This window comes from Mesoplodon bidens (assembly GCF_964165515.1).
Source record: "Mesoplodon bidens genome assembly, chromosome: 3".
Taxonomy (NCBI): domain Eukaryota; kingdom Metazoa; phylum Chordata; class Mammalia; order Artiodactyla; family Ziphiidae; genus Mesoplodon; species Mesoplodon bidens.
In genome coordinates, this window is record NC_138178.1 from 23,801,683 (window position 1) to 23,873,771 (window position 72,089).

Consider the following 72,089-nt stretch of genomic DNA (forward strand, 5'->3'; position numbering starts at 1 on the left):
GATAAAAGTTTGTTGATTTTCGACTGTGTGGGATTTTGGCAGCCCTAAGCCCCACATTGTTCAAGGGCCAACTGTATATGTGTGTATATATGATATGGCTGTCCTACTAGTTCTCTTTCTCAGGAGAATCCTGACTAATACAGGCTTCTTGGACTAAGAAGGGTCTCTGAGGCCAACATTAAGGAAGGAATTTTGGCAAAGCATCATGGGCATCATAGGTACCTTGGCAAGGTTATCCCTACAGAGGGTGACAGGGCTTTATATTCATATATATATATAACTACAAAACAAGATAGGTGACTTCCCCTGTTCTTATTCCAAGTTCACCAAATAACCTCATAATTGAATTTCCCATGTAACGGATAACCTAATAAGGTATTCAGTTGCAAGGCTGAGGACCTGACACTAAAAACAGTGAAGTCCTTACAGTAAAGGCCAAACCCAGGACTCCGCCTGGACGGCAGCTTGACTCACCAGTGCAGCCCTCCTCCTCTGCACGGCCTCGATTAACACACCTTCCCATCTGAAAACGCAACGACATCCTAAAACTTCTTTGCAAAGTATTTATTTTCTTCAGGTGTGTTAACAGGTTTTATAAACCACCATGATATCTGGTTAGTTTTTAATTATTCAAACTCAAGAATGACTACAGGGCTTCCCTGGTGGCGCAGTGGTTGAGAGTCCGCCTGCCGATGCAGGGGACACGGGTTCGTGCCCCGGTCTGGGAAGATCCCACATGCCGCAGAGCGGCTAGGCCCGTGAGCCATGGCTGCTGGGCCTGCGCATCCGGAGCCTGTGCTCTGCAAGGGGAGAGGCCACAACAGTGAGAGGCCCGCCTACCGCAAAAAAAAAAAAAAAAAGAATGACTACAAAGGTGGCAAGAAAAAAATGTATATTTATACATAGAATTTCCCCAACTATAAACTTTTCAAGGCCATTTGAGAAAGCTGTAGAGCTGAGGCACAAGGTAATCCTTGTAATGTCTGTCGATGAAGCCTTTCCCACTGTTGTGCACAAACCAACAAGGAACGTCGGTCCCAAACACTCTGTCTGTCCGGTAGTCCTTCTGCAGGCCTCTGCAAGGAGAACAGTGGGCATGGTTAGGACACAGACTGGGGCGTGGCCAGCCTGTGTATCCAGAAAGAAGACACACTCTCCCTCTCTGTTTTCTGCCTTCTAGCACCATATCTGCTAACACCCCCGTGCCCCATCCCCATTCCCCAAGTCTTTCCCAAGTCATACAAAGCACCAGAGTCTGGGGCTTGGTTTAGAAAGACAATAAGCAGTGTGTCATTAGAGATTCAAATAACCTGTCTAGAGATTGACCAATGTGGACTTTTCCAGGAAGGTGAAGAGTGCAAATTAACTTTCCTTTTTTATTTTTTCCCTGCCGCCTTAGCGGAGGGGAGGCCCATGTATTCAGAGGCAGTCCTCTTTCTGGACATGGGGAAAGGGACAAGGGGACAGTGGGAACTGCCTGGGGACTGTGTCCTCAAGATTGCCTAGGGCTGGTATAGTCTCCAAATTAGCCCAGAGCAAGGAAGAAGCTGCCAGATTTAGCAAATAACAATGCAGGATGCCAGTTAAAATTTGAATTTCAGATAAACACCACTCATGTTTCAGCAGAAGTATGTCCCAAGTATCTGAAATTCACAATTTCTTGGGTGTCTTGTGTTTATCTGGTGAGGCTGGAAGAGGATCCAGCCACCGTGCTCTCTGAGGAGCTGAGGCTACTGCAGGGAGGCTGTGGGGCGGAAATAACGTTCAAATGGAAAGAAGGTGGAAACGAAGCTCCAGCTCACAGGTTCCCTGCAGGATGAATCTGAGGTGCCTCTCACCTTGACTGCAGGGGTGACTGTTCTACTTAGGAGCGACGCCGGCTGTTCCTGAGACATTCATGTTTTTCGTTTTAAGGGTAAAGAAGTCATACGGTATATTGCCATTAATGAGCTTTAAAACATACATCTTTGCGCGTGGCCCACGGGTCGAGTTAGTTTCCACTGTGCGTCATGAGGTGCTGGCAGTAGAAGAAAATGGGGCCCAGCCTTTACCTTTGGTCACTAGCGTAGAGTAGATGTGTGTTTACCGACCTCAGCTAACTTGTTATTACTGTGATCAACTGTGCTCAGCGTTGCTTCTATGAAACACGCTTACTGACGCCCAGTGGTAACTCACTGATCTCTGGTAAACCCATACGTGTACCCACTAAGAGCCCGTTGTTTCAGTCACAAATCTATTCCTGTGGTAATTTTATTTTACTGTTGTAATTTTATGGTTTAATGATTATTGTAATTTTATGGCTTAATTGTTGTAATTTTATGGTTTAATGAAGTACATGGAAGCCAATGACATTCGTGTGCCAAAAGAGTCATTTCTCATCGAGCAAAGTTGGCTGCTTTGTAAAAACTCTAAAAAGGCCCCGAATTCTTTAATATGATACCAAATTAGGCCTGGGTGAGACAACTGTAAAAGACTGGGGAAAATGAAAAAGACGTATAAACGTTTTAAACTCAGGATGCTTTACAGGTATCTATGTTCTCACTTCAAAATGCAGCATATGGATACGGTTTGTGTAAGAAAAGCTACACCAAGACGTATTCAGTAGATTCAAACACAAACATGCATTCAGTGGATAAATACTCAAAAAGAAAGCTCTAGGCTTAAGTAAAAATCTACACATTCTTTTGCTAGCACTAAGGCGAGTAGGTATTTTTATGATTTCTTCCTTTGATCTGCTTTTTCAATTATCCAGCTTGTGGCCGTATGGCTTCTAATGTACGAAGGTGAGAATAGTAGATTAATTAATCTTGGCATTTGATGGTATGTACTTATGTATCTGGTCATTTTTTGCATTTCGGATGGACTCTCTGCGCCTTACGCCAATGCCATGTATGTGTCTCTTCCTGGTGAATTGTTTAGTGTGACACAGGTAAAGCTTGAAATGGCTTTTCTTGTTCTTCTATTTGGCCGTGTGAGTCCAATCCTAACAGGAGCCCTTTTTGTTCCCGTAGTATGAATCCGAGACATACCTGGTGACAATCAGCTTTTGTCCCTTCACGTCCATGTTTGCCTCTGGCTTCTCAGGGTCCTTTCCTGGTCGCTCATTGAAGATATGTATCTTTGGCTCATACATGAACTGGCCTATGAAACAAAGTACAGACGTTTATTTACATGTAACTCAAGGGACGACAAAAGGACAGGCTGGTCATGTGATCCAAGCTGCATTTTGGTTCCTCCATCTAGACTTTCTGGGGTAGACAGATGTACTGAGAGGAAAAGGATGCAGATGGGGATGGGTTCTTCCTGAGGGCAAATCCATGCTGCTCACTCATATGTCATTTGACATATGAGTCTGATCGACTGGACCCCAAGTAAAATCGAACACTCTGATGGTCGGGGTAAAGATCAGCACCTGAGAGTACAGCTCAGATCTAGAAACACGTTTGGTTTGTGATGCTACACAGTACGCTTAAATTGCCACCGTTCTTAAAAAGTAGGGAAGGTTGACCTGGACGCCCTGCTTGTTATCACAGACTTCCTAAACCAGTTCACTTCTCTTCAGTGAGAAAAAAATCTTCAGCATAAAACTTACAACGTATCCATCCCTTCTCTTAATTTGCCCAGTATGTGATGAAATCCCAGCCCTGGGAAACTTTGTCTGGAGCAGCAAATAGTCCCAGCTATAGCATTACGAGTCGCCCTGCACTGCTGTGTTGGGTTGTAGGAATCTTGTTTTTTATTCTTTGTATATTATGATGTTTTGACATCTTAAAAACTCTGTCTGGCTGGGGAGAGACTGCCCCTCCCTGGGAAAGCCGATTCTGAAAGAGAGCAAAAGACTCAGCCGGGAGCATGGTGGGGATCTGCAAATGAACCAATCCAGAGCCAGACCTCCTCTCTCTGGCCTGGGAGCCCCAGAAGGAATCATTCCAGGGCCAGGTGCCAGGCAAGGAAAGACCACCCTGTAGCCCAATGCCCACTGAAATTATTAAGCTAGCCAACCCCGAACTATCCTGCTCTGTCCTGTCTTTGCCACAGAAACCCCAGTGAAGGCTCTGGCCTGGACCTATCTCTTGCTCCTGCTTCTGGTTCCTGACCCAAACCTGGCCTCCCCGTGGCCCTGCGTGGTGAGATGTGTCTCATGTTTCTATGGTAACCGCGAGCAACGGTAAACGTTACACTCTGTCAATGACACTGACCTCTTTGTGTGTCACTCAGGCACCTTCATAAATTAAGACCAGGGCACAGAGTGTGGGTCCTCCCTGAACCCTTGAGTCCATGCCTGGCACTTTCCCACATTCTAACCAAATGTTCTAACCTTGAGCCAAAGTTGCTCAAGACCTAGGGTGGTCAGTCCCACACCTGCCAGATGGTCCACGGACACTTTACCTATCAACCCGTGTACATTAAGAGAAAACTTGTTTGTGGGGGGGATGTAGATCCCCAAAAAGTCGACATTGATGGGATGCTTCTTCCAAACGCGATGAAGTAAAACAGAGAAGGACATGTCTTTATCCAGGGCGATAGTCACAGTTTTCTCTTTCTTCACCGAGACAAGCACCCTGGTGGGAAGTCAAAAAGGAATTAATGATTCCAGAACAGACTCGTTTTAGAATGTCATTCCTCTCCCACCCCTAATATGACTTCACTCTGCTCTGTACAATCCCGCCAGTTTTCTAAGAGCTTTACAACATTTTGGCCACAGAACGTTGATTTATCTCCCAGCGCTGAAATTCTGTCAATGTATACATTTCCGTATCAACAATGAACAGATACTAATGGGAAGATATTACTCATAGGACAAAATCATAGTGTTTCTGAGCACTCTGACACACTGGGCTGGGTTTCAGTTGATGGATTCATTCACACGTCCAACATGTACTTATTAAGTACTTACTGTATGCCAGGCGCCAGGCTAGCACTGAGACACACCGTGACCAAAACACATAGACTCTACTTCCGGGAGCAGGGCAGGAAGTAACAAAATTTTTTCTGAACCTTGACTTCTTCCCATTTAAATGATGATTTTGAGTTTTATGTTTGTGTCACGCACGTCTGGATTTGTTGATGTAGTCACGTGTCAAGGATACGCCCTAATTCGGATGTAACTGTACTTGCCTCTGGTTAAGGATGTGGGCCGTGTCGGACCAGGACAAGACGGATGTTCGAGAGCCCCCGCTCAGGGAGATGGTCTCGGTGCTGATTTCTATTTTCATGTCCTCACGCTGGAAATAAAATCCCAGTTTCCCAAAATAGGTGCTTAGTTTTTCATTCTTGGGCTTCTTGGCACCGATGAGCTGTCCATTGACCAAAATCCCTGCAAGGAAAAAAAATGGTTTTTTCTCTCTTGTGCGCTCTTTTTCTTTCTTTCTTTTTTCTTTTTTTTGCACATGTGGGCACCATAATTCAAATTTATAAAACTTGACAGTATGGGAAAATTATTTTATTTAGCTTCAGGATTTACATAGCATTTTTTTCCTCTGTAATTCTCATTTTATAACTACTTTATTACGGTTTAAATGAATCATATCACAAGTTCTGCTAGTTCATACTCAGAGTGTTTTATCTATAATAGTTCAAATAGTTAGGAATATATTTATAATTCATTTCTCACTATCAGAGTTTGAAAAGACTAGTTTGAAATATATATATAAGATTTTATTAAGGCAGGAAAGAAAGAAATCCCAGGTAGTGACAGTGACGAATGACCATGACCTAGTAGTCTAATTCTTTTTATTTTACCTAATTCTGGATCAGAAACAAGGTTGAGGATTTTTCCAGGTTCTGAGTCAATATTGAAACAAATATTCTTTTGGCTTTTTGGTAGGTAGATGACGAAGTGTGGGTCATTTTCAACTGGAAAATATACAAAGAAAGTGAAGACAAAATCATAGAAAGGAAGATTAATTTGAACAGTATCTTATTCCTGAACATCTTTAATTTCACAACCACAAATGTTTATTGTGCTCCTACTATATGCCAGGTACTGTTCTAGGCACCAGGGACCCAGTGGTCCAAGTGCTGTCCCTTCCTCATGGAGCTGCCATCAGAGTTCTAGGTTATCTTACACATATAGTGTACACTCGTTTTGTAGCTATCACATATATTCTAGGCTAGAGAGGGAAAAAATGAATAAGACATAAGGAATAAGAAACACAAGCATACACACTATATATATAATATATACTACAAATGTACTACATATGTGTATATACAGTGACTGTGTGTATAGATAGGTAAAATACCTGTATTTTTAAGTAGTCATACACAGTGCATAAAAATAAAAAAGACATAATATTACCTTTTGGCCTACAGACTAATATTGATCAATTCCAAGAGCAATGAAGGATCAAGCTATTCCCAAGAAAGTACTCCTTTGTTACTAGACACCATTATTCTGGCCGATCTTTTTTGTTTGTTTGTTTACCCATTCAACAAATATTTGGTAAGAAAAAAAACCAAACCATGTGCAAAAGTCTGAATTATGCAACGCTTGGTGTAGCTATTAAGAAGTCATGGTCTTTACCTTCAAGAGAGAAACTATTTAATGAAGGAGTGACAGAGACTCTCTCCTGGGACTAACTCTACTCAGGCTTCCCTGAACTCTTCAAGTTTGACCTCAACTTTTGGACTTCCATGTTCCTCTCTGCATTGTCTAATTTTAGCAAAAATCCTACTAAGTAGGTTTAGCTAGAATCCCCCACCCTCCAAATCTGATCACCCTTGATATCTATTCAGGTTCCTCCTCCCGCCACCGTCCTCAAGTGAGGTCTGATTACCTGGCCTGCCTTCAGCAAGAATCCTGTTAGGTTAGTTTCACCAGAACCCCCCCTTTCCACTGATGTTTCCTCTTAGTAATATTCCATTTACTGACCTCAGCCTGGTTTTTGTCTGTAAATTCCCACTTTCCCATGGTGTGTTCAGAGTTGAGTCTAATCTCCCTCCTGCACTGCAATACCCCAATGCAGTGGTCCCTACACCCATCATGAATAAATTGTTCCTTACTGTGCTTTAACAAATGTCTGAGAGGTTGCTGTTTTCTAGATGCTATCAAAAAGCTCTTTGCAAATATTAACTAATTCTCACCGCAGTCCTGCAGAGGACAGGTGACCTGCCCGAGGTCACATCACGGAGTTAATAAGTGGCAGAGTTATGATGCAAAGCCATGCCGTCTGATTACATGCCCATTCTCCCAACCATCCTGATATGCTCCTTCAAGTGTGTGTTTGGGAACTCGAAATGGAGGATAAACTCATCCAGAACTGGAAGAAAATCTTGTACTTCTTTGCACCCCTTACACCACCAAGCTCATGCTCTGTAGTCAATAAATCCTTGGTTAATTGATTTTGTGTAGGAGCTGGGCATGAGAGGGCATCATTAAAACACGCAACAAAGGTTCCCAGCTCTTTTGTTTCTTTAATCAAAAAAATCATCTTATTATGATAGCCTCTTCTTTCCTCTACACAAATAGGGTGTTTTGAGATAACTTGGCTTGAAGGAAATTGCTTTCATTAAAGATAATGATGGGGCTTCCCTGGTGGCGCAGTGGTTGAGAGTCCGCCTGCCAATGCAGGGGACACGGGTTCGTGCCCCAGTCCGGAAAGATCCCACATGCCGCGGAGCGGCTGGGCCCATGAGCCATGGCCGCTGAGCCTGCGCTTCTGGAGCCTGTGCTCCACAACGGGAGGGGCCACAACAGTGAGAGGCCCGCGTACAGCAAAAAAAAAAAATGATGGGTTTTGCCATTTTGATGAACCTAAATCCCATCCATCAGACCTTTCGGTGAGCAGCAGCGAATCAGTACTGCCGTAATGAGTTGACAGACGTCTACCAGAAACAAAAGATCATACTGAAGTTAGTCTGTGCAGCCTTCCATCCTCATCAGGTTGGAGGGAGAGTGAGGACCTGGGGTTAATGGGTGTAAGACTAGCCAGTGTTTACTGGCTAGGAACCAGGAACCTACTTTAGAACCACCTTGCAGGTTATTATCATCCCCATTTTGAAGGTGGGCTGAGACCTATAGATGTTTCAGTGTCCAGGCCAAGGTCATGGGGGCAGAGTTTGACCCCAGAACTGTCTGACTCTCAAGACCTTGTCCTTTTGGTTGCCTCATACAGCAGAGACGAAACTCGGAGCAAGCACTGCATTCTTACTGAGAAGCACACTTCAAAATAAATTGGCTCGGGCTCTACGTGTTTCTATGAAAGTTTTATTTTGCAAAGCAGCAGTTTAAGTGACTCATGAACTTGTCACTGCAATCAGGTCTTGCTCTCAGAAGCCACTCGTTGGAAACACATAGTAAAAATGGCTGTTGTGCAAGCACAGCAACCTTGGACACGTAGATTCCCTCCTCATGTGCCACTTTACGGGGCCGTCGCTTCTGAGAGTCACATGCAGAGCCCTTCACCAAAGCTCCATAGTTGGAGGTGATGTGGGAGGGGAGTGGAGGGACCTCTGTCTGAAGCATCACCACCAATGAAAGCATGAAGAAGAAGATCACTTTGGGCCCACAAATAACAATTTCAGAGCTAAGTCGTAGAGGTGGGATGTTTTAAAATATCTCTGTCAAGATACTTATTAAAGATATTTAAATATATCCTAAATATCCATTCAAAGTCCTTGCTGTGTTCTCTCTGTTATAATTCGATGTCAGGTGAGTGGTAGATGTACAGGGCTGAGAAATCAGTTCTGAGGATTTCTGGATAGAAGAGTCTTACATTCCAAGCAGTCTAGAAAAGCAGCACATTTCTAAGAAGCTACACCAGAAGCTACTCTGATATTTAAACTGCAAACCACCCGAGTTAAGCTGGTACTTTGGACCTTCCAAGAGGGAGAGGGATGTGCTCCTTCTTTGAATGGTGAAATTTACTCCTAAGTAAAAGGCAGAAAAGGGGCACAAGCTTTCTACACGGGACCAGCCAATGTGTAGGCAGTGGAAATCCCTTTCACTGAAAGGCATAGTGCAGACCAGGAACAGGAGAGAAGATAGTTTCCTATTTCCCCCAGGCAGCTCTTCTCTGGTTGAGAAATAAGACCCTGCAGAGGTTGACAACCAGAAGGCAAAGAAAGAATCTGCACAAGGAAGCCAGCTGCAGCTGTCAGGACCCTCGCGAGGAAATTTGTTTTCTTGGCTTTCACACGATTGCATCTGCTACCCATGCCTGCCACTGAAACCACTGGTAGAAAGATTTTTAAATGCTGAGCAAAACTAGGATTTTCAAATATGTTGTTGATTAAAATCAAGTAAGCAAATTAACAAACAACTCCACAAAATAATGTATGATAATGCAGTTATATAGGAAACAACATTCAAGTATTTTTGATTATAAAATTGATAATAACACCTATTTAGGGAGTTTCCTGGTGGCCCAGTGGTTAAGACTCCGCGATTTCACTGGAGGGGGCACAGGTTTGATCCCTGGTCGGGGGAACTAAGATCCCACATGCTGCACAGTGTGGCCAAAAACAAACAAAACACCTATTTATTGAGTGACTATAACATGCCAGCTCTTTACAGATGGTTACACATTTAATCCACAGCTATGTAAGTAGCTTACATCATGATACTTACAGCTACACAAGTATCATGATGCCTGTTTTCAAAATGAAGTGAAGTGCAGAAATGTTAAGTTACTTAAGTTCAAATGAGTGTCATGAACAATCTCCAAAGAAGATGTCCTTTCCATTGATACCCATTGGCCCTCCCCACACGAGAGGTGCATCTCTTCCATCCCAGAGGGTTTGCCTCGTACAGTGGAAATGGGGTGCTATGAAATGCGTTGTCCCCCCCAGATTCATACGTTGAAGCTGTAACCACCAACATGATGGTGTTTAGAGGTGGGGGCTTGGGAGCTGATGAAGGTTAGACAAGGTCATGAGGGTGGGACCCTTATGATGGGATTTGTGCCCTTATAAAAGAGACGCTGGACAGCCTGCCCTCTCTCTCTCTCTCCAGTGCATACACAAAGGGGCCACGTGAACACACAGGAAGACAGGTGCTGCCTACAAACAAAGAAAATGAAATGTACCTTGCTGGCACCTTGATCTTGGACTTCCCAGCCTCCAGAACTGGGAGAAATAAACTCCTGTTGCTTAAACCACCCAGTCTATGGTATTTTGTTTTGGTGGCCCAAGCTGACTAATACATGGGGCCATCTTCTTTCCATGGAAGGCGTCGATGCCTATAAAAGGCTCTCAGTTTTACCAGGATTTTTTAAACGTATACAAATGCTCCACGGCATTATGGTCCAATTGAGATCTGGGATGTGGAAGCATTGTGGAAGTTCCCTTACCTCTCATCACGTGTGGAGGAGGGGTTGTCTCAAGCACTGGAGCGCCAACCGCGGGCATTGGGACCATTGGTGTTGGTGAAGGGTTCACCCAAGGTGGGAGTGAATTTGGAGCAACTCTGTTGCCATAATACAGGGCACCTGCATAGAAAAAACTGTATCCATTAGTTTCCAGGTTTACTTTTCCATGGACATTGCTTACAATATCAAGAATCTGTTTTATGCAGACAGACCCCAGAGGTTCTCAGCTAAGGTTTTCTCCCATTATTTTTATTCCTGAGTTCTCTATCTTCCAGCTCCTTCTGTCATCATGCTGTGAGGGCCTGCTGTAGGCTTCTCTGCAGAGTCTGGGTCCCGTTCTAGGGTCTGTAGTAGGAGGAACTAGCCCTCAGAGGTTGCGGAAGGACCTTGTGCCTTCACCATAAACTGGGGAGCTGAGGTCCAGCCAGACTCTGGACGGCATCTTCTCGGATCTATTCCTATCTACTCACCAAACGACAATCAGAAAGCAACAGGGATTTACTGTATAACACGATATTCAATATCTTGTAATAACCTATAATGGAAAATAATCTGAAAATACATATATATATATAAGATGGAATCATTTTGCCATACACCTGAAACTAACACCATATTGTAAATCAACTATACTTCAATAAAAAAAGAAAACAAAACAATCAATCTGAACGATTTAGTTTCCCAACTGACCAATATCCCCTACTGGTTGCAAAAAATTCATTTGGCTTTCTGATATACAGTCAGCTCCTTGTCTCTGAGAAAAAAATGCCAGTTCACCTAGGCATTTTATCCGGGGGATATAAAATCACCTATAAATGCCAGGTCATCTAGCGTGAGTTTCTCCCTGCATAAATTTAGCTGTGAGGCTCCAGGCTATTGTAACTGGAAGTCAGAAGTAAGAGTTTCTTGAAGCCTGGACCACTGTCATAAAGTTGACATCTCACTTGGACAGAATTTAAAATGCAGAAAACGACCCCTCCAGTGAATGCTGGTCATTCTCAAGATTGTTATAACAGGACCAGCCCCTAAGAAAGGGAGGAAGGAAGACGATGAGTAAACCAAGCTCTTCTAAATGTGGGCACACGTGCCCTTGGGTGTACCTTCGGACATTCCACAAGACACAGAGATCATGGATAGCTTTTATGGCAATTTTGAGCTTCTTAGCTTCCATATATATTTTCCCCAAGAAAACCCCTTTCTCCTAGTTTAGAAATGGAAGGCACACCTTTTTCCTGCCTGCCTCACCAAAAACCTCCCGGGAACTAAGTGTCCATTTGAAAATCGGTGTAGTGCCCCAAAATGGAATAACTCCAATGTCTAGGAAACAAATCTATTTGTAAGTCAGACAGTTTTCAATTCTTTGCTTTCAACAGGATTGGAGAAGGGCCTGACCTGTGTCATCTGATAGACCATTAAAAATACTTTTTTGAGTACTAGATTCTATATGAGTTTTGTATATGACTTCAAAGAAGTTCAGATGAGTAACTGCCACTGCTGTAACCAAGTTCCATTCCTGTTTACTTTTATCTATGTCAACAAGGCTTATCAGGACTTAGGCTTATAAAAAAGTATTGGGTTGGCCAAAAAGTTCGTTTGGGTTTTTCTGTAACATCTTATGAAAAATTTCTCCACCAGGTAGGCAGACTCACCTGAACAACAGGAATAGTCTTGTGGAGGGGAGTCTGCCAGCATGCGTTCATCCCCGGCGTCATTCTCAATCACCATGGATGTGAGGGGGGTCACTATATGGTGATCCAGAGACATCTGCAGGATTGTTTTTGTAATTTTCCTTTTCACAGCAGCTGTAGGAGCCAGGCTCCTGTACTCAGAAACAGAGACATTGGACAGCATCACTAGATTTAACTCCACCACTTCTGGGTCTAACTGGGACCCTGGGGACCATGAGGTAAAACAGAATTAACTGGCTTCATGAAGCTTAGTATTTTGCCTATCCGTGCAGTCCTAAGGAATTTTTAAACACATTATTATTTTTTTAAACTGAAGTATAGTTGATTTACAGTGTTCTGTTAATTACTGCTGTACAGCAAAGTGCTTCAGTTATACATATATATATATACATTCTTTTTCATATTCTTTTCCATTATGGTTTATCCCAGGATACTGAATATAGTTCCCTGTGCTATACAGTAGGAACTTGTTGTTTAGCAGATGTAATAGCTCAACCCCAACCTCCCACTCCACCCCTCCCCCGACCCCCTCCCCCTTGGAAACAAGTCTAAATAAGTTATTTTTGAGAGCAGTTCTAGGTTCACAGCAAAACTGAGCAGAAAGTAGAGCTTTTCCGTATACTCCCTGCACCTTCCCCACCCGACAACCTCCCCCATTATCAACATCTCCCACTAGAAGTGGTACATCTGTTACAATTGATACATCTACATCTACACGTCATCATCACCCAGGGTTCACTTTTGTGTTGTACGTGCTATGGGTTTGGACAAATGTATAATGACAGGTATCCATCATTATAGTGTCATACAGAGTAGTTTCACTTCCCTAAAAAATCCCCTGTGCTCTGCCTGTTCATCCTTTCCACCCACTGCTCCCTGGCAACCGGTGATCCACTTTACAGGGATTTTTTTTTTTTTTTGCGGTACGCGGGCCTCTCACCGTTGTGGCCTCTCCCGTTGCGGAGCACAGGCTCCGGACGCGCAGGCTCAGCGGCCATAACTCACGGGCCCAGCCGCTCCGCAGCATGTGGGATCCTCCCGGACCGGGGCACGAACCCGTGTCCCCTGCATCGGCAGGCGGACTCTCAACCACTGCGCCACCAGGGAAGCCCGGGGATTGTTTTTTAAGAATCAATATTTAATGGCTGCAGCAATTTGCTATATACCTTTACATGCATCCAGTTGCCTCTGTAAAGATGCAGGGACAGTTCTCACTTACTTTAAAGCCACAGCTTACAGTCTTGTGTCTGTTTTATCATCTTGCTGACATTAAGGATGTTCTCTCTGAGCACAGTTATGCAGCCGTATTTCATTTTCCCAGCCCCGGTCACACCACCCTGCTCCCTCTTCCTAAGAATCTGATCGAATAGGTGGAGGCGGGCTGGGGAACAGTAATTTTCTTATCCAAACACCCCCCTGTAATTCTGATGCACGTGATCAAAGAACCATACATTACTCTAGAAATATGGTTTTTATATTGGAGCATTTAAATACTAGTCAGCTGAGAAGCCAGAGATGAAATAGGTACCTATAGGAAGCCCTTCCTTATGTGATCTCAGAATTGCATAATCGTAAATTTCTCTTTGGACAATCATCTATTTTCAGGAGTAAATGCAAATGAATTCCTGATACCCATAGCAATGAGATGGATGAATCTCACGGGCATCACACTGAGTGAAAGAAGCCAGAAACAAAAAATACAGTTTGTATCATTATATGAAATTTCATCATAGACAAAATTAATTGATAGTGACAGATGTCAAAATAGTGATTTCTACTCGAGGTAGGAGGTGGGTGTTGAGTGGAAAGGAGAATGAAGGAGACTTCAGAAACGGAAGAACTCTTCCGTGTCTGGATCGGGTGCTGATTACGTGGGTGATGTGCGTAAAAATTCATTAAACTGTACATTTAAAGTGAATGCACTTCACATGCTTTATTGTATGCATGTTATATGTCAAGAAAAAAAAGAGTGAACCCAGCTTGAGTTAAAACTGCCTGAAAGGGGCTTCCCTGGTGGCGCAGTGGTTCGGAGTCTGCCTGCCAATGCAGGGGACACGGGTTCGAGCCCTGGTCTGGGAAGATCCCACATGCCGCGGAGCAACTAAGCCCGTGTGCCACAACTACTGAGCCTGTGCGTCTGGAGCCTGTGCTCCGCAACAGGAGAGGCCGTGACAGTGAGAGGCCCGCGCACCGCGATGAAGAGTGGCCCCCGCTCGCCGCAACTGGAGAAAGCCCTCGCACAGAAACGAAGACTCAACACAGTCAAAAATAAATAAATAAATTTATTAAAAAAAAAAAACTGCCTGAAACCAGTGGAAACGAATACTCCAAACCCTGTAATAATTTGCTGCTTTTTTTCGTTCCAAACTCTTTTTTTTTTTTTTTTTTTTTGTCTATTATGTCAAGTATCCAAGGCAACTCTTTTGCTTTTGCAAATCCCTGTGGTGTACGGTCTTCTTACCGTTCAGCCAGAAGTTGGTTGATGGTCAGATAGGCCCACAATTTCTTGGTGAAATCAGGATCTGCATGCTTGTCTTTGGATAGAAAATCCTCCAAGCCATCCACCTCGGCCAGGGTTTCCAAGACTAACTCTGCATTAGCCTGGACAATGGAAGGTTCAGTTGAAAGACACCAGTGGGGCAGAATTGTAGTTAATCAATTCACATTTTCCAAAGGATCTACTGTGAGTGAATCAGGGTAGCAGGCAACTTGAAGGGGAATGCAAAATAATCCAAAAGAATACACAAGAGGAAGTAAGTGCCAGCCTCTAGAGTTTGGGATGAAAAAGGTAAGGATTTACACAATAGTTGGGAAGATGGCACAGATATTCTCAGGCCTTCCCTTTTGCTTTTTGCTTGTATTATACCCACATGATTCTTGGAAGTCAGAGTATCAGCCTGTTAATATACAAGATGTCTCTTGTATACTAAGGGGATAATTCGTATTTTTAGAATAAGCAGATAAGTAGAAGTACCGAAGTTGCAGTGATAATACTCTGTAACTGCTCCAATTTATCAGGGTCAACTTTTCCTGCCACCACGATCTCTGAGCCTCCAAAATAGTTATGGAAACTGTTTTGAGTGACATCTGTTACTGGCGTTTGGGGATAGTTGAACTGAACATTCCGGAGCAAGGGAGTCGAGACCTGGTTGTAGAATTTCTACAATTCATAGGAAAAAAAAAAACAGAGAAATCATTATTTTCATATCACTTTATAGATCTAAAGCATTTTTCTCTGAGATTCTTCAAGTGCTTAGCAGACCGCTCAATTTATTCTCCCAGGATCTCTGTGGAAAGCTATGGAAAATTCTCATAGTTATTCAATGAACTGAAACAGAGACGATCAAAACTTTGTTAAGAATATTACTCTTGACTTAAGAGCCTAGCATATTTTCTTTCTGTTATGACGAGCATGAAAAGCTCATGGACTCTCATAATAAGTCAGCTGGGTGGATATCCCCAAATTAGAACCTGTCTCTTACCTGTCCCCAGGTTTAAATATGGTGCCTGCTATTGATAGATGGTACCTGGTACTGACAGAGGGTGGAGTAAAGTATATTCTTCTTCTCCTTCATTTTTTCTTGTCCATTTAGTCAAAATAAACAAGTAATTGATATCCTTTATATTTAAGGAAATGTACAGGCTATAGTTTGATTTGTGTTGCATTATAGAAAGTTGATTTCCAAGATGCCAGTGTACTTTAAAGGGAGAACGGTGCCCATGACGATTAGGAGGACCGACGGCTTAGCGGGAGTGGAGAGACACAAGAAGCTGTGATGGTGTCTCCCAAGACCTGTTCAGGGAGTAGGGAACTTGGTATCCATCACCTTACCGCCTCTCATCTCACTATTACTGCAGGTGTACAAGTTGGGGTGGGGTGCATGAGAAAGGAATAGAACACTTCCCCGATTCTTGTGGCCTAATATAGCTGACATAATGACAATTTTTACTTAAATTCAGCCATCTTCTTTTAGGCATCAGATATTGCTAGTTGAATGATTTCAAGTGAAGAAAAAAAAAAGAACAGAAAAATAAGTTACCTTGAGCTGGGCAGAAGTGTCCTGGTTTCCATAAATCCTTTGCGCAATCCCATGGTTTTCGTTGGAGAGTCTCTTCAAAAAATCATAGTCAACATCAAACCCTATCCCCAAACTGAACAAGGAGATGTTTTCTCGTATGTTCTGCTTCACGTTTTTCTGAATTTTTGACAATTTCAATTCCCCTAAAGATGATGACAGGAAGGAAAGGAGTGAGAAGCCAACGCTATCAAGATTTGGGAAAACGCACGGAGGGCACTTTAGCAAAATTTGTCCCAATTCAAAATGCGCCTATGCTTTGACTCAGTCACTCAACTTCTAGGAATTTTCCCTAGAGATGCCCTCATACATGTTGAAATGAAGGACGGGCAGTGGTATATAGCAACATTATTGGGAATAGCAACACATTAGAAACAACTTAAATGTACACCAATAAAGGAGACGGGTTAAATTATGGTATATTCAAACTGAAATACTATGCAGTTATAAAAAAGAACATGGCAACTCTTTATGTGTTTATATTGAATGATCTTAAAGGCACATTTTTAAAGGGGAGAAAAACAAGGTGAAGGTCAGCGTATGCAGGATGCATCTGTATACATGTATGTAGGTGTGTGTCTATATTTTCATATATTTGTGTGTATATGTACGTACAGTATACAGATACACATAGAATATCTCTGGAAAGACACACAAGAAACTGGTAATCAGTGACTGTCTCCTGGGACAGGAACTGGATGGTTGAGGGTCAGGTGTAAGAAGCTGACAATTTTTTAAGCTTATTTCCTTAAGATTTTATTCTAAAATTGAATTTTAAAAGTCATCTGACCCAAGCACTGAATCTACGACAAATACACAACAACTGCCATTCTGCCTCGCTCTCCCTCTTTCTAGCACTCTGGTACCTTGTCAGGATTGCATCACTGGTTCTCCTTCCACTGAGCTGTGTCAGGCACAGTTAGGTACATCCTTGTCTACAAGACGGACTGCAGCGCAATCTAGCATTCACTCTCACTGATGCTTGTCCGTGTAAAGACGCAAATGAAGCAAATGAAAATAACAGCATATGTAATAGAAGCAGGGAGATGGCAAGCCATTGTGTGGATAAGAAAACACACAGGATGCATCAGAGAGAAGTAACCTGTCCAGGTGCAGTGAGTACATGGGAGAAATTTGGAGAACAGTGGGAGAACAGGTGACTGCAGACTCAGAGGATACATCCTCATCACACACCACCTCGCACACCTTACGTTGAGGAAATAAACACACTGCACTAGTATGTATCAGCAATCCTCAGAGTATGTGACTCAAATTCAAACGCAAGTTTCCCCACATTGTGGAGGTGAAACTGAGGCATTCGAGGGCGTCCTCCCCCAAGACGTCTGGGGACTGCTTTAAGTGGAGTGAATGCTTCAGGGTCAAAAGAATCCTTCTTTTAGGAAGCATGGCTTTAAAATGGTTTAGACACTCAGGCAAATGCCATTTGAGTTCCCAGTTTGAGCAAATCACGTTCCCAAGCAACAAGAGTAAAAATATTTATCACGAAAAATGTAAATGATACTCGCCTACTGTCGGATCACCATCAGACACCAAAATGATCAGCGAGACCGCGTTGGGGTCCAACAGTCCCAAGTTATTGGCTTCATTCAAAATAAAGATGGCCCGCAGCAGTGCTTCGTTGATATTCGTCCCTGTGAAAGCCGTAGAATGCGCTGTTCGGTTACATACTCTTACTTTCCACAGAAACAATCACGTCTTGGGTTCAGGTTCCTCTGTTTGGTGATGACTTATGCATAGTTTATTCAGTACCCACATCATTTGATTGCTTTCTAAATTTTGACCAGGCTGGTCCAGATTCCCCAGTGGAATAAAATATTCACTTTGTAGTCAATGGTTCCCTTAGAGATGAATTAACCCTTTCAAAGCACCAGTCATTTTGTTAACCACCAAACTGAAGTTACCTAATTCAGCCTTGCTGACATACTTGGACACTGTTCTGTAAACAATTATGTGTTATGATATGTGATTTTTTTCTTTTTTTTTTAATTGAGGTTCAGTTGATTTACAATGTTGTGTTAATTTCTGCTTTACAGCAAAGTGATTCAGTTATACATATATATATTACACATATACACATATGTATATATATTCCTTTTTCATATTCTTTTCCATGATGGTTTATCTCAGGATATTGAATATAGTTCCCTGTGCTATACGGTAGGCCCTTGTTGATTATCCATCCTGTATATACTAGTTTGCATCTGCTCATCCCAAACTCCTAGTCCATCCCTTCCCCACGTCCCTGTCGCCCTTGGTAAGCACAAGCCTGTTCTCTATGTCTGTGAGTCTGTTTCATAGATAAGCTCATTTGTGTCATATCTTAGTGATATTATATGGTATTTGGCTTTCTCTTGCTATGCGTGTCATAAGAAGGCTAGTATCACTTCCTGACACCCTTTTCTGAGGATGGAATGGTTAAAAACGTGTGTGGGATGGGGTATGGATTATGCTTTCACCACGACCATAGTATTCATTGTTTAATAATAAATGTATTATTTAAAGCAGAGCAGTGCAGACTGGGCAAAGACCACTGGGGTAGGGAATCATATTTCTTAAGTGAACCAAGATTTGAATCCTATGGAAGTTTCCCACTGGGCTGCGGGCTAAACCCACTTACCTCCACTGGGCTGGATTCTGTGAATGTAATTCTTGGCATCTGCAATCTGTGTTCTAGTAGCGGAGACTAAATCGTTTCTCCAGGTTCGAACATTGTGGTTGAAATCAACCATGGAGAAATGGTCTTCAGCGCGTAGATCATCCAATATGGTCTTCATCGCTTCCACTGTCTGTTTTGAGAGAGAATAGAGAAGGGTCTTAATACATAAGCTCTAAGCCTAAGATGAAATGAGGAAGACCAATAATTCATCCTAGTCATCTTTCAAGTAGTGGCTCAAGCTATAATTTTTCCAGAAAACCATATAAATCCACTTGAGTCAACACAGATCTACCTCTCCTGTATTCTGAACATGTATTGTCTGTATTTTGATACTTACACTTTTACTGTCTTATTTTGTCATGCATGACCAGTCTCACTAGCTTGACTTTAACTTGAGGATTATGAGCCTCAGGGGTCCCCTTTGTGGTGTCTGAAAATCAAATGTATTTCTCAAGTGCATCTACTCAGCCTTCTCATCCACTACCACGTAATTATTGTTTCCCATCTCCTTCCCCTTCAAACCACCAGCACCCCCCTCTCCTGTCTCAGCTGATGACCTGGATTCCTACTTCACTGAGAAATGGAAGCAATCAGAAGAAAACTTCCACAACTCCCACCACCATAAAATCCCACCTGCCAGTACTTGTACCCATAAACTTTTCCTTCCCGCCTGGTAATGTAGAAAAACCAGTAGTTGTATTTCCGCCTAATGCAAATCCATCCACATGTGACCTAGACTGCATTCTCTCTCGTCTATTGAAGGACACGGCTCTAGCAACTGCCCTTTGCCTCTCCTGCATCTTGAATTTCCCTCTGTTGGTACATTTCCGTAACAGAGTAACATGCTATCATTTCTCATTCCTTAAAAAACCTCATAATGTACCCACTTGCCCCATTTCTCAGCTTCCCTTTGCAATAAAATGCCTTGAAAGAACTGCCTACACACACTGTCTCCAAATCTTCTTTTCCTATTCTTTCTGAAACACATTCCATTTAGGCTTTCACCATCATCCCTCCACGGAAACGTCGCTCGTCAAGGTTGTTGTGAAAGCCGGTGGACTATTCTCATCTTACCAGACTCAATCTGAGCAGCATTTGGACCAACTGGTCACATCTCTCTCCTAATATAACTTCCTCGTCTTCTTCCAGAGCCTTGGACACTCTTGGTTTTCTTCTTCTTTCATTGGCTACTTTTTCTTAGTCTTCTTTGCGGGTTCCTCGTCTTCTCCCCAGATTATTCTAATTATTGGAATAGTATAAGTTTGACTCGGTTTGCTTCTCTTATCTACACTTACTCCTTGATGTTCCCAACTGGTCTCATGGCTGTGAATAACTTCTACATACTGGTGGCTCCTAAGTGTCTATCTCAATATCTCGCCTCTGAGCAGCAGAGCTGTAGAGCCAACAGCCTGCTTAACACGTTCACTTGGGTGTGTAATAGTCATCTCAGACTTCGGTGATGAACTAAGTGCCTGACACACAGTGGGTGCTTAATAAATACTTGTTAAATGAGGGAAGGAAGGAAGGGAGGGAGGGAGGGAGGGAGGGGTGAAAAAACTCTTGTATTAGAGCAGTGGGTACTGCAAAGTACTGAGGGTACTTTTCTCCCCAGGGGATACTTGACAATGTCTTAAGACATTTTTGATTGTCAGGACTGGGAGGGTGGGTGCCACTGGTATCTAGTGGATAGAGGCCAGGGATGCTGCTAAACATCCTACAACATATAGCGTGGTCCCCACAACAAAGGATCAGCCAGCCCAAACTGTCAAAAACACCACTGTTGAGACCCGGGGACCGGGGTAGAAGCACAGTGGGCAGGGCCATGTCTTTTCCGTCTTTTGGATCCTTAGAACAGTAGTGAACACTTGGGTGGTCAGAAATGGTTGTTGAATGAATGAATGGTTAGTTGGTGGTTCGAATTGGTTGAATGGATAGATTGATGAATAAAATAGGAAATTTCCTTGTTTGTTTAGAATTGCATCTATACTATTAACACTGAGTAAGCCTATGTTGAACTCTGAACTGGAAGATGTGGGACAGGATGGCCACCCTCAAGGAATTACAGCATAATTAGAAAACATATGCATATAGTGATGTCAAAGTTATTCATGAACAATGGCGAGGTGTTAAAGTGTTATATGCAGAAGAACCAAAAGAATATGAAGCGGAAGAGTGAGCAGAGTGAGAAGAGGTTATACTGAGATGAAAGTTTTCAAAAAGGTGAGTTTTGAATAAATTTCTGCTGTTCAGAAGCCACCCAGTCTGTGTGACTTTGTTAGCAGCCTGAGCTGAGACAAGCCCTGTGGGAAGGGGCCTCGAACAATTGCATCATCAGGAGAGGATCAGAAAAGGTAGGGAGCCCCAGGTACCACTGCCCACCTGGGGTACTTACCTGTTTCATTTTTATTCCCCACATTGAGCCACTAACGTCGATGACAAAGAGGATGTTTTTGGGAATTGGGTCCATGTTCTCAGGAGCAAAGAAGTGGACAAAATATCCATTAAATACCTGGAAACCAGAACACATTTGTGAGCCAAACCATTAGCAATGTTTGGAATGTAGGAAGATGAGGGTCTGGGGACTGAGAGAGGAGAGGGCTGGTCACAGGGGACAGGAGAGAACAGACGCTTGGTGTCCCCCTGCTTCTCCTTGCTCCTTCCTGCTCCCACTCTGTCCTTCCCTGCGAAGGTCTGAGCCTTCTCAGCAGTTCACCTCCCAGGCTATTTCCCTCCACTCCTTCCACCCCACCCAGTCTTCATCGAGAGCCTCTGTCCCAGGAACACTGCTCACCGATGGTGAATCAGGAAGAGTCCCTGCTCTCCTGAGGCTCGCGGGCAATGAAGGACCCAGACAAATAAAGAGGCAATTTGCAGCACAGTGTGTTAAGTCCGTGATCAGGAAAAATAAAAGGCTCCAAGAACACCCCCAGTGGCGGTGCATCTAAGTCAGACAGAGGCGTCTTCCCCAGGGGAAGGGCATCTACGCTGGACTTGAACGTGGGTTCGTGAGTTTGCAGTTAGGCTGCCTGTGTCGGGGTTGGACTGAGCTGGGGGGTGGGGGCCAGGCCGGGGAAAAGACTTCCAGACAGTGCGGCCCTTGGCACACTTAGGGCTCTATAAGTGGTTCAGCACGATGGATTCAAGGAGTTAGGGCAGAGAACCCACCGGGCAAACCATGAAGGACCTTGATGTGCACCCCAGGGAGTCTGGATTGTTCTAGAAGTTAATGGGAGGGGCTGGATTCCTGATCCCCACCCCCTGTCTTCTCTTGTAGGTGCTAAAGACTGGCTCACCTCATTCTCTTTCCACTGCCCTTTGGTTGCTTCCCCCAGGACATTACAGTGTCCAGCTGTCAGGTGTGTAGCTGTGGACACTTCCCGACACCCCCCCCCCATCCCTGGAGAGAAGCACAGGCTCTCGGCTACTAAGGCCTCATTACTTTAGCACAGGGAAATATGCACACACATCTAAGACGTGACAAAAGAGGAAAGGGAAATGCTCAAGAAATCTCACAAGGAATGTAATCTCTGTGCTTTCTTTGATCATCTCATTGCAAAGGGCCTTGGAAGGTTATCGAAAATTCCCATTTTGTGATTTCCTATGGTTCTTCATTCGAGGCCTAGACATACCTTCCTGGGACAAAGGCATGAGACCCAATGGCCTTTATTCAGTTATCTTGACATAAAATGCTCAGTGACACTTAGAGAAATATGCTTTTAGTCCCTTGTCTGCAGCCTTGACACTCGCCTGGGCAGCTGGGAACTACCCAGAGGCCGGCGAGATTTATTCGGGGGTGGGGGGGAAGGGGGGTGTTATTCAACAAAAACCAGTTCTTTGGCTTTGGCGGGGCCATTCTCCCAGAGTCTCTTTTCACTCACCCGAAGCTCACCGACTTTCTCCTCTCTGTTCACATCATATACCACCACGAGCTCACCATCTACCGCAGTCTCAGAGCAGTTGGAGCATTTTCTTTGTTGTGCTACCGTGGGCTTGAAGGTGACGTGTGCCTGGAAAGGACAGTAGCGTCACAGCCCAGTCTCGGCCCCCCTCCCTCTCCAGGTGAGGAGTTGACAACGGCACCTTCTCGTGCACACAGGTGGAGGTCTAGGGCCATTCTGCACCCGGGCACCATTGGTGGTCTTGTTGTTGATGGAAGGGATGGTGCCAAAGCATGTGAGGGGCCATCTAACAGCCTGCGGTGCTGTTGGCCTGGTTTCAGTCCTTTATAAGAGATTCAAAGAATTCCTGCCTTTCCCCCCATGGAAGAAACAGCTTCCGGCTCTAGAAAGAGCTGGTGGAAGGTTCTTAGAGGACTTCGGTCCCTCCAACCGTGGTCACTATTGGCCATTAAGGCAGAGAGAATTAGGCTGAGTATTTCTTGCTGTGATTAATGAAAATCCACTCTGTATTATGTGAAAACTGTCTTTTTTTGGCTGCACCACGCGGCATGCAGGATCTTAGTTCCCCAACCAGGGATCGAACCTGTGCTCCCTACAGTGGAAGCACAGAGTCTTAACCACTGGACCAGTGGTTTTCAAGTCCCTGTGAAAACTGTCTTTTAGCGACTGGTCAAGTGAAATTACCTGGGGGAAATGGGACAGGACCTCCAAAAGGGACAGACTCTGGTCAAAATGCAATGAAACAATCGGTAATATTATCGTGTATATCCTGGGGGAGACCCTAGACTTTGCTCAGGGATCACTGTTCCTTCATATAGTTCCCTCAGGTCAGCACCTGATGGATTTTCTATCCCCCAGAGCAGAGGAGGAGAGCAGAACCCAGGAGCCAGTGGCCACTTAGACTCTGTAACATCAATGCTGTGGTACCTTCTGCTGTCCTTTAGATACGACGGGAACTCCATCAAAATGCCCATCAAATGTGTCCAGAACATGAAGAAATCTCATTCCCTGAGGTTCAATAATCCACACATCTACCTAGAGGTGGGAAAGAAATTACTCAAAGCATTAAAATATCTTTCAAGATGGAGCAAGAAGTACACTTACTAAGTCCTCTGCTGTTCTTCTCATCTTCAGGATTTCCCAAAGATGACCCAGCATGGCTCCACCATCACTTCTGCAAGTTCTTTTAATTCTGTGTGACACAATGCATCTCACCATGTAGGCTGAAGACCTTTTGGGCAACCCAGTATTCCCCTCCTATTGCTTCATTTCTCTGGGATTTAATTCCCCTTCGTCTACTCTATTCCATTCCATTCTTATTTATTTTAAAAAATATTTATTTCTTTGGCTGCACCAGGTCTTAGTTGCAGCATGCAGGATCTTTTAGTTGCAGCATGTGGGATCTAGTTTCCTGACCAGGGATCGAACCCGGGCCCCCTGCATTGGGAGCGCAGAGTCTTAACCGTTGGACCACCAGGGAAATCCCCATTCTATTCTTATTTCGAAATAAGAATGGAATGAGAATTTTACCATGATCCATTCATTCATCCCCTTGAATCTTCTACATCAATGGGCAAATTACAACCTGTCTGCTTCACCTTCCTATGTGTCAAATGGAGAGCAGGTTGAACTGTGCACTTCCCTGGGTTTCTTCCAGTTCTGCTCTGCCTCCTACATGAGTGTTCATGTGATGTCAGTAAGATTCGAGCCAAGAAAAGAGCAGCTCAGTTCTCAAGGCAAGAGGTGAAGATTACAGCAGAGGTGAGTTCAAATTGGTAGCCAATGCCCTGCCGCAGGCATTGCTCTCGAGGTGAAGAGAGTTGGGGTGCAATGTGGGGAACGTGAAGCAGATGAAGACGACTACCTCAACCTTCACTGACCTCCTATTATTTGCCACCTACTTCCATAAGCTCATCTCACTTGTAACCAAGGCACCTAAGAATGTTGTAGTACCCTTTTCACAGGTGAGAAAATTGAGGCTCAGGATAACTTGTCCCATGTTGGAAGGTCAGTGTAGTGGGTTAAATGGAGCCCCTCCAAAGACATGTCTGCATCAAATCCCTGGAAGCTGTGACTACTACTTGATTTGGAAAAAGGGCCTTTGCAGAAGCAATAAAGGATCTTGAGATGAGATCATCCTGTACTGCCCAATGGGCCCTAAAGCCAACGACAAGTGTTCTTACAAGAGCAAGGCAGAGGGAGACTCGAGACACTCAGAAGACACTCAGAAGAGGTCACACCCTGGTGATGTGACCGGGGGGGGCAGAGATTAGAGTGATGTGGCCACAAGCCAAGGAGTGCCAGCAGCTTCCAGATACCAGGAGAAGCAAGGACAGACTCTCCCTGGCAGCCTTGAGGCGCGTAGCCCTGCCAACACGTTGACTTCAGACTTCCGTCCTCTAGAACTGTGTGAGAAGACGTTTCTGTTGTTCTCAGCCACCCAGTGTGTGGTCATTTGTTACAGCAGGCCACAGGAAACTGACACAGCTAATAAGGAGATGAGCTGGCATTGAAATCCGCAAGGAAGTGGCCAGGTTGACTCCAAACCCAGAATCCTTTCTACACGCCACCCTGACCTGCAGTGTCGAGTGGCATGGAACACCACAAAGAGTGGGGACAGGCAGAAAGCACAGATGAGGGACAGAGCCGTAGGAGGATGGGCTCACCTCCAGGTGCTTGGCCAGTCGTCCTGGCTGCAGGTGGAGTCTGTGCTCGTAGGACCCCAGCTTCCTCCACTTCACTTCCTGGTAATGAAGTTCAAACTGCACCTTTGCTCCGGGGGCGATGTTCACTTCGGTTTTGAAGTTCTCCATATCGAGGGCTCTGCTCCTAAAGGTGTGAGCCCCCCACGTGAGTCAGCACAGGCAGAACCTACGCAGAGGGCAGCCGGGCTTCCCTGGGCTAGCAACCTGCTCACTGTTCAGAAGAATGAACGGTAGGTACAGTAGAGGTTAACTGCAACTTCTAGATAAATTTCATTCCACCAGCCTGGAATTTTCTTCTCCTCTCTTACCTGATCTTTTTCTTCCAGAGCTTCTTACAGATTTGAGTGTCATCTGCAAAGAGCTACTAGTTATTGATCACCTATTATGTGCCAGGAACTGGACACACATATCATTGCTATTATAGCAGCTCTGCAAGCTGGATCCCAATACCCTCAGTTATCAAATGATGACAGACGAGGCTCACAAAGGGTAAGTAATCGCTCCAGACCACATGATGAGTCAATTGTACAGTAGGAACTCAAACCCAAGTTTAGATGATTCCAAAGACAGCACGCCTTTCCTCTACTGCTTTTGAGACTCGTTCTAGAGATTCTTTATATTTTGAAAGTCTTCAGAAAGAAGACATCTATTATTTCATCCAATTGAATGTGTATTTCCAGCACTAATGCCTTATTTAGTCCCATACACACCAAGTCCAACGTGATCATTAATCTTGAGGTGTTTATGGTTTTAAAGAGAAAACAGCAGGACTGTCAAATGAGGGAGATTTGAGCATTAGGAGAAACAATGGGTGATTTAAAAAAAAATCAAACAGCTAAATAAGCAAGGTGAGACCATGCATAATCGGATCGTTTGGGATCAGGGAAGTACCATGAAGAAGTGGCTTGGGATACAGGGCAGCTGAAGGAAAAGATGAGCACGGCCGGGTACAGAGCTTAGGAGTAGAGAGTGGGGTGAGAGGCCTGATGTATCTGGGTGGGGGGGGCAGGCTACAGTGCGAGCTCCGTGTTCTCTGCTGTATCCGCAGTACCTGGAGGAGTTTCTGCTGCAAATAAATATTTGTGGAATGAAGAAATAATAAATGGATGGATGATGTGGTCAAAGTGATGGGTAAAGACGGCAAAATGATACTTAAAGCACTTATTAACCTGGATGCATGCTGGAGATGTTCCCATGGCTTGGAATTTCTCCTGTCCTTTCTGCTGGCTGAATTCTATTAATCTCTTTGGGCTCAGCTCAAACATCGAGTCTTCTGTGATGATCTTCTGGACCCCCGGACAGAACTGTTCACTTGGTACTTGGAACTCCCATAGGATTTTGTACCATCTCTACATTAGCGCATTATACCATTATATATTACCCCATTATATATTATATATATTACACTTACCTATATAATATATATACTGTAGTCACCTATATGGTATATATGTTATAGTCACCTATATATTATATATATTACAGTCATCTGTTATATATATTATAGTCACCTATAGGTTATATATATTATAGTCACCTGTATGTTATATGTATTATAGCCACCTAAATATTATACATATTACAGTCACTTATATGATATATATACTATAGTCACCTGTATGCTATATATGTTATGGTCACCTATATGTTATAGTCACCTATACACTGTTGGTTCCATGGCCATCTCCTCCACTAGCCTGACGGTGTTTGTTGAAGTCACCTTTGACAGAGCTGGGTACAGTGTTAACGTTCAGTGCATTTTTTTGAATGAATGAACACATGAATGAAATGAAAAGAACTTCAGCTAAGGGGAAATTTGGGCGTCTGGAGGAGGAGGAGAAGGAGATGAAGAAAAGAAGATGGCAGGATCTGAGGGCGGCTTAGATACACAGTGTGGGGATCAGTGAACATTCCTCTGACATTTCTGGTGGGAGAGGCTGCCTCTCTGAGGGTGGCGTGGCATTTCCAGTGTCTTATTTAAGACCATAAGGGGAAAAAAATAAACAGAATCTAAACTAAGTAACTGTGCTGAAAAGGTGCCACCCCATAAAGATAGGCCAAGAAAATCATTAAGACAAATTCCAAACCTTTCTTTCTGAGTATGTGGTCAGTGCTGTAACAAGATCACCAATATTTCTTTTTTTTTTTGGCGGTACGCAGGCCTCTCACTGTTGTGGCCTCTCCCGCTGCGGAGCACAGGCTCCGGACGCACAGGCTCAGCGGCCATGGCTCACGGGCCCAGCCGCTCCACGGCATGTGGGAGCTTCCCGGACCAGGGCACGAACCCGTGTCCCCTGCATCAGCAGGCGGACTCTCAACCAGTGTGCCACCAGGGAAGCCCCGATCACCAATATTTCTGTAGTTCCTCTCTGTACTCTGCTGGGAATCAGTGTTTAGTGACAGGACAGCCATCTGCATGCAAGGCAAGCTATGTAAGGCTACCACGTGTGAGATCATCCAAAACTCACGTGTTGCAGGAGGCCTTAGGGAAACAGGAATGGAGATACCTAACTCTGCCACCTGAGGATGAGGTTCTGTGCCTTCTTGGAGGCTGGTTTTGGGGTTGAGTGGGGGCAGAAGTGGATGAGGACCCCTCCCTCCCACTTACCTCACCAATCCAGCCATTTTGCCTTTTGCTCTGGCCTGCGAGTAGAGGGCTCGGCCCACCGTTTTCTCCTTAACAAAACTAGTAAATGTCGTGCCATCCACAGTCCTAAAAAATGACAGAGGGCCTACAGTTGGTCCAAATAGTAGTCTTAGCACAACAAACAAACAACGGTCCAACAACCCAACCAGGTGGACTTAATGAATTATTTAATTATCCATTTTGAACCTGCAGGAAACACGGAGACGTTTGCATATTTCACAGGAGTCCCTTTGTCTGATAGTGTGATTAAGAGAGGTGAGGTGGGCTCCCGTCCTAAAAGCTTCCTCTCGCATATTGTAGTGTTTAAAATGTTTCTTCCTAACGTTCATAGCAACACTATTTACAACGGCCAAGACACGGAAGCAACCTAAGTGTCCATCGACAGAGGAATGGATCAACAAGATGCGGTACATATATACAATGGAATACTACTCAACATAAAAAAGAATAAAATAATGCCATTTGCAGCAACATGGGTGGACCTAGAGATGATCATACTAAGTGAAGTAAGTTGGACAGAGAAAGACAAATATCACATGGTATCGCTCGTATGTGGAATCTAAAGAAAATGATACAAATGAACTTATTTACAAGACAGAAAGAAACTCACCGACTTAAAGAACAAACTGATGGTTACCAAAAGGGAAATGTGGAAGGGAGAGAGGTAAATTAGGAGACTGGGATTATCATATACACACTACTGCCTATAAATGGATAACCAACAAGGACCTACTGTAGAGCACAGGGAACTCTACTCAATATTCTGTAATAACCTAAGTGGGAAAAGAATTTGAAAAAGAATAGATGCATGTATATGTGCAACGGAATCACTTAGCAGTGCACCTGAAATTAACACAACATTGTAAATCAACTATACTCCAATATAAAAAATTTTTTTAAATGTTTCTTCATTTTCCAGTTTTACCCTTTAGATTAAGGGTTGTTCTCTTGTGCATCCCTTTGGAATGACAAATGTGCCTAGGATTGGTGACTGATAAGTCGCTAGTTATCTGGCTGACTTTTGGTTTATATGATCATTCTCCTGTGTGTGAAGGATCTGGGGTGGCCTGGGGGCATTACGCTCTCCTGTGAGGGTGGAAAAGAGCAAAGAAAGATGAAGAAAGGTGCTTGTCAATCTCTTTGCAAAGTTTGTGTTTATCTCTCCAACATCTCCCTCGGGGACCTCTGTGTGCTCATGTCACCTCTGTCTCTTAGCTGGCCGTCACCTAATCCGTCCCAGTAATGATTAGCTGGAGCAGTCGAATGACAGAATTTTAGAAGCAAAATGGAACATCTGGCCTTCAAGTGGGCAGTATCTCTCCCCAAGGAGGTATTTAGAAGTGCGTGGAGAAATTTTTGGCTGTTCTGATGACTGAGAAGGGCTACTGGCATTATGGGATGACCCCAAGAGTGCTAGACATTCTGCAATGTGAGGTGGAGTTTCCTGTCCCAAATGCCAACAGCATGCTTGTCGAGCACTCTTGGTTCACCTCTGTAGGTGAGAAAAATCAGAGCCAAGGAGACAAGCGACCTGCTTGAGGTCACACACTTGCTCAGAGGCAGAGCTAGAACTGGACCCCGAGTGCCCAGGTCGGCACTATTTCCATCAAATCATGCTAAGGTTCGAAGACCAAAAAGTCTTTATGACAAAAGGAAATAATCTCTAATGGTGGAATATTTGGAACCTTGATAAATAGGCAGCAGAAGTTTTTTGACTGGAGATGGAGGTCTGTGCGGTTCATATTAAATTATGGTGATGTAAGGAGCTATCTTCTCTGATTTATACATTCAGCCGGGAGTACGGAGAGATCAAAATAAGCAGATATTTCACAATTCTGTCCTTCATCACCTCAAATCGTCTAAGGAATGAGATGGGGACGAAGGGAAAGAATGAAGGAAAACAGAAAGATGAGATACCTGGAATATCTAGTCATATAGTTTAAAAATAAGAATTTATTAAACTAGTTTTAATATAATTTTTTAGACCGTGTCATATAATACCACTACGTAAAAGCTTTTCCTTCTACATTTGCTTTTTAGAAAAGGCTGACTAAAAAAAATTTTTTTTGGAAATAAATTTCTCAGACAATTTGAAGGATTCAAAATCCATGAATTCCAATTCCAATGAGTCCAATTCCAAGTCACAAATTGCCTTTTGTTCCCCTCACCTTTGTTTTGTTTAGAAAATATAATTAAAATGGCTCTGCCACTTTTAGAGGCCAAAGTGCTTGGTATTTGAACCTTTTATTTTATTTATTCCTCTACTGGCAGAACAGGGAAAGTTTACCCTTGATGAATGAAGCCTCAGGGTGGGAACAAAATTACTGGCCTTCACGATTTGAAAGACATTTGGGTGGTTTAAAATTTTTTTTATTATGGAAATCTTTAAGTATACAAAAAAATAAAATAATGTAAGACAGCTCCATGAAACCATCGCTGAGTTACACCATTATCAATACTCAGCCAACCTCCATTGTCTATACCCCCTCCTTCCACCTCATTTATTCTGAAGCCAATCTCAGATAGCTGACCATCTCATCCTTGAACACTTCAGTATGCATTTTGTAGGGAATTTTTTAAAACTTCTCTTGTGAATAGAACTACAGTCATTGAGTAGGAAATGGAACGGATTTCAATTAAGTGGCAGAAATAATTCTAAGCGCTGCCAACCACTGAGTGAATTGCCTTGGAAAGTAGTGAGTTTATCATTCAGGAGATATTCAGGTCAAGCCTGGATAGTTCACTTGTCAGCGGCTACACAGAGGAAGTCAAGCACTGGACACGTGACTGGATTTAATCAGCGGTTCTCCACTTTTTTTCCCCCGTAAAGAAACATGTGATAGATGATGCTGCCCTGCAACCTGCTACACACTCATATATGGTTTCCTGTAAGCCAGGGCAACTCCATATATTTTTCTCTCCCCAAGTAAGTGGCAGGTTGTTACCACAGAGATAGGCTTAAGGATGCTTTACTTTATTAGAAAAGAAAAGCAAATGCTTCACAAATTCTGTTACTCTGAACAGAAGCAGGACACTGGGACCCACCCCAAGATGACTCTTGATGTCCAGGGGGTCCAAAGCAGGACACTGGGACCCACCCCAAGATGACTCTTGATGTCCAGGGGGTCCAAAGCAGGACACTGGGACCCACCCCAAGATGACTCTTGATGTCCAGGGGGTCCAAAGCAGGACACTGGGACCCACCCCAAGATGACTCTTGATGTCCAGGGGGTCCAGAGCTCTGAAAGTGAGAACGACTGGAATAGGTGGCCATTAAGGTCTAGCCTAGCTGTGACGGGGTTCGGTTCTGTGAGCAGAGCATATCCAGTTTCTGGTTCTGCACGGGAGTTACTCACATGGAGACGTTGGAGATGAAGGCTCCTTTGGGAATCTGCACGTCGCACACGACATTCTGAGGCTGTGGGGAGTGGTTCACCACTCTGGCCTGGATGACAGTGTGGGCCATTCGGGAAGTGATAGTGGACCGGACTTTATAGCTATGAAGAGTCACGTGATCTACATCTTCCTGTAACTGGCAAGAAAATACGGTACAGCCGTACTCAGAGGAGAATGACACAGAACTTCACCACGTATTCAGTGCTAACACTGGTCCATCTCATCACAAACAATTCTAAGGCATCGTGAGGCCTATAACTCAGGTATTACTAAGCATTCTCCTAACTTCTTGGACTACCCCTCAGGCAGAAGCCTGAGATGTCTTTTGTTTTGTTTTTGTTTTGGGCATTAGTAAACTTTAACGTGCCCTTTTCAGAAGCAAACAGATCAAAGATTAAAAAAGCAAAGTCATAAATTAAATAAATATCAACAACAATGAAAATAAAAGTCAGAGGAAATATGAAATTAAAATAAATAAACTTTAATAACAAAAGGCCTGAGATATCTTGAGATGCCTTTCAAGTGCTATGAGTCTGTTGAGAATGATTTTAAAGGTTAGAATACGAGGAGAAAATGGTTGTGGGGAGGCAAGCTTGGATTACAAAGGGGCAGGAAATAACTTCGAAAGCAGGGCCAGAGGGAAGGAAGGATGCAGGACTGCAGCGTTGGAAGGGGACCTGGGCACTTCCAGGGGTACGGTGGGGTGGAAGACACCTGTGGTCCCCAAAGCCCCACCCTGCCACCTACCTTCTTCAACCTTATCTATTGTAATTTCACCTTCTCGCAGTCCTCTTGTCCTCTCCCAAATTAAAACAAAATATGAGAATGCTGATGGACGTGAGCAAAGAACAGAATATCTTGCAGAGGGCATTTTGATGCACTTACTGGCCCAGTACTCTGGACCCCTCATCCCAATCCTTCTCTACTGATTTAAGGCAGTTCCAGTATCCGTATGCTCCAAGACAAAGTACTGCAAACGCACATCTTTTAGGAGGTGACTCTAAACTGTCAGGATTATGGCAGTGATGTGACCCACTAGGTGTTGCTTTTCTCTCCGAAAGGTTTTGTTTATTTCAATACTAGGTGTCATTTCCCTCAACTTTGTCATCCAAGATTAAACCTTTCAACACATTAACATCCAGCCCACCTCAAGCTGAGATGAAACCCAGGCCACGTAGTTTGTCCTTCTTTCCCCTTAACCCAGAGCTTCTCTCAGCTGTTGTCAGTTCAGAGCAGGAAGCCCAGGGAACCCCTTCCTCTTGATGTTTTCTTGCCCCAGGAAGTTCTACTCCGAACATCTCAGGGAATCGGGCCATTTCATGTTTGAGAGTGCTTTTTCCACACTCACGGCTTTACCCTCCAAAGCTGTTAGGTGTCCTATTTCAAATCAAAACTGTTCTGTTGGAATAAACACACAGTTTTTATTCCCAAAACACCTACAAGGTTGTCAAAACTTGCGAAAGTAAAGAGAAGGGACATTTTCACTCCTGGGGACAGCTCTCCCGGCTGCATACAAACTGCACCCTTTCATGCTGAATTTTAGACACACTTCCAAACAGAACTGGGCAAGGGGGTGTTTCGAAAGCCAGGTAAACGTTCTCAGTGATGAAGACAAAGGAGGCACCCGTATTGATTTCTTGATAATAGGTAACAGAAAAGTCATTCAGACATCAATTTTTAACAAAATCCAAGTAAACTTACCATCATTTCTCCAGAGTCTCCGGAAACACTCCTCTGTGAAAGGAAGTTGGATAATCATTCTTCAGAAGCGTGTCGCTTATTACCTTGAGGGCAAAAACTGTTTTCTCAAAATATACTTTCTCAAAAGATATTTTTTCCTTCAGTGCTGAGCTATAACTCATTCACTGGAACCAAGACATAATTATCATATATTCTTGAATGCTACTTTCCCACTGGTGTGTTTCTGTGAACAAATGTCTCCGTCACTTTTTGGCTGCATGCCCATCATCCTTTGATACAATGCTAAAACCTATGTTTTCAAATGAAAATGTTCAACCAAACTTAAGCTGAGTAGCACAGATCACCTTTATCCTGTCTATTTGTCTGATTGACTGTTTTCTCAGCAGCAGTCTTTCTTCAAAGCCAGGCAGTGGGAAGGCATGTCTGTCTCTTCCACTAGATGAAGCTACATGGGAGCAGAGACTTGGTTGCGTTTCCTCCTTGGTGAAGCCCCTGAGTCAAGCACGGTGGAAAATTCTGTACTCAACCGCTATGCTAGAGAATTACAGTAAGTCCCCTACATACGAACCTTCAAGTTGCGAACTTTTGAAGATGTGAACGTGCATTCCATCAACGTCAGGCATGAGTGAAATTGCAGCTTGCCCTCCGTCTCCCACTTCTGACGGTCCTTCAGCTCTACCATCTCCCACCTCCTCTCCCTCCTCCAGGCAGTAACTCTCCTTGCCTCTTCACTCGATGCCATCCCCTTTACACCAGCTGCTGTACTGTACTACCGTACTTTTCAAGGTACTGTACTGTAAGATTAAAAATGTTTTCTTGGGACTTCCTGGTGGCGCAGTGGTTGGGAGTCCGTCTGCCAGTGCAGGGGACATGGGTTCAAGCCCTGGTCTGAGAGGATCCCACATGCCGTGGATCAACTAAGCCTGTGTGCCACAACTACTGAGCCTGTGCTCTAGAGCCCACGAGCCACAACTACTGAGCCCATGTGCCACAACTACTGAAGCCCGCGCACCTAGAGCCCATGCTCCACAAGAGAAGTCATGGCATTGAGAAGCCTACACACCACAATGAAGACCCAACACAGCCAAAAATAATAAATTAATTAATTTTAAAAATTAAACTTAAAAAATTATTTTAAAAGTTTTATTTTTTTGTGTTTGTTTTTTATACATTATTTGTGTGAGAAGTATTATAAACCTATTACAGTAGGCTTATAGCCGATTGTGTTAGTTGGGTACCTAGGCTAACTTTGTCACGCTTATGAACAAATTGGACTTGCCCAACGTGCTCTCGGGACGGAACTCATTCATATGCAGGGGACTTACTGTATCCACATGAATGACTGTCCTGTGGGCATGGAAAACTGACTGGCTTTAGAGTGATAGGTGAACCTTTAATGTCAGATGGATTTTAAAGTAATTATTAAGGTGTGGGATATTAGTTTTGCTTGCCTGATTTGGGGTGAGTTGAAATTTTAGGGGGTATTATGTGACATAGTGAGGCCAATGACTGCCTTCTTCTAGACTTTTTAAAATTGGAGCATAGTTTATTTATTTATTTAGTTTTGGCTGCATTGGGTCTTCGTTGCTGCACACAGGCTTCTCATTGTGGTGCCTTCTCTTGTTGTGGAGCACCGGCTCTAGGCGCGCGGGCTTCAGTAGTTGTGGCTTGCTGGTTTCAGTAGTTGTGGTTCATGGGCTCTGGAGCACAGGCTCAGCAGCTGTGGCACACGGGCTTAGCTGCTCCGCGGTATGTGGGATCTTCTGGGACCAGGGCTTGAAACTGTGTCCCCTGCATTGGCAGGCGGATTCTTAACCACTGCGCCACAAGGGAAGCAGTGTTAGTTACAGGTGTATAGCAAAGTGATTCGGTTATACCTACATATATAACTATTCTTTTTCAGGTACTTTTCCCTTATAGTTTATTACAAAATACTGAGTATATTTCTCTGTGCTATACAGTAAGTCCTTGTTGGTTATCTATTTAACTTTATTTATTTTTTGGCCGTGCTGCACGGCTTGCATGATCTTAGTTCCCCAACCAGGGATCGAACCTGTGCCTCCTGCAGTGGAAGCGTGCAGTCCTAACCACCGGACCACCAGGGATGTCCTGGTTATCTGTTTTATATACAGTAGTGTGTATCTGTTAATCAACTTCCTAATTTATCCCTCTCCCCCTTTCCCCTTTGGTAATCCTAAGTTTGTTTTCTATGTCTGTGGGTCTTTTGGACTTTTTGAATGTAATTCCCAACGATGACGTTTTCCCTTTTAGGTGAAGACCCTGACGTGAGGACTTGCCTATTGGGTTTTAATATTATCGGTCTACAAAAAGCCTGGACTTGCAGCAGGTCAAAAATTCATACCCACACAAAAGATGTCATAGGTCAGCTTAGAGTTGCTTCCACAAATACCTCCATTTTTAGCACCTGGGCTCTACATGGGAGAAGCCAAACCCTTCTTGGCCCCCTGGAGAACTCTCCCCATGAGTTAGAGCATTTTGTCTGTGCTGTTGCTGGCATCTGGGAGGAGACCGCCAGCATGGTCAGGTCCCTGAGCAACTCCCCAAGACAGTAGGGACCGTGACTAGGTAGGAGAGCATGTGTGGCCCCAATAGGAAGTGTCCTAAGAGGAAATTCTTCCATACAAAGCAGTAAAACTATCCCATAATCTTAAACTTTGAAGAAAACAAGTAGCAATGTATTCTCTAAGGGACCAAGGTGACCATTACAGTTTGAAGATGAACAGACAGCCATGTGGAGGCTTCCCTTTATTTCAGCTGGACAGTGTTTCCCCGGGGTGTAAAACCACCAGACTCTTTGCTGCTAAAAAAACATGCGCTTGAGAAAATGTGGCAAAAATCATCTCAATCCTTTTCTTATTTCTTCAATCATGATCTCTTTCACTTATTTTCCCTTTTGGAACTGAGGTTTACTGTACCTGGTACCTCCGGTTGTCTGGCACAAATTGAAATTTGCCTGGGGCCAGTTCCACAAGGTCTCCATATTCTGCAAACTTAAAAAAGAATTTAGGATGTTTATTTCTATCAACAAAAAACAGGGAGCTGGTGACAGGCATAAGGTACTGTATTCAATATATTATTTTGTCTTGTTTTCTATATCTCTGGGCAATCTCATTTTTTCATACAACGATTTTCTTTTTAAATTGAAGTATAGTTGATTTACAATGTTTCAGGTGTACAGCAAAGTGATTCAGCTATACATATACATATAATCTATTCTTTTTCACTATCTTTTCCCATACAGGGTATTACAGAGTATTGAATAGAGTTCCCTGTGTTATATATACAGTAGGTCCTTGCCATTTATCTATTTTATATATAGTAGTGTGTATCTGCTAATCCCAAATCCTTAATTTATCCTTCCCCCCTTTTCCCTTTGGAACTGTTAAGTTTGTTTTCTGTGTCTGTTACAATGATTTTTTTTTCTCTCTAGCTGCGGAGAGCAGGGGTTACTCTTCATTGCAGTGTGCGGGCTTCTCATTGCGGTGGCTTCTCTTGTTGTGGAGCATGGGCTCTAGGCATGCAGACTTCAGTAGTTGTAGTACATGGGCTCACTACTTGCAGCACGCGGGCCCTATAGCACTCGGGCTTCAGTAGTTGTGGCACACGGGCTCAGTAGTTGTGGCTCGCGGGCTTTAGAGCACAGGCTCAGTAGTTGTGGTGCACGGGTTTAGCTGCTCCGTGGCATGTGGGATCTTCCCGGACCAGGGCTCGAACCCGTGTCCCCTGCACTGGCAGGCAGATTCTTAACCACTGTGCCACCAGGGGAAGTCCCTACAATGATTTCTTTAATATATTTGTTTGCCAGTTACATCTCAGAGGTGAGTAAATGAGAGTATCTCCAAATTTGCTGGAGGCAGGAGTTCATTTCTGAGTTTGCCTGAAGATGATGGGATATCCAAGTAGGGGTTACAGTAGCCCAGTGATCAGGTAGGTGCCTGGCAGAAGTACTGGGTAGATCTTGGGGGCATCAGAGGTGTCTTACTAGGTAAATGTGGACCATTATCCATTGAGTTAGAAATGGTGATGTGAAAGGAATGCCAGTAAGTGACTGAAAAAGCACAAACACATTTGGATATCTTGCCTCCAACTCCTGGCTTCGTCAATGAGATTTCCAACATACTCTGGTAGTTTTTAAAGTGTTAGAAAATATGATAGTTTCTAGGCAGATAGGGTGATTTTTTTTTTTCTTGCAAATATGCCATCCTGTTCTTTGGCATCTTTGTAGGTAATCCACTCTGTAAGTAGCACAAGCCGCTGAGCCTTCTAGGATATTCCCAGAATACATGCTGCTTTTCTGGCATCGAAATAGCTCTTGGGGCTTCCCTGGTGGAGCAGTGGTTAAGAATCCGCCTGCCAATGCAGGGGACACGGGTTCGAGCCCTGGTCCAGTTAGACCCCACCCACCCCGCGGAGCAACAAAGCCCATGAGCCACAAATACTGAGCCTGCGCTCTAGAGCCCGCGAGCCACAACTACGGAAGCCCGCACGCCTAGAGCCCGTGCTCCGCAACAAGAGAAGCCACCGCAATGAGAAGCCCGCGCACCGCAACGAAGAGTAGCTCCTGCTTGCCGCAACTAGACAAAGCCCGCGTGCGGCAGCAACAAAGACCCAACGCAGCCAAAAGTAAATAAATAAATAAATTTATTAAAAAAAACAAAAAAAAGCCTTGTATGACTTTCAGTCCAAGACTTTCAATACGTTGGGGATGATCAAGGGTCTGAAGTAAAGACCTTGAGCTCCCCAGGAGTTTGGGACTGACATGTACACACGGCTATATTTAAAACAGATAACCAACAGGGACCTACTGTACAGCACAGGGAACTCTGCTCAATATTATACAACAACCTAAATGGGAAAAGAATTTGGAAAAGAAGAGATACATGTATAATTGAATCACTTTGATGTATGCCTGAAACTATCACAACATTGGTAATCAACTACACTCCATATAAAATAAAAAGTTGAAAATCCTTATCACAAGGGGAAAAAACTGTAACTATGTATGGTGAGAGATATTAAAGCCATTGTGGTGATCATTTTCCAATATATACAAATATTGAATCAAAAAAAGGGTAAATACAGGTTCCAGTAATTATAATAGTGAACACGTCTACTCAGATTAATTTTATCATGAATTTCCATTCCACACAGAATACTGTCCTTGAATAGCAACAGGTTATTTACCAAGCTAACATATGGGGCCGACAGCAAGGAAGTCTTCTGGAAGTACTTACTTCTGAAAGTCCGTTAGTGGGGATTTCGAAGCCCTGTGATTCAGAAAGGAGGAAGCAGACAAGAAGGCACATGAACCCCTCCATCGTGCTAGGTTGCTCTGCCCAGCTCTCCAGCGCCGGGTCTGGGAAGAGCCCACTGCTCCCTGAACCACGATCAGAGGGACAACAGAGCCGTACAGTTGGTTTTCAAAAAGAGAATTGAGAGAAAAGAGAAGAAGACAGCTCTCAAACTTTGTTCCAAAACAGAACAAATATTTGTTTTGGAGTTCAAACTTAAGCTGGGGGGGTGGGGGGGTGGATCACATACCCAGAGGTTATTCAAACAGCAGAGCTGGGGGCGGTCCCTGGGCTGTGAGAGCAAGGCAGCGTCGGACAGATGTGCAGTGTTTTTTTTTTTTCCTTTTGCTGATTTCTGTTCATCTTAAAATCAGAGAGACCTAAGATCAGCGTCATCTTCTTTGAAAGACCAGGTGAGGCACGTGACTGAGAAATCGAGTCAGAGAGGAAAAAGCTAAAGTGAAAAGCTTCTGGAAACAGAAGCCTTTGGTTTAAGTGAAAGCAGGAGGAATTTAGGAAAAGTGGGAGAAGAAACCCCACGGTTTTCTGAGCAAAGCACTCACTGGCACTGTTTCTTCCTCTCCCTTTGAAAACCAAGAACCTATTTCATGAGAGAACTGGGCAAGTAGCAGTGTGGGAGGTTAGGCACCCCTTTCTTCAGCAAGGAAGTTTCAGGAACCTCTCTGATTAAGAGAACAGAGTCTGTTCCGGCTGCCCCTGGTCAGCCTCACTCAGGTCAGCGGAAAATCAGTTCTCCCCCCAGAACCAGAGACAGCCCCGCCTGGAATCCCTTTCCCACCCATGGTCATGAATCCTAATACCCATGTTAACTAGGATTTATTGAGCCCTTTGTGGTGTCATGCACTTTTCCCTACATTAACTTTAACCCCCGGTTTTCTTTTCAACTATAAAAGAGCCATGTGAGATGTGTACTACGTTTACCTTCATTCACAGTGGAGGAAAGTAAGGTTAAGTATCAATAACTGATTCCACATTTCATAGTTAGCACGTGGAGACTTAATTCAAGGTCAGCCTGACCTCAAATCCTTTGTTGTTCATGACCACGTCCAGGAGAGGCAGCCTGGGGTCCATCTCTGGGATCGGTGTTCCAAGTGTGAATTTAGACTAACCATTACCGGTAGTTCCCAAGCTGGGTGGCCTGTGTACTTGATGAAACTTTTTCTTGAGGCTGTACTCCAGACATCTGCTTGAACAGGGCCATGCTGTGGACCCCAATTTGGCCAGCTCCCATGTCTTTTCTGGCAGTTTCCTTTGCCAGGATGGAACTACGGCTTCCTGCCCAAGGTTCCCTGATCCATCACCTGGTCCGGGTCTTGCTGCTGAGAAAACCTCTACTTTCTCAAAGTTCACTCCCACAGGGGAACTTGCACCCACATGCAAACAGGAGGTCTGCGATGGCCTTTGAAACCTGGTGATGTAGGGCTGTTTTCCACCAGATCCGTGCCGACCAGACTCAGCTAGTTTCTGTGGATCTCAGACACTCATCTTGAGGATTACGATGAACCCAGGACAAATAGGTCACTTCTCTGAGATTGCCCTCTGATTTTGTTCAAAGGGACACGGTTTAAAGTTTATTTCAAAAACAATGCAAGTGAAGAGAGGAAATCAAAAACCATGCCAAAAAAGATAAACTGACATATTAAAATATGCAAAATGATCTTTAAAAAACTACAAATTTATTTGTTAAATCCAAGCACATGCCCCAAATAATCAGAAGTCCTGGTTCAAATGTAATATAAAATGCAATTAGATTAAATTTATCTGTAAGATTATGAAGGGTTACTGATGATTGTTTTAAAAACGTTCAACTGTATGCTGTTTCTAACAATTACACTTTATCTCCAAGAGACAAAAACAGACTGAAAGCATTAAAATCTATCTTATTTATTTCAAATACTTGAAAATGGGGGTTACAAAGTTGGTATAGGGTTAAAATAGATGTCATAGCAAATAATAGTAAAAAGGTCAGAAGAGAGAATTAAATCTAAGATTATTAATTGTATGCAACTTGTTGTGAAGTACCTCTCTAGGAATTGTTCATCTTGCAAAACTAAAACCCTGTCCCCATTAAACAATAATTCCCCATTCTGCCTGCCCCCAGCTCCCGGCAACCACCATTCTATTTTCTTTTTCTATGAGTATGATTACTTTACATACATCACATAAGTGGAATCATCCAGTATTTGTCCTTTTGTGACTGGCTTATCTCACTTAGCATAACGTCCTCATGGTCGATCCATGTTAACGCCTGTCAGGACTTCCTCCTTTATTTATGGCTAAATATAATAGTCTATCATATGTATATATCACTTTTTTTTTTTTTAAAGAAACTGCTTTTTATTTATTTATTTATTTATTTATTTATTTTTGGCTGTATTGGGTCTTCGTTTCTGTGCGGGGGCTTTCTCTAGTTGCGGCAAGCGGGGGCCACTCTTCGTCGTGGTGCGCGGGCCTCTCACTGTCGTGTCCTCTCTTGTTGCAGAGCACAGGCTCAGTAGTTGTGGCTCACGGGCCTAGTTGCTCCGCGGCACGTGGGATCTTCCCAGACCAGGGATCGAACCCGTGTCCCCTGCATCGGCAGGCAGACTCTCAACCACTGCGCCACCAGGGAAGCCCTATCACATTTTCTTTATCCATTCATCCTGCTATGGACACTTAGGCTGCGTCTGTTGAACAAGTGTACTTTTAAACTCTTCTCTGAAATACTTCATAATTAAACTTTTTTTTTTTTTTTTTTTTTTTTGCTGTATTAGGTCTGTAGTTGCAGTGCACAGTCTCTAGAGTACCCAGGCTCATTAGTCAAGACATGGGCTTAGTGGTCATGCAGCATGTGGGATCTCAGTTCCCTGACCAGGGATCGAACTGGCATCCCCTGCACTACAAGACTGATTCTTAACCACTGGACCACCAGGGAAGTCCCATAATTAAACATTTTAAAAACAATTTAAAGAGCAAAAAAAAATCAGTTTCAAATCAGTTAAAAATATTTTCAGCAAGGAATAAAGGTAAACTTGGTGGAATAAAGAAAATCCCTTGTTTTGCGTGCCACCTCATTTTGTTTAAATAGAATAGAGATCTAAGCTAAACAAATAAATCTATTAGCTGAAGGTAGAGCGGTGTTTGCTATGAATGAAGATGACGTGGGTTCGGATCATGTACATTGATTTGGTTTTGTTAAGTGTTTACTGCATGATTTGGGTAGTGAATTTACAGGTCCCTTCCCCTACCCCCCAAATGCTTGGTCTCAGCTAAGAGTGAACGTGGTAAGCATTTCTGGGGACATACCAACTGATATGGATTGCACTTTCTCTCCATTCCCACTGTCACTACTCTCATTAATTTTTCTGGAACTATCGCGATGTTTTCTAGAGACGTCTTGGCTGCTGTTTCTGAATCCATCACACCACGGCTGAAGCAGCGTCCAAGTGCAGCTGTGAAGCGGTTACTCCCTGCTCCAAAGTTTTCAGTCTCTTTCTATAGAGGATCTGGCCAAGACTGATCTTCATGGTGGTCAGCCTGAGCTCCAGCCTACACACCACAAAGCCAGATTATTGGCTCACCTCCAAACCTTTCAACGAAGTGCTTTCCTCGACACAGTTCCCCTTGCCTGGAATTCCAACCTTTTCCTCCAGTGTCTCTCTATTAAAACCACATCCCTCTTTCAAAGCCCATCTTAGTTGCGACTTCCGTCACCAACATTTTGCAGCTTCCTCTGGCTGACATTCATCATTCATGTCATTTGAGGGCATAATTGCAACACACACCTCCATGCCTTGCTACATTTTCTCAAGTGTAGAGACCACACACTCCTTCATTCAACGCTCTTTATAGAGGAAGACAAATACCATATGATATCACTTATATGTGGAGTCTAAAATATGACACAAATGAACTTATCTACAAAACAGAAACAGACTCCCAGACATAGAGAACATACTTGTGGTTGCCAAGGGGGGAGAGGGGTGGGAGAGAGAGGGATTGAGAGTTTGGGATTAGTAGATGCAAACTATTATATAGAGAATGGATAAACAACAAGGTCCTACTGTTTAGCACAGGGAACTATGTTCAACAGCCTATGATAAACCATAATGGAAAAGAATATTTTAAAAAAGAATGCATATATGTATAACTGAATCACTTTGCTGTACATCAGAAACTAACACAACATTGTAAATCTACTATACTTCAATAAAATAAACTAAAAACCCCACTCTTTATAGACAGCCTACTACGTGCCCAGCACTGCGGACAGTACTCACCACAGTGCCTTTGAACATAACTGGCCCTTAAGTATCAACACTGACTTGAATCACTGTTGGAAGGTGACCTGGGCCCAAGAGTAATAATTCTTTCCTTTCATACATTGTCCTTTTCAAAATATGTTCACATCGAGCTATTTAGCTCCCAATAATGGAACATAATATTCAATACCATCTTCAAAATCTAGAGTCTACCTCTTACTAGATTAGTGACTGTAGCAGTTTACTTCATCTCTCTGTAAATCAGTTTCTTCACTTGTAAGATGGAGCTATACCATTCACATCATAGGGCGGCTGTGAGGAAGAGAAAGTGCAGAACGAGATAGGTGCCTGGCGCAAATATAGTGGCTGTTCTGTGCTTGTATCCTTACTGTCACTGTTCTAAACAGCAAAAGAAACCCAGCTTGGAATGTAAAACAGAATCAAGGGCATATAACTGAGAGTTGTCTCTATTTTTCGGCCTAAGTTTTCCCTTCAGCCTTTGAAATTGCACAGTGCTATACCTTCTGGAAAAATGTATCTTCTGGATACCGAAAGTGGGAAAAACACCCCCCACCTTGTGTAGGACGGGCTGGGGGAGTTCCCAGCCCAGTGGGTGCCTCAGCCTAGCCCTCATGGAAAAACCCTGTTACAGCTTTGCATTCTCTGCTGAGACAAAGACAATTAAGACCTTATGGGTTGAGCACCAAACAGAACCTCCAAAATTTGAACAAAACCATTCATAACTTTTTTTTTTTCTCAACTAAGAGGTCCAAGATAATCTCTCGGTGGATATCTTTAACAGTTATTAATGTTGAAATAAATTCCATAGTATACTGTGGATACTGAAGTTGAGAAAGTAAAATTAACACGGTCTAAAATAAAGTTACTTAGCACATTTTGCTGTCGTCTGAGATTGCTAGTGTGTTGGCAGTGGTTGGCTGTGAGCAAGGATAATGTGGAACATTTTTGTTGGTCTGCTAACAACAAAAAAAAGACCTTATGGCATGTTTTGCAAATATAAGGATGATTTCCAATATTCTGGCCCCTTCCATTGGTCATTTCATCTCTGATGACTATAATCTGATATTTGGAATGACCTCAGGACAAGCCAAGCTAAGGGCAGCCTGAGTCACGCTTCTCCTTTTATGCTGATAGCCTATCTCCAAATTCCAAGGTCTTGGGGAAAAACCCACCACGTTTGATCTCTCCTGCTGTCCAGAAGCGCCAGGCTCCCTATCAGGGCAGATGTGTATTCAGGTCACGGGGTCCTGCACCTGGGGCCCTTCCACCAGCCTTGGCCCTGTATGGCTGTCACTGGTGAATGGAAAGTATTGGTTGGTACTTACATTCTCCCGGTTTACAGCATGGAAATCGCTACCGCAAATGCTGCCAGAATATTCACTTTCATAGATGTGAGAATCAGTAGGAATCTAAGAGAAAAAAATTTCAGTACACTTCATAATGCTTAAGTAAAAGAATAACTCATTTCGTGCCCAGTGAGAATTCTTGGGAATATCAATACACTTGGGATTTGTGGCTCTGAGTGTAAGGCATGGCGGCTTAGATAACGGTGCGGTGATAATTATCGCACATTTACAAAATCCAGTTCTAGTTCTACCATTGTGAAAGAGTATATTTTTAAAAGTCCAAAGTCAAAGGTGAGCTAATGTACAAATAGCTGTATCTGACCCTTACTTGCTTGTTTCGCTAGTTCAGATGGGGCGTGATATGGATCAGGTCTGTTGTCTACATGTATTTGAACTCTCATACCTGCCTTCTAGTAGTCAGGTTAAGATGTTCTGTCTTAGGTTCTTCAAAGATTATTTGTTTTAAGTTCTCAAGATGCTCTTCCATTATTCTGTCACATCTTTTTCCCTCTCTCTTAGGTGTAGGTGTGGGCTGCTGTAATTTGGGACCAGAACACAAAGAGATTTCAGAAGAAAAATGTTAGACATGGCGTAGAGGTTTCATGAGCCAAAAACACAAAGTTAGAGGGTGGGGGGCTGATTTCCTTGTTCATTCTTTTTAAAAAGTTGTTTCTTGTATATTGGAGGATAGTTGATTTACAATGTTGTGTTAGTTTCAGATGGACAGCAAAGTGATTCACTCATATATAAATACATATATATGTATATATACAGATTCAGATGCTCTTCCCATATAGGTTATTACAGAGTACTGAGTAGAGTTCCCAGTGCTATACAGTAGGTCCTTGTTGATTATCTATTTTCTATATAGTAGTGTGTATATATTAATCCCAAACTCCTATGTGATCTCTCCCCGCCCCCCAACCTTTCCCCTTTGGTAACCATAAGTTTGTTTTCTAAGTCTGTGAGTCTGTTTCCGTTTTGTAAATAAGTTCGCTTATATCATTTTTTTTAAGATTCCATATATAAGTGACATCATATGATATCTGTCTTTGTCTGACTTACTTCACTTCGTATGATCATCTCTAGGTCCATCACGTTGCTGCAAATGGCATTATTTCATTTTCTCTCTTTTTAAAAAAATTTTTTGGCTGTGTTGGGTCTTTGTTGCTGTGTACGGGCTTTCTCTAGTTGGTGGCGAGCGAGGGCTACTCTCTGTTGCGGTGCACGGGCTTCTCATTGCGGTGGCTTCTCTTGTTGCAGAGCATGGGCTTTAGACACGTGGGCTTCAGTAGTTGTGGCACCTGGGTTCAGTAGTTGTGGCTCGCAGGCTGAGTTGCTCCGAGGCATGTGAGATCTTCCCGGACCAGGGCTCGAACCCTTGTCCCAGGCATTGGCAGGCGGATTCTTAACCACTGCGCCACCAGGGAAGTCCTAGTTCATTCTCTTTTTATGGCTGAATAATAGTCCATTGTATATATGTACCATATATTCTTTATCCATTCATCTGTTGATGGACACTTAGGTTGCTTCCATGTCTTGGCTATTGTAAACAGTGCTGCAATGAACATTGGGGTGCATATGATGTTTTCAAATTATGGTTTTCTATTCCTTGTTAATTCTTGAGCCATGAAAACTTGGCTTTGCCGTTGAGTCGTTTCCATTATTTTCTGCCCTGTGTTCCTTGTCTCAGAAGTTTGCATTCAAACCCATTGCCAGAAGGGAGACAGTTGGGTCCATGGGTGCCTGGGGACTGACCAGCCGTTAAAGGTCAATTCCAGTGTAGTGGCTTCCTGCATCCCTCCCAGGGAATCTGGGTGTTTCTGGTGGGGAAGGGATCACATCTGGAAGTTGCTCTCACTATGACACTGACAGCTGGTATTGCTGTCCCAGGTTGGGAAGCACCTTCATATGAGTTATTGTGATTGCCTCTGAGGTGTAAATAGGGCAAGGAGTATGTGGGTATCTGAGCCACAAGGGATGCTCAAAGTCATCTAGCTGAGAGTCTAATTTAAAAGATGATGAAAGTGAGGCTTGAGAAGCTAAGTCCGGGGATAGAGTGATACAAGCTGGTCGTGGACAGAGGAGTGATATAGGGTGGGGGACAGACTAGTAGTGGCAACGGTGTCTGAACTGGGCAGACTGGTTCCTCCTCATTTCCAACCCCAACCCTAGCCTGCTAACTCACCAGCTGTCTTCATGACTTTCGGCAATTCTCTGCATGCCTCCATGTTCTCATCTGAAAAATGGGGATAAGAAACAGTACTCATCTCTGAGCATGTGTAAAGGGCCTAGAACAGTGCCTGCAACACATTAAGTGCTCAGTTAATGTCAGCAATGATTAGTAGTGGTATCAAAGCACATTTAATCCATGGAATTCTGATCTCCAGGTAAGTACTCGGTGCTTTTTTTCACTTCATGTTACATCTCTTGTGTCCTCAAGGGTGTCTCAAGGGCATTTCAAACGGAATGAACACAGCCAAGGAGAAAGGCTGTCCTGTTAGCCTTGCATCAAGGAGGGGCCTCATGAGTCTCCCTCACTCTCATCCCTAATGTACCTCTTGCAGTTTGGTGTCGGGGCAACAGGGTAAACTCTCACCCTCTTTTCTAATGAGATGGAAGGTGAAAGGGACTTGGAAGGAGAGGTAGAATGAAGGGGTCATTACCAAGAGGACCAGCACACTTGTGAGAGCAGCGCTGGGAAGTCTAAACAAATAAATAGATGTGTGAGAGATACCAACACCAAAATGCACCTTTAAAACTGTGTTTGGAGTGTGTGGGCGACAATGAAGAACAATACTAGGCCTACAGGTGGGGAAAGAAGGGGTAATGTTAATGGGGAGTTTATGTAGCTTGGTTTTTCCTTGGAATCGGATAATCAACTGGAAGGTGTAGCATGAACAATGGGTAAAACCCAGGAGGAATGTACCAGTAATAGGGCTGCACTGAACTAATTCAAATTAATCATGTCTTGGCCCAAGACTAATTACATGCCAGGGAACCAAAAGAAGTTCTGGAGAAAGAGCTTGTAAATGATGCTCATTTGGTTCCTTCAGTTTCATTTAGATTCTATAAATTATAGGTTGGGGAGCTTGAGGTTGACTTTATTTTTTTTAGAAAAAGTATGAATGAATGAAACCATTCAAAAGAGGGTTTGAGAACTCTTGAGAAGGAAGCATTTTGACAAAGTCATGTGTGCGGAAGGGGTTTGGTGACTAAGGCTCGCTAGATTCTATGGGATAGGAATAAAGTGGGAGGAATCAATGTGAGATTTGGGGGTAGATGGACCAGAGATGGCGAAGGAAGACAGCCTGGGCTCTGAAGTCGTGGGAGGTGGGCACCCAGGAGGCAGAAGGGGAGTCTGAAAACCACGGGAAGGTGCAAGAATACTGTAAAGACCTTCTCAAGGGTCAGGAAGCGGGAGGAACCAGCACCTTCAGGTGTGTGCTGATGTTGGCTGGAGTTGAAACCCGAGGCATGGGCCCAAGCCTAGTCCGGCACTGAGATGCAAACTAATTTGTCAGCAGAGTCAGGGGCTGGTAACACACACACATAATCCATTAACATGCCCATACCGTGTATCATAGCCTAATTCTTCCCCTTGATTTGTGAGCTTGTGAATGGCAAAGGGCCATTTCCTGCCTAAAGGATCAGTGATTAAGCAGTGCTTGATTGAACTAATTTCACTTCTTTTTACCCCAGTGTTTCTATGCTAGAGACCCAGACTTCTTATAAGCACAGATGGTTTCCAATGTGCTTATCATGGATGAGGTGGAAAATGAAAACGAATGAGCTTTAAACTGCTTAATTACAGAACCCGTTGTTTGAACCAATCCAAGCAGAAGAGCTTTGATGAATAGATTGATGTTAAATTGAAGGAATGGATTTTGTGGTGAGAAACAGCATTCTAAAACTCACAGAGGGACTTCCCTGGTGGCACAGTGGTTAAGAATCCGCCTGCCAATGCAGGGGACACAAATTCGAGCCCTGGTCCGGGAAGATCCCACATGCCACGGAGCAACTAAGCCCGTGTGCCACAACTACTGAAGCCCGTGAGCCTAGAGCCTGTGCTCTGAAACAAGAGAAGCCACCACAATGAGAAGCCCGTGCACCGCAACGAAGAGTAGCCCCCTCTCACCGCAATTAGAGAAAGCCAGTGGGCAGCAACAAAGACCCAACGCAGCCAAAAATAAGTAAATTAAATAAATAAAAAATAAAACTCACAGAACTTGTTCAAATAAAATATACTTGAAGTAGACTTGAATGAAAACACTGGACAAAATTTCAGATGACAGGTTGCTGGAAAGAATGCCTAATATTCTGGAGGACAGATGGAGAATTCAAAGACATCTTGATAAGCCAAAATAAATTCCAGGAGCAGTGAAGACTCAGTGCACTCACCAATGTAGACTCTATCTGGAATACTGCATTCAATTCTGAATGAAATATTATGAGGGATTCTAATAAACTGGAAGGTAAACCACTGGAGGGTAGTCAGGATTGTTAGAGATTTGAAAACTGTGTCATACAGGAGCATGATGTTATACATCGTTTAGGAAAAGAGCTGCTCAAAAATGAGGCAAAGGCATGGATATGACAGCTGCCAAGTTTGAAGCCTCCTGGCCAAAGAGGAGGTTCATTAATGGGGCTATTGTTCTATGGAGACGCCATGCCAGATGGAGAGAAAAATTCAGAATCCAGGGAAAGAATTCACAAACTGGAAGGTGCTGGGCAGGTGGCTGATCTCTGTGGCAGGAGAATGAGCAAGACCAACCCTGCCCCAGGGAGGCTGTGGGCAGAGGAAGGGTCAAATGGATGGAACTAGGCCATTCTGGAACTGACCCCAAGACCACTGAGCGCCTGTGGGCACGTTCCCTGGAGGCGCAGCTCAGCAGGACTCACTGGGCCAGGACAAGGTTCTGCTGGTGGCAAATTGGACCTAACTGCCCTGTGGAGATGGATGAATCACTGTCTCTCCAGAGGGCAGAACCTGGAATGTTCCAGTGCTTTAGCACAAGGGTTTAATCTCTCTCCTGAGTCTGTGGGTTGATGGGGTTCTGATGGGCGGATTCTGCCCCATGCGGTGTTGGCTGGGGCTGCAGTCGACTGGGGCTCAGCTGGGCTATGACATCCACAACAGCTCATCCCACGGCTGGCAGGCAGTGCTGGCGGCTGGCTGGAGCTTAGCTGGGGCTGCTGACCAGAGCGTTTTGACTCTCTTCTCTGTGGCCTCCCCACGTGACCTGTACTTCTCCCTGCATGGCTGTGGGACCTCCACAGGAGTATTCCTGGTGTGTGACAGTGGAAGCTGTAGATGGGTAAGGCCCGTCCATGGAAGTTACACAGTCACACTTCTGCTGCGTTTTACTGGGTCAAGAGAGTCTCCAGGCTCCCCAGATTCAAGGGCAAGAATTCCACTCTGTAAACAGCAGGTGCATCATAATCAATGATCAATCACGTCACTTCTTTCATGGTCTTTCTGTGATTGGCCGCTAAGCATCTGTTATTGGGTTCAAACACAGACAGCAAAGCATGTACTTGTGTTTCCTCCTTGTCTCTCGGCGATAAACCCATGTGACATTTTACAAACACGGATGATCGAAAGGGAGAATTGGCCCAAAAGATGAAAGTGCAGGAAGAAAATGAAAAGCAGTCATGCTGGGAGTGGAATTTGGATTTGAACGTAAATGGAGTCACAACAAAAAGCTGCCATGGGGGATGTGGACACTCTAGCTGGGCAGCCACAGAAATTCTGTGAAGGTGAATTTATTGCATAAATGAGGAAAGCAGTCGTGATGGAAAGAAGGCTGTCTTTTAGAGAAAGTGACACCGCCAGACAAACACACTTAAAGGAAGCCTTGGAGGTGTTTCACAGCACTGAAAGCTCAAAGGAAGAAATTATGGAAGTGAACCCAAACTTAGAAAGAGGTAGGGCAATTCCCCGAGGCACAGAGAAGATGCTCACTTAATGTCAGAAGTTACACAGCGGGAAGAAGGCCAGCATTGTTCAACTACTATTGGTAAGTTTTTACCAAAAAGTGAACCACTTTCTCACTGTTTTTGATGTCTGAACTTATGGTGTATTCAATAAATACTAGTTTTGCTTTTTTTAAATTTTCCTATGCATTTGTAACCAACAGTAAGAGAGTTTTTAATGTTTTGACAAAAAAATTTTAAAGGTCAAGGAATAATCATCATTTTTCCCATTTATTATTGATTGGTTTGCACAGTATCAGCATCTAGGGTCATGTTCATGGTCTCACATTGCAAAGTGAGGACCACCTTTGTGTGTGTGTAAATATGAAAATAAAAATAAATAAACACACACATACACATGTACACAATAGCTTGCTTTATGGTAAAAAATGGGGCCCCCTCTGGAATGTTTTAGAACCATGAAGTGGGCCTCCACCAGGGGCTACTTTGGGAGTTTATGGGGGCACCTTTTGGTTGTCTTAATGACTGGAAGGTGCTGCTAGCAATTGGTGGGTGAGGTCAAGAATAACAAGTGTCCTGCTTTGCACAGGACAGTGAGGGTCACAAGGCATCTGAATGCCCCACCAGACATTTGTGTAAGTGAAAAGCATGTTTAAAATTATTTGGTCTTCCAACCTAATTCTATTTCACATGACAGTTTAAAAATGTTTTAATGTAATTGAATTTGTGGGAATGCACCTACTGTGCAAATTAATGAATGATTGTACTTTGAACCAAGAAGTTTGCACCATTTTGGAAAATAGCATCATTGATGACAATGGTGCTTATGGAATCTGTATCTTTTTTTTTTCCCTCTGGTCAAACATTTTTTTTAACATCTTTATTGGAGTATAATTGCTTTACAATGGTGCATTAGTTTCTGCTTTATAACAAAGTGAATCAGTTATACATATACATATGTCTCCGTATCTCTTCCCTCTTCCATCTCCCTCCCTCCCACCCTCCCTATCCCACCCCTCTAAGTGGTCACAAAGCACCGAGCTGATCTCCCTGTGCTATGCGGCTGCTTCCCACTAGCTATCTATTTTACGTTTGGTAGTGTATATATGTCCATGCCACTCTCTCACTTTGTCCCAGCTTACCCTTCCCCCTCCCCTGTGTCCTCAAGTCCATTCTCTAGTAGGTCTGCATCTTTATTCCCGTCTTGCCCCTAGGTTCTTCTGACCATTTTTTTTCTTTTTTCTTTTTTTTTAGATTCCATATATATGTGTTAGTATACGGTATTTGTTTTTCTCTTTCTGACTTACTTCACTCTGTATGACAGTCTCTAGGTCCATCCACCTCACAACAAAGAACTCAGTTTCGTTCCTTTCTATGGCTGAGTAATAGTCTATCGTATATATGTGCCATATCTTCTTTATCCATTCATCTGTTGATGGACAGGTAGGCTGCTTCCATGTCCTGGCTACTGTAAATAGAGCTGTAATGAATATTTTGGTACATGACTCTTTTTGAATTATGGTTTTCTCAGGGTATATGCCCAGTAGTGGGATTGCTGGGTCATATGGTAGTTCTGTTTTTAGTTTTTTAAGGAACCTCCAGACTGTTCTCCATAGTGACTGTATCAATTTACATTCCCACCAACAGTGGAAAAGGGTTCCCTTTTCTCCACACCCTCTCCAGCATTTATTGATTGTAATTTTTTTTTTTTTTTTTTTTGCAGTACACAGGCCTCTCACTGTTGTGGCCTCTCCTGTTGCAGAGCACAGGCTCTGGACGCGCAGGCCCAGCGGCCATGGCTCACGGGCCCAGCCGCTCCACGGCATGTGGGATCCCCACGGACCGGGGCTCGAACCTGCATCTCCTGTATTCGCAGGCAGACTCCCAACCACTGCGCCACCAGGGAAGCCCGATTGTAGATGTTCTGATGATGGCCATTCTGACCAGTGTGAGATGATATCTCATTGTAGTTTTGATTTGCATTTCTCTAATGATTAATGACGTTGAGCATTCTTTCATGTGTTTGTTGGCAATCTGTATATCTTCTTTGGAGAAATGTTGATTTAGGTCTTCTGCCCATTTTTGGATTGGGTTGTTTGTTTTTTGATATTCAGCTGCATGCGATGCTTGTATATTTTGGAGATTAATCCTTTGTCAGTTGCTTCGTTTGCAAATATTTTCTCCCATTTTGAGGGTTGTCGTTTCATCTTGTTTATGGTTTCCTTTGTTGTGCAAAAGCTTTTAAGTTTCATTAGTTCCCATTTGTTTATTTTTGTTTTTATTTCCATTTCTCTAGGAGGTGGGTCAAAAAGGATCTTGCTGTGATTTATGTCATAGAGTGTTCTGCCTATGTTTTCCTCTAAGAGTATGATGGTGTCTGGCCTTACATTTAGGTCTTTAATCCATTTTGAGCTTATTTTGGTGTATGGTGTTAGGGAGTGTTCTAATTTCATTCTTTTACATGTAGCTGTCCAGTTTTCCCAGCACCACTTATTGAAGAGGCTGCCTTTTCTCTTTTGTATATTATTGCCTCCTTTATCAAAGATAAGGTGACCATATGTGCGTGGGTTTATCTCTGGGCTTTCTATCCTGTTCCATTGATCTATATTTCTGTTTTTGTGCCAGTACCATACTGTCTTGATTACTGTAGCTTTGTAGTATAGTCTGAAGTCAGGGAACCTGATTCCTCCAGCTCCAAAGCAATTTCTCAAGATTGCTTTGGCTATTCGGGGTCTTTTGTGTTTCCATACAAATTGTGAAATTTTTTGTTCTAGTTCTGTGAAAAATGCCAGTGGTAGTTTGATAGGGATTGCTTTGAATCTGTAGATTGCTTTGGGTAGTAGTCATTTTCACAATGTTGATTCTTCCAATCCAAGAACATAGTATATCTCTCCACCTGTTTGTATCATCTTTAATTTCTTTCATCAGTGTATTATAATTCTCTGCATGCAGGTCTTTTGTCTCCTTAGGTAGGTTTATGCCTAGATATATTATTCTTTTTTTTTTTTTTTTTTTTGAGGTACACGGGCCTCTCACTGTTGTGGCCTCTCCCGTTGCGGAGCACAGGCTCCCGACGCGCAGGCTCAGCGGCCATGACTCACGGGTCTAGCCGCTCCGCAGGGCATGTGGGATCTTCCCGGACCAGCGCACGAACTCGCGTCCCCTGCATCGGCAGGCGGACTCTCAACCACTGCGCCACCAGGGAAGCCCAGAGATATATTATTCTTTTTGTTGCAATGGTAAATGGGAGTGTTTTCTTAATTTCACTTTCAGATTTTTCATCATTAGTGTATAGGAATGCAAGAGATTTCTGTGCATTAATTTTGTATCATGCTACTTGATCAAATTCATTGATTAGCTCTAGTAGCTTTCTGGTAGCATCTTTAGGATTCTCTACGTATAGTATCATGTCATCTCCAAACAGTGACAGCTTTACTTCTTTTCTGATTTGGATTCCTTTAATTTCTTTTTCTTCCCTGATTCCTGTGGCTAAAACTTCCAAAACTATATTGAAGAATAGTGATGAGAGTGGGAAACCTTGTCTTGCTCCTGATCTTAGTGGAAATGGTTTCAGGTTTTCAACATTGAGCACGATGTTGCCTGTGGGTTTGTCATATATGGCCTTTATTATGTTGAGGAAAGTTCCCTCTATGCCTACTTTTGGAGGGTTTTTATCATAAATGGGTGTTGAATTTTTTTTTTTTTTTTTTTTTTTTTTTTTTTTTTTGCGGTATGCGGGCCTCTCACTGCTGTGGCCTCTCCCGCTGCGGAGCACAGGCTCCGGATGCGCAGGCCCAGCGGCCATGGCTCACGGGCCCAGCCGCTCCGCAGCATATGGGATCCTCCCAGACCGGGGCACGAACCCGTATCCCCTGCATCGGCAGGCGGACTCCCAACCACTGCGCCACCAGGGAGGCCCGGGTGTTGAATTTTGTCAAAAGTTTTCTCTGCATCTATTGAGATGATCATATGGGTTTTCTCCTTCAATTTGTTAATATGGTGTATCACGTTGACTGATGCATATATTGAAGAATCCTTGCATTCCTAGAATAAACCCCACTTGATCATGGTGTATGATCCCTTTAATGTGCTGTTGGATTCTGTTTGCTAGTATTTTGTTGAGGATTTTTGCATCTATATTCATCAGTGATATTGTCCTGTAGTTTTCTTTCTTTGTGACATCTTTGTCTGGTTTTGGTATCAGACTGATGGTGGCCTCATAGAATGAGTTTGGGAGTGTTCTTCCCTCTGTTATATTTTGGAAGAGTTTAAGAAGGATAAGTGTTAGCTCTTCTCTGTTTGATAGAATGTGTCTGTGAAGCCATCTGGTCCTGGGCTTTTGTTTGTTGGAACATTTTTAATCACAGTTTCAATTTCAGTGCTTGTGATTGATCTGTTCATATTATCTATTTCTTCCTGGTTCAGTCTTGGAAGGTTGTGCATTTCTAAGAATTCATCTATTTCTTCCAGGTTGTCCATTTTATTGGCATATAGTTGCTTGTAGTAATCTCTCATGATCCTTTGTATTTCTGCAGTGTCAGTTGTTACTTCTCCTTTTTCATTTCTAATTCTATTGATCTGAGTCTTCTCCCTTTTTTTCTTGATAAGTCTGGCTAATGGTTTATCAATTTTGTTTATCTTCTCAAAGAACCAGCTTTTAGTTTTATTGATCTTAGCTAGTGTTTCCTTCAATTCTTTTTCATTTATTTCAGATCTGATCTTTATGATTTCTTTCCTTCTGCTAACTTTGGGTTTTTTTTTTTTTTTTTTTTTTTTTGCTCTTCTTTCTCTAATTGCTTTAGGTGTAAGGTTAGGTTGTTTATTTGAGATTTTTCCTGTTTCTTGAGGTAGGATTGTATTGCCATAAGCTTCCCTCTTAGTACTGCTTTTGCTGCATTCCATAGGTTTCAGGTCATCGTGTTTTCATTGTCATTTATTTCTAGGTATTTTTTGATTTCCTCTTTGATTTCTTCAGTGATCTCTTGATTATTTAGTAGCTTATTGTTTAGACTCCATGTGTTTGTATTTTTCACAGATTTTTTCCTGTAATTGATATCTAGTCTCATAGTGTTGTGGTCAGAAAAGACACTTGATACAAATTCAGTTTTCTTAAATTTACCAAGGCTTGATTTGTGACCCAAGATATGATCTATCCTGGAGAATGTTCCATGAGCACTTGAGAAGAAAATGTATTCTGTTGTTTTTGGATAGAATGTCCTATATATATCAATTAAGTCCATCTTGTTTAATGTATCATTTAAAGCTTGTGTTTCCTTATTTATTTTCATTTTGGATGATCTGTCCATCGGTGAAAATGGGGTGTTAAAGTCCCCTACTATGATTGTGTTACTGTTGATTTCCCCTTTTATGGTTGTTAGCATTTGCCTTAAGTATTGAGGTGCTCCTATGTTGAGTGCATAAATATTTACAATTGTTATATGTTCTTCTTGGATTGATCCCTTGATCATTATGTAGTGTCCTTGTCTCTTGTAATAGTCTTTATTTTAAAATCTATTTTGTCTGATATGAGAATTGTTACTCCAGCTTTCTTTTGATTTCCATTTGCATGGAATATCTTTGTCCATTCCCTCTCTATCAGTCTGTATGTGTCCCTATGTCTGAAGTGGGTCTCTTGTAGACAGCATATATACGGGTCTTGTTTTTGTATCCATTCAGCCAGTGTATGTCTTTTGGTTGGAGCATTTAATCCATTTACATTTAAGTTAATTATCGATATGTATGTTCCTATTACCATTTTCTTAATTGTTTTGGGTTTGTATTTGTAGGTCTTTTCCTTCTCTTGTGTTTCCTGCCTAGAGAAGCTCCTTTAGCATTTGTTGTAAAGCTTGTTTGGTGGTGCTGAATTCTCTTAGCTTTTGCTTGGCTGGAAAGGTTTTAATTTCTCCTTCGAATCTGAATGAGATCCTTGCTGGGTAGAGTCATCTTGGTTGTAGGTTTTTCTCTTTCATCACTTTAAATATGTCTTGCCACTCCTTTCTGGCTTGCAGAGTTTCTGCTGAAGGATCAGCTGTTAACCTTATGGGGATGCCCTTATGTGTTACTTGTTTTTCCCTTGCTGCTTTTAATATTTGTTCTTTGTATTTAATTTTTGATAGTTTGATTAATATGTGTCTTGGCGTGTTTCTCCTTGGATTTATCCTGTATGGGACTCTCTGTGCTTCCTGGACTTGATTAACTATTTCCTTTCCCATATTACGGAAGTTTTCAACTATAATCTCTTCAAATATTTTCTCAGTCCCTTTCTTTTTCTCTTCTTCTTCTGGGACCCCTATAATTCGAATGTTTGTGCATTTAATGTTGTCCCAGAGGTCTCTGAGACTGTCCTCAATTCTTTTCATTCTTTTTTCTTTACTCTGCTCTGCAGTAGTTATTTCCACTATTTTATCTTCCAGGTCACTTATCCGTTCTTCTGCCTCAGTTATTCTGCTATTGATCCCTTCTAGAGAATTTTTAATTTTATTTATTGTGTTGTTCATCACTGTTTGTTTGCACTTTAGTTCTTCTAGGTCCTTGTTAAACATTCCTTGTATTTTCTCCATTCTATTTCCAAGATTTTGGATCATCTTTACTATCATTATTCTGAATTCTTTTTCGGGTAGACTGCCTATTTACTCTTCATTTGTTAGGTCTGGTGGGTTTTTGCCTTGCTCCTTCAACTGCTATGTGTTTCTCTGTCTTCTCATTTTGCTTAACTTACTGTGTTTGGGGTCTCCTTTTCGCAGGCTGCAGGTTCGTAGTTTCCATTGTTTTTGGTGTCTGTCCCCAGTGGCTAAGGCTTGTTCAGTGGGTTGTGTAGCCTTCCTGGTGGACGGGACTAGTGCCTGTGTTCTGTTGGATGAGGCTGGATCTTGTCTTTCTGGTGGGCAGGTCCACACCTGTTCATGTGTTTTGGGGTGTCTGTGGCCTTATTATGATTTTAGGCAGCCTCTGTGCTAATGGATGGGGTTGTGTTCCTGTCTTGCTGGTTGTTTGGTATAGGGTGTCCCGCACTATAGCTTGCTGGTCGTTGAGTGAAGCTGGGTGCTGGTGTTGAGATGGAGATCTCTGGGAGATTTTCACCATTTGATATTACGTGGAGCTGGGAGGTCTCTTGTGGACCAGTGTCCTGAACTTGGCTCTCCCACCTCAGTGGCACAGCCCTGATGCCTGGCTGGAGCACCAAGAGCCTGTCCTCCACACGGCACTCCACGTCAATTGCATTACTAACAGGAAGAAAGGCACTGTTCCATCTCCTGGAATCTGTATGTTTATCAGCCTGACTCCATAGTGTGAAGGTCACAGTAAGCCATATGCATGCAAGCATCTGACTCCTTCCTCACATCTTCTCCTGTGGTTGGTTCTGAGCATGAACTTACTGAAAATCATATTTTATTATGGATTATTTCTCCCTGCTATTACAGGGAAGAGTTTATATTGAAATTTTAAAATAATGTGTGTAGGTAAGCTATATTAGGTATGAATTTTATTTCAAGATAGTAAAGGGAGTGTTAAAAATGTTTATTATGGGGCTTCCCTGGTGGCGCAGTGGTTGAGAGTCCGCCTGCCGATGCAGGGGACACGGGTTCGTGCCCCTATCCCGGAAGATCCCACATGCCGCGGAGCGGCTGGGCCCGCGAGCCTTGGCCGCGGAGCCTGTGTGTCCGGAGCCTGTGCTCCGCAACGGGAGAGGCCACAGCAGTGAGAGGCCCGCGTACAGCAAAAAAAAAAAAAAAAAAAAAAAATGTTTATTATGAAGGACAGAATACTGGATCTGCCAGAGTTGAGAACCATTGGTTTAGAAGCAGACAAACACAGGAATTGCTGAAGTGCTGTGTGTGCAGCATGAGTTGAGGGGAGAAGAGAAAAAGGAGGTGGAAGGATGGTTCTAGTGATGGGAGTGTGGACACAGACTCTTTTTTCAAAAAATTTTCCTGATTCCCTCTTTAAAATTAATTTTTACTGCAGTATAGTTGCTTTACAATGTTGTGTTAGTTTCTCCTGTACAGAAAAATGAATCAGCTATCCGTATACATATCTCCCCTCTTTTTGGATTTCCTTCCCATTTAGGTCACCACAGAGTAGACACAGAATCCTTAATAACAAGAATATATAATGCTTTATTTTAAAAAGTTCCCTGTACTCATGGAAGGTTTTAATAAGTGGCATTTTGGTGAATTTTAAAAAAGAGAGGGAGACACATTCCATGAATAGATCAGTACAGAAGAGAAGGAGAGAGAGAGAGAAAGAGAGCGAGAAGAAGACAGAGAATTGCTTTGGGGAGTGTATTAGTCAGTATAGGCTAGGCTATGTGTTGGTAACAAACAAGCCCCAAATCCCCGTAGCTTAAAGCAACAAAATCTTGTGTGCTTCATGGATACACTCACTACCTGTCCATTGCAGGTGAGCAGAGGGCTCTGCTCCCTGTTGCCTCACTCAGACAACCTGGCTGAAAGAGGAATGGTTAGGGAGAATGAAAAAGTGAGAAGGAGCACATTGTTTAGATGTTTCTATCTGGAAGTGACACATGTCATTTCCATCCATAGTTCACTGGCCAAAGGAAGGCACATGGCTAAGCTTCACTGCAGTGGGGCAGGGAATTGTAGTCTTTCCTTATGCCTGGAAGTAGAAGGAAGCTGGGTTTTGGTATAGAATAATGTCTACCAGCAGAGGAAAGCTAGAACTGAGATTGGGGGTTCAGCAGGATAAAAAGTAGATACTACCCTAAGAATAAGGCCCAGAATTTGCAGAAATTTGGGGAGGCCCTTGAACTTCCCATCAAGCATGGAACAGCACATTCAATCAGCAAAGATGAGTAGCTGACAAGGGGTGACCAGGAATCAGGAATTTGCACTTCCCATCACACCCCGCAGCCCACCCTTGGGCAGCCAGCAGCACTGCTGACTTTGCCAGGAGCCCCTTCACCACACTGTGAAGGAAAGAAATCTTTGGGGTCAAATGATCAGCAAAGTGGTCTCTTCTAGGACACATAGCGGGTGTTTTCAGTAGGAAGCTGCTGTGCGAAATCAGGAAGAACAGTCTGGCAGAGTCTGGAAGAATGATTTTAGAGCTCCTGCTTACTGGGGGAAAGATTTTAGTTTTATTCGAAGTTTCTGTTTTTACCGCGATTCCTAAATCTAACCAAAGTGGCTTTTGTAAGGTGTGGATCTGCAAATCTCATCCAGTAAATAACTGGAAATGTTTTTATATATGTCTCCACTAGATGGCGCAAGGTGCTCACCTATTTTGAGGTGATCCAAAGGCCCTTGGGCAAAATAGGGACCAAGAACAGTAAAACACTGACCAGGCAGTGGGTGGAAACGAACTCCTGTGTCATTCTAGAATAATCATAGGAGCTCTACTGTAGTGGCACTGCATAAGCACACGCCTAATATCACCAGTCAACCATGCAGTGTTCCCTCCAAAAACGCTGGCATCACCATGTATTAAAATTATTGATCTTGACATACAACACATAAAACTCATGAATACCCAAGAGAGATTCACTTCTAAGTCTTATTCAGGAGCTGCACTTAGAAAACAGAAGATGTGGATAATTACTTACTGTAAACTAATCAGCCAGTCGAGCAAGGCACATTTACTGAATACTTTCTATATACCAGTACCCTAAGGCGGGTACCCTGGGAGTGGAGTCCCACATACCCTTAACTTGACTTCCCTGTTGGTAACATCTCACATAATTATAGCACAAGATCAAAATCAGGGAAATTGTCATTGGTCCAATCCACAGCCTTAGATTTCACCAGTTTTATATGCACTTGTGTGTGTGTGTGTGTGTGTGTGTGTGTGTGTGTGTATGTGTGAAGGGGGGTTAGTTCTTTGCAATTATATCAGGCATGTAGATGTGTATAATGACCACCACAGTCGATACAGGACAGTTTCATCACCACAAAGATGTCCCTTGAATTGTTACTCCTTTATAGTTACACCCAATCCCTCCATCGCTCAGCCTTTCCCTGCATCCCTAAGCCCTGGCAACCAGATGGGATGATGCATGTGCCAACATTAATGGGTGTATTAGTCAGCTTAGGCTGCTGTGACAAAATTCCACAGACTGGGGGCTTAAACAACAGACATTTATTTCTCAAGTTCTGAAGGCTAGAAGTCCAAGATCAAGGTGCTGGCAGATTCGGTTCCTGGTGAGAGCTCTCTTTCTGGCTTGAAGACAGCCGCCTTCTCACTGTGTCCTCATAGGGTGGAGAGAGAGACAGCTCTGGTATCTCCTCCTCTTCTTATAAGGAGGAGACCCCACCCTTATGACCTTATCTCACCCTAATCACCTCCCAAAGGCCCCACCTCCAAATACCATCACATTGGGGGTTAGGGCTCCAACATATGAATTTTAGGTAGACACAAACATTCAGTCTATAACACAGGTGATGACTGAGGACCAGTGGACCCTTCCTTATACCCTCAATCCATTCCCTAATAACTTGGTGGAACTTAGGACCCATCCAACGGAGAGGAAGGAAGGCAACGAACCCTAAATTGACTAAGAAAACAGTAATTTGATTTTTAAAAGATGCATATGGATGGTTTATCATGAATAGGCAAGAGTAAAGTTCCTTCTACACAGGAGGATGGGAACTCAGTATGGAGAAAACCTTGAGATACAGGGGGAAAAGGATTACATATTTTGGTTCAGCGAGTCTGCACCCATGAGATTCAAACCTGCTGCATGTGTTACAGAGACAAGAGAATTTCTCCTTCACCAGCCAGGCAGCAAGCCTGTGAGCACCGGAGAAAAAACTCGATGACAGCTCTGTTGTTAAGTCTTGATTTCAGAGAGTGCGATCTATCTCTTGGCATCAACCACAAACCCAACAATGTTTTGCTTTAGTCAAAACCCTTCCAAAGACACACCTGTGGCTTTCAGTGAAGTTCTCTGGACATCTCCCAACATCTGTCTGGAAAGGATCCAGCAGGTCATCAGGGAGAAAACTCACACTGTGGATGAACTCCAAGTTTTGCTGGCTTCTCCATCTTCAGTGCCTGAGAGAGAAAGAAAAAGCCTGGTGGGGCATTCACGTTGGGCACTGAGGCAGGTTGAACTGATCCTCCGTCCCTGTTGTAGCATCAGCAAAGCCTCTGTGCTATTTCAAGTCTTCTGTGGTCCCCGGTTAAATCCCAGGAAACCAGGACACCTCTCGGGGCCCTAGGCATCCTCCCAAAAGATAAGATTAATTCCTAACTTTGCACTGAGCTTGTGCAGTGTTTAGTGAGCACTTCTATAGAGACAAACCATTGCTCAACGAACAAATATTTCTTCAGAATGATTTGCCTGGCTTTGAATTACTCTTTAACACAGATGCAGAAAAGTAAAGACAGCCATCCACAGCTAATGCCGAAGAGTGAGGAACTGGCTTTGATTTTTTGCGTGTGCGTGCATTTCAGGAAATAAGGCCAAATTCATGCTAGTTGTGCCTTCTGATGATCTCGGGAATAATAAAAATATATTACTACATATAATCCTTGAAATTTTTCAAGGGAAGGCGATGAGTTTAGTCCGTATGTTTGGAGAAAGATGATAGCAATTTCTGAGAGCAGATTTTTTTGGGGGATCCTTGAAGGGGCAAGGGTCTCCAGCACAGAAAAATAGAGGTAGGAGTGGGGAAAGTGACAGATTAGAACTCGCTTCTCTCACCATGAGAACTCAAGCCTATCAGGATCTAATCCTCTCAGAGAAGATTAAACATCAGATAGAATGTTATATTGAGGGTCAAATTCAGTTGTCTTTCCCCTATTCTTTTACTTATAACTCTCACAAAGGTGAATAAATAATAAAGAGAGATAACTGTGGGCTAAAAACATTTTCAGCCATTGAAAGTCAATATTCTGCTTTTTCTTGGAAAATATTCACCCCCAGAGAGGTAAACACTTTGTCTAAGGTCTTTTTTTTTTTTTTTTTTGGTGGTACGCGGGCCTCTCACTGTTGTGGCCTCTCCCTGTTGCGGAGCACAGGCTCCGGACGCGCAGGCTCAGTGGCCATGGCTCACGGGCCCAGCCGCCCCGCGGCATGTGGGATCTTCCCAGACCGGGGCACGAACCCATGTCCCCTGCATCGGCAGGCGGACTCTCAACCACTGCGCCACCAGGGAAGCCCTGTCTAAGGTCTTATGGCCATGCAGGCTGGTGTGGTAGAAATTCCCAATGAAAGGCACACAGGGAAGAGCAGGCCATTCTGAGCCTTCCTTACTGAGTCAATAAATATTTCTCAAGCTTGGAGGACATGCTGGGGGCTGACGAAGCATATGAAGATGAACAGAACACAGACCTGCCCTCCACTGGGTCTTGGTTTAGTAAGAAAGACAGACGTGTAAACAAAGAGATGAGGTCTCTACTAGAGGCGCAAATAGCATTCACCAACCTGATGAGTCAGTGGAATGCATTCCAGCAAAGAGATGAATCCATGCAAAGCAAGGAAGAAAGACAGAACAAGAGAGTGTATAGGAAACCAGAAGTCATTGAGTATGGTGTGTGTGTGTGTGTGTGTGTGTGTGTGTGTGTCTGTGTTTTGGGGCGTATAGGTCCCTTCCATGTGTGCTGAGGTTAGCATTAACCCAACAAGCCCAAGTGAGATCAAGTCTGATGTGAGAGAACCCTCAGGAGTCAGCTTTTCCATTATTATTGTTGTTTTTGTTGCAGCTACAATTTTAAATTAATTGATTAATTAAGCCCGAACAGGTAATATATTCACAGTGTTCAAAAGTAAAAAAATCAAATATTATGTGGAAAAACACAATTCCTCCCTTCCTCTCCTGGATTCTGACCTGTTCCCACCCTCTCACCATTCTGCCTTGCCCAAACATGCTTCTTCTATGTTTATGTTTCCTAGAATTTCTCTATGCAAATACAAGGGATTATGAATATGCTTTCTTATCTTCCTCCTTTCTAACACTAAAGACGGCACACACTACACTTGCTCTTTTTTCTTAATTTTATAATATATTAGGTATCTTTCTACAGCAACACAGAGAAAGCTGCCTCATCCTTTCTTCCAGCTTCATGATATCATGTTATATTTAACCAGACTCCTGTTAATGAACGCTTGGATTCTTTCCAATTTCTGGGCATTACAAACAATGCTGTGATGAATAACCTTGTACCTACACCACTTTATATGTGAGCAGGTTTATTTGCATGATAAATCCCCCAAAGTGGGACTGATGGGTCAAAGAGTAGATGGATGTCCAGATCTGGTAGAGACTGCTGCCAGAGGGTTACGTTCCTTTGGCTTTTCATTAGTGGGCCTACCACGTAAATCTATAGAGAGTTGTACATATATGTAACTATAGACTGGCATCACAGTCACTTAGCCCAGATGAATCCTAGGTGCGGAGTCCACAGCATGGGTGTCATTAAAGAGCATGTGTGTTCTTCTCAAGACTTGTCGTTGTCAAGGAGGGGGTGGGTGGGGGAGGGGTGGATTGGGAGTTTGGGATTAGCAGATGCAAACTATCACATATAGAATGGATAAACAACGACGTTCTACTGTATAGCACAGGGAACTACATTCAATATCCTGTGATAAACCATAATGGAAAAGAATATGAAAAAGACTGTATATATATATATATATATAACTGAATCACTTTGCTGTACAGTAGAAATTAACACATTGTAAATCAACTATACTTCAATAAAATAAAAAAAAATTTTTTTTTTTTTCCTGTATGCGGGCCTCTCACTGTTGTGGCCTCTCCCGTTGCGGAGCACAGGCTCCGGATGCGCAGGCTCAGCGGTCATGGCTCACGGGCCCAGCCGCTCCGCGGCATGTGGGATCTTCCCGGACCGGGGCACGAACCCGTGTCCCCTGCATCGGCAGGCGGACTCTCAACCACTGCGCCACCAGGGAAGCCCTCAAATAAAATTTTTTAAAAAGTATGTGTGCTCTTTCAAATGCATAATGCATCCCATGAAATGTTTATTGAGCCTAATTTGCACTGAGAGCTTTGGAGGCTGTGTAAATGTTTCTGTCAGATTCCTAAACAACATAACCTATCAATACAGCATGTGGCAATGAGCCATTTAATTTAACTTTAATGGTTTACTAAGAACAAGTTACTTGATTTACAACTGGTTGCTCACTTTTACCTGGCTGTACTGAAATGTCAAGTTTATTTGATTTGCAATTGTACTTTTTCCTTACATGAGAAGGTTAGACCACATGTTTATCAAGTAAAAATGTACTTTTTAAAGTTTCATTAACATAAAAGGTTTATTCGAAAAAGCAAAAAAATATATATTTAACTATTCACTTTATAGTATTAATAATGGCAGCAAGCATGGGTCACTGAAACAGTAATAATTTTTATAACATCTAGGTATACAGTACCGTTTGTGGAGGGTGTGGGCGGGATTTCAGAATCATCTGGGAGATTTCCCAAATGGCAAGTTTTCCCCCCAACGCCTTCCTGAGGCTCTGGTTCACCACCTCCTCCACTGCACCACCCCTGGGGACATACTCTTCTCACCCTCCCACCCCAAGGACCCCCAGTGAGACACTATCACTAATAGGAGTGACAAAAACCTTGAAGTCAAGGACAGTTCTTTAAAAAAAATTAGCTTGATGAAAAAAATATACCATAATGCCTCCATTTATTTATCTCCTTTTGCAAGGGGCTGGAGAAAACGTTGTCAGGAGTCTGCACTGGTCTGCAGGTTTGCCCTTGGGGACTACTGCGATCTCCTTGCCCACCTGTTAGCTCAGGAACATTCTACAGGTAACTCCCCAAACTTGGACCTTTCCCTCAGCATTCTGTGTTCTTTTCCCCTATGTCAAAGCCTTTTCCACTCTTGCAACTTCTCCTTCCCCTGTCTCCTTAATGCCCTGTCTTCTGCACTTGGCTTTCAAATCTGATTCATGCAAAGAATAATTTCCACTTCCTCCCCGAAGCCTTTTCTAATTATTCTAGACCACAATCACAACCTCACCCTCCTCTCCACTTAGAATCTCACCACTGAGCTCAAATTATGCTGTCTGTTAGTTCCACCTTCATATCTAAATGGTAGATTCTTCCAGGTTGCGGACCGTGTCTAAAACCCCTGTTATAACACTGTTAGCACAGGGCATCATAAAGACAGAAACACATTCTTTCAACCATCCATCAAACGCACTGCATGTCGACTCTATTCCAGGCAGACTGGGAATATAAAAATGAGCATGAGACAATCCTTGCCCATGAGCAAATCCAGTCTAATTAGGGTCTCAAATCTCTAAGCAGATAATTAAAATAAAATATGATGTGTTACACTTTGTGAAGCTGATAAATTCAGCAAATCATCAATCAGAAGAAATTGGAAAACTGTATTCTCTGCTTCCAGTTTCACAAATCTTCTGTCTGGATAAAACTCACTGTCTGCAAACCAGGTGAACAGTGGGTATAACTAGACTCCCAAGATATCAAGGGCTCCTGAGAAACCGTGGAGCCAAGGCCAAAATGAATCCGTTTCCTCCCCAGTCTTTTTGATTTTTTTTTTTTTTAAAAAAAGGCAAGTTGTAAGAAACTGTCAGGATAATGCAAAGTTGTCAGGGGTCCAGGAGAAACACAAGGCCATGTAAGTAGATAAAAAGGTGAGACCAAGGAGGTGAGAAAGAGCTGGCCCAGAAGAGAACAACGGCCTTGCAAACACTCAGAAAGGAGCACAGGCAAGGGTGGGACTGAGGTGGGGGCCGGAGGAAGGGCGTGAATCTCAGAGCAGCTGGATAGAGGGACCAGGGGGTGACCCTCGGGGGTAAATTCAAGGGAGAAGAAAAGAAACCAAATGGACAGCGTGCCTTCCCTCTTCAGTTTCTGCCCTGGCTATGCTAGCTGGGCCCATCAATTGGTGGTCTCAAGTGGGGGACCAGGGGAAAGCCCCTAACTCTAATGAGTCTGATTCTAAAATTTTTGAATCCCTGCCCCATCCTTCAGTTACACAGGGGAGCCATTTCCTGGCAAGAGCCAGCACGCGGGCCTCTCTGACTGGCAGCTCCTCTTCGTTCTTGCACTACGAAGCCCTTGCTGCTGAGCCCGGACCCAGATTCTGCCAATGAGCACCTGGGTCCTGGCTGGAGATTTGTGCCTAACTGGAGTGTGGGCCTGGTAAGCCCCTGACGTGTCTCCTTGGAAGAGTCAGAATAGGGTTTTGGCTTTGACGTTCTAGGAGCTCTGTGGTCTCAAACTGCAAAGTCAGCAACTCCTGGCATCAAAAGACACATGCGTGGGGATACCTCAGCCCCTTTTTGGGGAGAACAGTTAATTTTTTTTCATCCATATTCATAAGGTCAATATAAATCATTGTCTATGCTTATCAAGGGTTTTGTAAACCTTTCACAGGGTTATTTTGGGGGTTTTTTGGGTTTTTTTGGCAGCGAGTCATGTGGGATCTTAGCTCTCCGACCAGGGATCTAACCTGCACCCCCTGCATTGGAAGGTAAAGTCTTAAACACTGGACCGCCAGGGAAGTCTCACTGTGTTTTATTTGTATCACACTACCTAGTTTTTAAAGACCATCCCTATCTGGTCGTGCAGACGCTCTGACATCACACAGAAGCCTAGGCTATTACAGTCTGCAAATACTGGGAAGTTTAGAAACTCTCAAGTCGCATAGCTAGAAAGTGAATACAGCCCAGGCCTCTGCACCAGCACAGCCAGGTTGGCGGCAGGGGTGGGGGGCACCCTCAGGCCTCCAGTCTCCTAATTCCATTCATGGAATGCTTCTTCAATGCTAACTATACCCTCAGCACAGTGTTACAAGTTGTGGAAGATGCTTGCCCTCAGGGAAGGTGGGATCCATTTGGTCAAAGGGGCCACAAAACACTGTAACAACGCACTAGCACCACAGCCTAGAGTAGAATTGGAGAGTCCTACCAGATGAAGAAAATAAAACTCTTCTCTTGACTGTTTGACCTCTGTTGAAACCAGCTGGGACAAATTGGGACAAAGAGCAGATATAAGGTCAAAAATAGAGTCCAGTAGGAGAGGGGTGGTAGAAAGACAAAGACCGGGTCCCAGTCCTATTGGAGGATTGATGGAAATAACAGTAGCTGTTATTGTTTCCTTTCAAATAACCCGGCTTTGTCCAAATTCAACTTTCAGTTCACCAGTAGGTATTTCCCTTTGGCGGCGATGGGGTGGGGGGCGGGGAATAGGCAAACCTTGATTCCAGATTTGGGGCTCTCCTCCTTAGTTTTAAAATGAGGGGCGGGGGGTAGGCTGGCTTTGTACGCTGCAAAGTTTCTAAGTGAGCCTGGGATACATCTGTAACTCACGGTTGGTAAAGAACTAAAAATAAAAATCCTTTGACTTCCTTCTCCTTTACCAGTGTTTTTGTTGCAAAAACCCTGCTGGACCAGCTACTGTCATTTTGTGTTGGTGGCATTTTTTAAAATTAGTCAGTGGTTAGGCTATTAAATGTTCAACTGCTAATGACGATGATCTTCCTTTCATTTATTTCTCCATAGCAACATTTCCCCCTCTCTTAAAGTCTTTGTTTTAAACAATCAGCATTTCAACAAGAGTAAATAAAATATTTTAAAAAGAGATATCACCATAAGCTAACACACCCACTGTTCTCATTTTTCCCTGCTTCTGATGTCCATGCATAGGTATTTTTACCTAATTACACTCAGACTCTCGATACATCATGTGATCTGACTTTTTCCTTTAGATTATGCTGTAAACATTTTCCCTGTTTCCATAGAACTCGTGATATTATTTAACAGCTGCATAATATTCCACAGGATGGACGTTCCATCATTTGAGTTAACCATTTCCCTGTTCTTGGCCACTGAGATTGATGCCAACTTCTATTACTCAGTGTATTGATTTAGATGCAATTTTTACAGAGACATAAAAAATGTCTTTGAGGTGCTTGTCTTTTGGAAGAGGAAACAAACAGCTCCAGTTCATTGTGTGTCTACCAGGTACAAAGATGGAGCCCAGGGCTTCCCTGGTGGCGCAGTGGTTGAGAGTCCTCCTGACGATGCAGGGGACACGGGTTTGTGCCCCGGTCCGGGAAGATCCCACATGCCACGGAGCGGCTAGGCCTGTGAGCCATGGCCGCTGAGCCTGCGCGTCCGGAGCCTGTGCTCCGTAACGGGAGAGGCCACAACAGTGAGAGGCCCGCGTACCGCAAAAAAAAAAAAAAAAAGATGGAGCCCAGACTCTAAAAGGCCAGTGAGTGGGTGAGTGGTTGCCAGATAATTATTCTATCTATGACAAGACAGAAACATCACCGATAGTTTGTAACTATGATAACAATGACACTCACTTTCATGATTAACAACCAAAAAATCAGAAATACTACGACATGGTGCCAATCCTAGCTTCCTCTTTTCTGTTCCCTTATGCCAGAGCCACATAAAACGGGACCACATTGCTAATACCATTCTGCATTAGACTACAAATTAGCACCCCTTCATTGGGCCTGTGAGGGTCAGAGTTGGATGCCAAGGGGAATGCGCTGTTCCCTCAGAAGGCAGAAGGTCTCTTGTTGCCTTTAGGCTGGCAGGTGGGGGAATGGTGGTGGTACATACAGTAGGTGAGGGGGTGGTATATATTAGCAGTGGGAGGGTGGTATATATGGGGGGTATATATAGCAGGTGAACGGGTGGGCTGTGTACCGAGGGTCAGGCTGGCCCTTACCGTGTTCTCCTGCGACAGGAATGAAGCGAGTCCATGAAGAAGCGGGAGAGGAAGAGAGGGTCGGGGGCTTGGAGGTGGAGGCAGGTGCCACAGGCGCTGGTTGGAGAAGGGAGGCAAAGAAGCCGAGGGAGGGGCGGAGCTTATGGGTTGTGGGGAAGGGGACAAGGGAGGGGGTGTGAGCTGTGCGCTCTGGGAGGGGTGGGGGGGTTACCGGCGTGGGTGCAGCGGCGCGGGGCAGGACGGGGGCGGGTCTCGCGGGAGTGCTGGGCCGGAGGCGGGGTCTCGCGGGAGTGCAGGGCCGGAGGGGCGAGGGGGAGTGACCGAAGGGCGCGGGGGCGGGGCCGGAGGGCGCGGAGGCGGGGCCGGGGAGGGGTGCGCGGGGCGCGGGCGGGAGGTACGCGGTGGGGCGCGGTCTGTGGTGGTGAGGGGCCCGGGCGGGGCGTGCGGGGGACGGGGCCTGTGGGGCGCGGGGGCGGGGCAAGAGGGAGCGGGGGCGGGGCCGCGCGCGTTCGCAGCCGCGAGCCCAGCGCTGTGCCCCGCGCTGTACCCCGCGCTGTACCCCGCGCGTCCCGCCGCGTCCCTCCGCGTCCCGGTGCCACCGCCCCGGCCCCGCCATGCTCCCGCTGCTCGGGCTGTGCTTGGCCCTGCCGTTCTGCGCGGGGTCGCTGGAAGAGGTGCAGAGCTGGTGGGACACTTCGGAGCAAGTAAGTGGAGTTCGGGGGGGCCCAAGGCGGGCCCCGGACGCGGGCTGCCGCCCTTTTCCACCGCCTCCTTCGGGCGCGTGGCTGCCGGACAGACTCCTGGACGCGAGAGAGGGAGGGTTCACCCCCATCTCCTGTCACATCGTCCCTCCATCTCCTCTCTGTCCCCAGCCTTCTGCTCGGGAACTTCCCCATCTACTGGTCCCTCGAGGAGAGCGTCTGGCTGGCGAAGTTTCTTGCAGAATTGTGTCTGCCACTTCAGAGTCCTGCAGGACCAAATCTCCTTGGCTCCTGTTACCTGCGCGGGTTTCTGCTAGTTTTTTGTTGTTCATTTCTGAGCCAGAGCCCCAGGTTAACTACAGGATTCTTTAAGACTCGTGTGTGGGGTAGTGTGTTGTTGCTGTCGGTTCCTAGTTGTTCCAGAGAGAAAGCACATCTAGGAAAAGTTCCAAACTCCTGGAAGACTCTGCTTTTCCCATCTGAAAACCGGGAGAACACGACTTTCCATCAGGTTCTTATCAATGCTTTAGCAGTTTAAAGGTGGCCAGATGATGGGCAGAGGATCAAGAACCAAAGGGTCTCAGTTACCCTGGCTAATATTCTGTGTATCTGCCAGGGTTTTTTTAAATGGCTTAACCTCGGGCCTCCCTGGTGGCGCAGTGGTTGAGAGTCCGCCTGCCGATGCAGGGGATGCGGGTTCGTGCCCTGGTCTGGGAGGATCCCATGTGCCGCGGAGCGGCTGGGCCCGTGAGCCGTGGCCGCTGGGCCTGCGCGTCCGGAGCCTGTGCTCCGCAGCGGGAGAGGCCACAACAGTGAGAGGCCCGCATACCGCAAAAAGAAAAAAAAAAATAAATAAATAAATGGCTTAACCTCACAGGTGAATGAAACCTGCAAATATGGAATCTCAGTACAATGCCCCATGGATAGGAAAGCTCTTTGAAGAGTATAAACCAGGTTGGAACAGTTTTCAAAGCCCAGACCTTATAGGGAGAAATGGCTCTGTCCTGATTAAAGTAGACAGTGCATTTCTAAAGTAGACAGTGCATTTCTACGTCCCCTGGTGCTGTTTACACACACGTATTTAAATTGTTTAGCTGATAGCATGCTTTCACAGGATGGGAAGAAGAGATAAGCAAGTATACTTTGTGTCCCCTTTCCCAGCACCTTGGTTTGAAGAGCAGATCTGGAAAACAGAATCTACCTAAACATCCGGTAGTTACTTTCATGTTGACACTCCCTCAAGGATGTGCTTATCTGTGAAATGGAAGAAATGGTCATTCTCTTGTAGGACTGTCAGGAGGAATAGCCCATAAAAATTCCAGGAGGCTGTGCGGTGGAGGAGAAACATGCAGGCTTCGGATCCAGAGAGAAAGGCTGATCTCTCCTTTGCCCTTTACAGCTGTGTGGCCTGGACAAGCTGCTTACCTTCTCTGAGCCTTCCTTTACTGTCCATCACAGCACGGAACACACCTCCTCTTGAGCATACTTGTAAGGATCCAGCTGCTAGTTTATGTAAAGGACCTGGTATACAGTGGGTGCTCAAGAAATGGTAGCTGTTTTGGCCAGTGGTTAAGGGCATAGACTTGGTGCCTGGGCTCGATTCCTGATTCTGGCACTTACCAGCTCTGTGATGCCGAGCAAGATCCTGGGTGCTTCAATCTCCAATTCTGTGAAAAGTGGGAGAGAACAGGGTGATGAGGATTGGATAGTTAATACACCTAAGGTGCTGGGAACGGTGTTAGCACTTAATGTTGGTGGCTGCTGTTAGGCTTGGGCAGCTGAAATGCTGAGGGTAGGAATTTAGGGTAAAGATCCTAAAACTTTTTTTAGGGGGCGGAGGGAGAAGAATGTGGGAAGCACTGAAACAAAGATTCTGTTTATGAGCTAGGAGGAGGGATTAAAGCTCTGACATCTGCAAGTCCAAGTAGGCTTAACACTGAACTTCCTTGAAAAGAGGAACACAGGTTTAGCCCATTTTAGTGACCATGCAGCCGTCAACTCACGGCACTATTTATTCATCTGGAAAATGACTAAATCAGAAAAGACTCCAAATATAAAGTTCTGTGAAAATTTGCGATTTTACCTTTTTATCCCTACTCTATTAAAAAAATTTGTGTGTGTGTGTATAAGATGTAGGATTCGAGAGCACAGGCTCCAGAACCAGACTTCCTGGGTTTGAATCCTGGCTCTGCACTTACTGGGGAGTTAATTAACATCTATGAGCCCCTATTTACCCATCTTGAGAATGGGGATGATGAGATTACTTAATTAAAAGGATTTTGAAGATTAAAATAGTTAATATACTTAGAACTTAGAATGGTGCCTGGCAATGCAGTTAGTGCTCTGGTCTCAATAATTATGGTCTTCAAAATTATATGTGAACAATTTTTTAAATTTATTTTTTATTGAAGTATAGTTGAATTACAATGTGTTAATTTCTGCTGTATAGCAAAGTGATTCAGTTATACATATATATATATTTACATTCTTTTTCATATTCTTTTCCATTATGGTTTATCACAGGATATTGAATATACTTCCCTATGCTATACAGTAGGACCTTGTTGTTTATCTTTTCTGTATATAATAGTTGGCATCTGCTAATCCCTAGCTCCCAATCCAAACCTCTCCCACCATCCTTCCCCCTTGGCGACCACCAGTGTATTCTCTATGTCCCTGATTCTCTTCTGTTTCATAGATAGGTTCATTTATGTCCAGTTTTAAATTCCACGTATAAGTGATATCATATGGTATTTAGTGAACA

General features: G+C 43.8%; 2 protein-coding genes across 2 annotated transcripts in view; one reads left to right on the forward strand and one right to left on the reverse strand.

The window, feature by feature from the left end:
* Positions 1-655: 655 nt before the first annotated feature.
* Positions 656-38,549, reverse strand: ITIH2 (inter-alpha-trypsin inhibitor heavy chain 2). The gene is made up of 21 exons (XM_081229217.1): positions 38,355-38,549; positions 36,036-36,110; positions 33,100-33,132; positions 31,359-31,534; positions 27,964-28,068; positions 25,317-25,479; positions 23,578-23,685; positions 22,630-22,758; positions 21,144-21,260; positions 18,713-18,881; positions 17,601-17,726; positions 16,039-16,220; positions 14,973-15,158; positions 14,460-14,599; positions 11,960-12,129; positions 10,293-10,430; positions 5,743-5,856; positions 5,119-5,317; positions 4,390-4,562; positions 3,030-3,141; positions 656-1,076 (listed from the first exon to the last, which is right to left on the reverse strand). The coding sequence occupies exons 1-21, from the start codon at positions 38,436-38,438 to the stop codon at positions 929-931; spliced, it is 2,847 nt and encodes a 948-aa protein (XP_081085343.1). The 5' UTR covers positions 38,439-38,549; the 3' UTR covers positions 656-928.
* Positions 38,550-69,168: 30,619 nt separating this feature from the next.
* The window catches only part of ITIH5 (inter-alpha-trypsin inhibitor heavy chain 5), a 75,108-nt gene continuing 72,187 nt past the window's right edge, over positions 69,169-72,089 (forward strand). The window contains exon 1 of the mRNA XM_081227246.1: positions 69,169-69,328. Within this exon, the coding sequence (XP_081083372.1) occupies positions 69,239-69,328 (90 nt within the window). The 5' untranslated portion in view covers positions 69,169-69,238. The remainder of the gene's footprint in view (positions 69,329-72,089) is intronic.

What these genes read in the sequence shown, in the direction of transcription:
- ITIH2 (XM_081229217.1), bottom strand. Translation starts at nt 38,438, where the DNA reads ATGGAGGGGTTCATGTGCCTTCTTGTCTGCTTCCTCCTTTCTGAATCA. An exon ending in GCCCACATCCTTAACCAGAG is followed by an intron (nt 4,563 to 5,118) that starts GCAAGTACAGTT and finishes ACTTCCCACCAG; the next exon opens with GGTGCTTGTCTCGGTGAAGA. An exon ending in CAAAAGCTGATTGTCACCAG is followed by an intron (nt 1,077 to 3,029) that starts GTATGTCTCGGA and finishes TTCTCCTTGCAG; the next exon opens with AGGCCTGCAGAAGGACTACC.